Here is a 72,089-nt window from a genome sequence, read left to right as displayed (position 1 = left end):
GCCATTTGGGAGGATATTTATTTATAGGTTCGCCATAATTTAGAAGTGACTTCACAACATTTAACTAATACGCACATGGTCATTTTATCCTGAAAATTGTTAATATTGATATTGCAATTTCATAAACATATCTTGTAGTGTTGAAAAGGTATCTTCTTACCCTCTTTAGTAGCATCTGTTGTGGATACAGTAGAATCAATTGATGTTATAGCAGTCCCTTAAGACCTAAATGCTGAAAATGTCTGAAGTGACACCAGTCGAATAAGTTCAACATAGAAAGTATTCTGATGTGTAAAGCAGGCATAATACCAAAGACTTAAAGAAAAAATAGGAAGATTATCTTGAAGCTTAATATTTGCATTTCCAAACACTCCAAGGATCAAAGGAAGCTCTCATTTCCAGTTACTATATCTAAAATTAGCTGATCCATACTGGCAGTTCTGTATAATTTATGATTCTGTGAAATCAAGGATTTTGGAAATAAGTATATTACAGGCTCTCTGGATTAGGAAGTAAAATCTAAAGCAAAACCTTTAAGTATTGCAATTTACATTATTATATGGAAAGTTATTATCCTGTGGAAATTTTCCATATATGCCTGCAAATGGCAGAGAGAGATAGAACAAGAATATTGGATGCAATTTCCTTTCCTTGAATATCATATACTCTCCAAACAAATTATTACTTGTTTTTCCAAGTGGTCTGTTAGCGCCCATAGCATTCAAACCACAGAATGCTCATTTTTTTTCCCTCCGTATTTTAGCATGTTGCATTGGGAAAGGGCATGCCGCTGTAGCCTTTACTCAGGAAACGTCTCATCTGGGAATGACAAGTATTTCAGTAGACTTGGCAGACTGGAATATATTTACTTTTATCTTCCTGCTTGAAAAATTCATAACTATTACTTTGAGAACTCAAAATGTCAATATTATTAGGGATCCTTTCAAGTTTGCTAAACAATCCACAATTACTTAGAGACACACTGTGTTGTTTTATTGATCTCGTATAATCCTTTAATCTCATGAAGCCACAAAGTTAATGCTGACAAACAAGCTTCAACAAAACGTTCCCTGTAAATAATGAAATTGGGGGGGGGGGGTTTGATTGGGGTTGATTACTTAGGGGATTAGCTCAAGAGACTGGACTGAGCTATGTTTTGAAGCACATATAAGATTTTCTGTCACACTTGACTTTGGCCAAGTCATATCTGTCACCCAAATTTACCTCCAAGATTAGAGGCTTAATGTATTACAAACCTGCTCTGTTTGTCAGACATGGTAAGAAAAAATAAATAAATAATCCATGCTCTTCCTGCGTCCATATTTGGAAATTAATATAGAGATGTCATAAACTTAAGACTGTGACTGGGGTTAAATTATCTTTAGTGGGTAATTAGTTTCACTGTTTATTTAAATAGTTTTGACATTGTCCAGACATAACCTCCATGACAAATGACCTATTTCCATTGTGATGTTATAATGCTTGTAGTTGAGGATGACATTGAACGCTACTCCATTGGTAGCTAAGCATCACAAACTCAAATAATTATAAACAAGATGCGTTTGCCATGTTTAAAACCCTTCGGGGGTAGAGCAGCATATCAAATTAGAGCCCTTCGGGGGTATATCAAATCAAGTTAATACAAATAATAATAATAATGTATGTATGTAATAGCCATGATGATGATGGTATTGATGATGGTAGTAGTGATGATGATGAGTAGTATTGAGTAGAAACAACATATGACATTTAAATGTATAATGTTATTGTAGCTATATCTTCCACCTTCCTTTAAAAAATACAGTAGCCAACAAATGAAAATAATAAATACAAATTGGTGACAGAAGGCCCATGGAAGTCTTCTCCTGCATAGCAGTTGCTAGCTGAAGGCTGGTAAGAACTACTTAGCACATTACCTCAAAGGACATAATCCTATTTGAACCCACAGGTGACAGGTCCTTTAGAGTAATCAAAACTTACCTCCAAGGTTAATGTAAGGGTGTAATCACATAATAATATATACCTAACCTGCCCTGTCCATCAAACATGGTAAAAGAATGATACCAATACCTTGGTAGTAAGATAACAGTATTGTCCTTATTCATAGGCAGTTGAGATACTTTGTGTTTTTTTTCCCAAATCATGAACAAGAATGAGTTTACTTCAGTTTGGTAGACATGGCTGTAACCCAACTTGAATGTCAGATCCAGGAGGATGTAGGACACAGGTTTCTAAGATAGAGCAATCTTGGAGGTATATCTGAGCCAGGCTATCCACAAATCCTTATTTTCTCTTCATCTTGGGTATAGCATAAGCCATTTCTTGAGACATTCCATAGTCAATCACTCCATAGGAAGAGACATCAGCTAAAGTCAGTAAGTCCTCAAATGCCATGTTTGAGCAGATATCCAAATGACATGATACTTGAAATCTTCTTGTCTGGTATAATGCCTCCTATAATCAACAGATAGTTTCCATTGTAATGGAAATAATTTAACTGATTCATAAAATAGCAAGATATATGAAGTTATGAGCAATTTTTGATCAAAGTTCTATATTAAAAAGTTTAAAAGGAATCTAAGCACCAAAGACAACCTCCATTCTTCCAGTGAACTTTTCTCAAGGCCCAATTTGACTATGTATCAGACTATAAAAAGCACTTTAAGAACCTGTAGGATATATTGTAAAGAGGCTTAAGTTGAGCAGGTGAATTCATTGAAAAACACTGCAGGTATGTTTAAGCTCTTGCCCCTTCCTCTGAGTCTGATGTACAATGCAATCCTAAACAGAGTTACACTCTTCTAAATCCATTGAGATCAATGGTCTTAAAAGTATGCAACTCCACTTAGGATTGTACCATTAATAATTTGGCTTCAAATTCCATTGGAAACTTATAGTACTGCAACAGAACTTGACATTCAACAAAAGAAGCTTATAATTTCCAGCCTTCCCACTTTATGCAGAAATTGGAAATGATCCATTATGAGGAAGTTGCTTTACTTCCATTTAGAGATTTTCTTGTCATTGTGATAGCATTAAAAGTAGCACCTTGACCTTTTATACTTTTATACATTCAGCTTGAACAAGCAGTGCCCAACACATTTATTCATGTCATTAGCTCACTGCATTATTACTGATCTGATATTTTCACACGTATCTACACATTCAGCAGACATTCAGGACAATATTGGATTCCTACTACAACTAGGTTTGTGTCTGGGATCCCATACATATGACTTGTTTTGTTCTCATGGGTGACTAGCAGAGAGAAAATTGATATAATATTAGTTATAACACTACTTAGCATTAATAAAGGCTTCCTGATGCACAGCAACAACTCAGATAATGGTTGAGTGTAAGAACAGAACAAATCAATTATGTATTTATTCATGATTCATAAGATGCATGCCAATTTATTTAATGTATTCATCTCTTTTGACCTCAAAGAATCGTCAAGGTAACTCCCTGGACCCTGAGCAACACCTACAGGTGATCACTAAGGTCTTGGAATAGATTTAATAATAGAATGTCAAAGAGATATTAGTAATTGGTTAGAATTTACTTCTGCAGAGACTTCAGATCTTCAAGTAGCTCCAAGGCTTGCCCCAGAGTCAAACTGCACCCTTAAATCTGCCCCACCTCCTCAGGATCAGCAATACCTCCATTAGACGTTTGTTATTCTACTCTTGAGTCTTGCATTCTAGCAGTTCTTGGTTTTGTTTCCCTAGCAAGTGAAGCTAGATCACTACTAGTTCTGAAGTTCATTTTTGTAATGCCTTTCCCTCACTCAATTGTCCTTTCTTGAACTGGGTCTGTGGTTCAGCCAGGCTACACATGACACCCACAGTTTTCCAGTCACAATAGCCATGGAACAAGCTTGCAAAGCAGGACATGTTTTAATAAGTTTCCCAACGATTAATCAATTGATTAAGAATATGGATGCTTCAATGTCTGTCTGTCAGGGTTGTGGACCAAGATCTGGTGGTGGTTCTATTAGGCTGCACCCAGTCTTGCTACCCATGTGTAGATACATCCCATGTTTTATTTATGTTTTCAAAGCCACAGTATCATTGAACTGTATGGAGCACTGAAAATATCTGAGCACATGCAGAAGGTCTAACTGTGTCTTATGGAATCAAACAGGAGGAAACATCTCAGGATAGCAAATCTCAGACATAATATTAATTCTGTAGAGTTGTTATATTTGATTCACAGGCAAAAACAATTTCCACAAAAATGACTGTGTTCATGACTCGCGATGGGGAATGGAACATGATACGAACCAACAGGAATTTACATAAGAACCAAAGGTAGGGTTTTAGGGGTGGGGATGGGGGATTAATGTATTTCATGGAAATTTGGATTTTGATTTTTTTTTTGCATAAAAGGTCTATTAATTGCACTTTAGATGCAAAGGTGACAGTGTCTGATTCCAAATGAGCCTAGCTAGCATCTGATGGTTTATGCTAAGAGATGACTGATGAATTTTAATCTTCCTTCTCTGCATTCCTTACATTAATATTTATATCTGGCAGATGTATTCCCACAGGACTGCTTCAACTATTAAGTCTGAGTCATCAAAGCACAGCTGAAATATTATGCAGCCACTTGGAGAAAACTTCTTTGAAACAACCGCTTGTTATGTGAAATGCCATATTCATATCGGTTTTATAATAGCAATGCCCTGTCTTAGACCAGAATGTTTCTTTTACAGTGAGTCATCCAGTGACATTACAATAGAATAATAAATATATGGCGTGAGAGCTGTATGCTTAAATAATTAGCATTCAGAGAAAGCCAGTTACGTCACCATGGAAGTCAGGACCACAGAAAATAACTTAAAGGGCCTTCATGGTGAAATCCTAAACAGAGTTACACCCTTTTAAACCCATTAATTCTAATAGATTTAGAATGCAGTAACTTGTTTTAGGATTGCACTCCAAGAGATAACAGGATTTCTACTTCCTAATTTGTTAGAGAAAAATATGGTTTAGGAACAGCTTTAAAATGCTTTTCATGATCTGATTAGTACATATTAAGAACTGTTTATAAGTAATTTGTTTCTATTTAGTTAAATGGTTCATTGAACAATAGTCTGTGAAATGTATTATACACAGTGCTTTGAAGACAGGAGCTTTTTAGTGTAAAGTAGATAATACAACTGAATGTATTTTACTGAGTGATGTAGTTTCAGTTCTTAAGCAGCATCAGACTATTGCTTTGCATTTGTTGACAGCTGCAAGACCCGTCTTCACAAAGACAAGGAAGTCAAATTGTAGACCTTTAGTTGGAGAATGACTAATTAAATAGCTTTGAAACTGTTAAATTAACTTTAATACAAAACATCAAGATCCTCAAGGAATAATCAGATTATCGGCCACTGTAACTGGAAAGATAGGAGCACATATATAATGAAATTGGAAAGAATCAACCAACTAACTATAATAATATGCTTATAGTTTGAAGGGGCATTTGTTTATAAACAAGTTTTGTTCTTTTTTGTTTAATCACATATTTTCTCATTTTGTTTTATACTATGTTCTATATATAAAGAACCTGAATTTTTTTTGAAAAGCATCATATGGTAGACACACTAGCAAGATATTTGTGTCTTCTTTCACATTGTGACAATGTATTTCTTTTCAAATATCTATGCCAGGGGTAGGGAACCTGCAGCTCGAGAGCCGCATGCGGCTCTTCTGCCCTTGCACTGTGGCTCCACGAGCCGAGCCGCTGGCCCCATCCTTGCCCGCCCTGCTGAGGTAGTATGCCGTAGAGCACCAACTGCCCACGATCGGAAACTGGGCCTGCGGCGCTGGCAGCTTCCCCTCTCGCCCACGCCCATTTGGAGCCCGGGGCGGGTGCCTCTAGCTGGCGGCCGGCAAGGCTTATGCCACCCTGGCTTCATCCTTGCCGCCCACGTACCTGCAAAGGCATGTGGGGAGACAGGCACATCCCATCACCTTCTCAGAATGAGCAGAGTAAAAGGTTAAAAAAACCCTATATATATAGTGTTATCCTTATTTTAAATGTCAAAAATTATTTGCGGCTCCAAGTGTTTTCTTTTCCTGTGGAAAACGGGTCCAAATGGCTCTTTGAGTGTTATAGGTTCCCTACCCCTGATCTATGCCTTACTTATTTGAGTAGTGATATATTTCTATGCCACGATGACAATGTCTTTATCTGTGGAAACTTGAAGTTTGAAAAAACATACTTCCATAATTGAAGAGTACAAAAAAAAAACCATTTCCCTGGGAGTAAGCCACACTGAGTAGATTTTTTAAAGAATTTAGAGTAGACCTGCCACGGGTTGCACAGTTAATCACTACTTACAGGTCAAATTGTATGCTGTGCTGTCATTCTTCTTTTTCTGCCACAATCTTGATTAACTTTTGTTCTCTGCTTATCCTATATCTCTTGAGGCCACTGGCGGATGTGCTCTGATCACAGTAGACTACAAGGGGCAATGATATCACAAAATCTTTAGATGTAATGGCTTAGCTCTTCAATGTGTATATGGGATCTGGGCTCAGACAACAGAGACCTTGAAAGCAATACTAGAACTTTGTTTGCTACTATATGAAGAATGTTTGTTCAGTGCATTAATGCTTAAAACCACATAGAATCCGGAAAGAGAATAGTGGAGGACTACAACGACGTGTTTGCCTCACCAGCACAGGGTGCAAATGCTGCCCCTCTGCTCCACAGCACTGAAACCTGGAGGTCTGGGGCACTGGAGAGCTGTGCTGGCATATTTAGCAGACATTGGCATGAGGGGGGAGGTCAGTGCATTCCTTGAGGTGGGGTCAACATTAGTCAGCTTTCACCACACTGAGAGCTCATAGGCTCATGCCACACTTTTATGCAGGGTAACCCTGTTTGGCCTATGGGGCTTTTTGGGAAACAGGAGGGCTTGTTGTTTTCCAACCCTGCTGGCAGCCCAAAGTCCTTTTGGATATAGCATGGTGACGCAGTGGCACCTTCACCTTGTAGCTAGAGGGACAGATAATAATTTTTGTTTTAAATAGTTTTGATTAGATATATGTTAGTAGAATTTAGGTTTTATTCTGGTTTTCAGTAAAGTTTTCTCTTTCTGCTGTAAAATGTACCATTCCCTGAAACCATTGTCTAAGGTCACAAGCTTGCTGAAACAAAAGATTAGATTATGCTAAAGGTGGACCCAGAGAAACAGAATACAAACAGTTAATGAATCAGGCAAACCCCTTTTTGCATTTTGACATAGCCCCGAGTAATTGTCAACACACCCAGGAAAAGCCCATAGTCCGGTGGTGGCGAACCTTTGGCACTCCAGATGTTATGGACTACAATTCCCATCAGCCCCTGCCAACATGGCCAATTGGCCGTGCTGGCAGGGGCTGATGGGAAATGTAGTTCATAACATCTGGAGTGCCAAAGGTTCGCCACCACTGCCATAGTCGATGGCGGAATTTAAATTAAACAATTTCCTCTTGGTTTGGGGAAAGTCAAAAGAATAATTTAATCACCTAACCTTACTAAGTTCTCTCCCAAAATTTTAAAAACCCATTAACAGACAGATACAGGGCAGAATGTCAAAGTATATATGCATAAAAGCCAGCAGGCAAACATCTGCGCTATCACAAGAACAACTATCCAGAAGTGTTACCTGACCAAAGATAAGACCTGGACATCTCGGAAGAAGAAGCTTAATGGACCTTTGTGGCCCTTGATGGCTCTGTATTGTTATTGTAAAATTCAATCTATCATGTAACCTCTAAAATTACTATAGGAAGTCTGTATTTTTCTGCGTTTAGGGCTCTCTGCCAAGCTTGGCCTTGTGCCTTACCTGGTGGTCAGTGTGCATTGAGCCTGCATGCCAGTGTGCCCATGAGCTGCTGCTGACTTCACTGCCTACTGAACGAAACTCTGTTCGACTGCATTAAAACTTTATCATGTTTTTTTTTTCCAATTTGTGGCTTCAGTTTTGTTGCTGCTGGTCTGAATCATTGAAATAAACTCAATGAGTGTTGCCTTAGCAGCAGGTAACAACCTCTGGCCACCTCAACACTCCCCCAGCTACCTGGATTGCACTCTTAGTGAGAGCCAACCCTGCTTAGCTTTGGAGATCTGACAAGATAAGAATAATATATAGGCCATCCAGGTCAGGATAACTGCAAGATGTGACATCACAATGTTAGCTTCCATCCTCATCACATTCCACTTAATCACTGCCATTGGTGGAGATGGGAAAACTTGTAACACAGTGACACCAACCATGTTGCTATTATAAATGCTCCAAGGGAAGAAGAGGAGATGTCCAGCCATGGCAATATGTGAGTCTGGTGGCAGGTGCTTCTCCTTTCCAGTGAATGCATCATTTACCTCTACCATTTCAAACAATCTGTCAAAGGGGGCTTTGACTCTCTAAGGTTATATCCTCAAAATCATGTTGGTCTCTAAGATGCTTTTGACCTGTAATCTATTTTATATATTTTTGTTGTTCACAGTCAGCCTTTCTCACAGCCTCCAAGCAGATTGCACAATATGAATCAATGCAATCAGTAGACTGATACATTTAATAAGCAAAGTAATAGGACTAGGAATTTCAGATTATCTGAACAAGGCATAAATATTAAATGTAACATCCTGAACAATGCAGAACATGGCATTACAGCTAGGCATTTTCTTTGGCCTAGCTATTATGATATAGTCCTATTACCATTGTAAAAATGCCCTCCTGAACACTTCTGATTTGCATAGTTTGATGAAATGCCAAGACCAAGGGTGCCTCATCTCCTTAGATGTCCTTCCACAGGGTGGGGGCCACTACAGAGAATGCAAGTAGACTGGTAGTTGTTTACCTTACCCATGTATATATCTTAATGCATTTTGTGGGAAGATTGTATTTTAAGTATATTGCTGTTATAAGCATATATCTTTCCAATGCTTCCTAATTCAGTCTCGTTTCCAAAATGTAGTGTGAATTATGTGATACTAGTCTTTGGAAGTGTGTGCTATCAGTAGTAGACAAAAGTATCACCAGGAGTCCCAGACAGAAATCAACATCGCCCCCTCCTGGTTTTCCTAAGAGAAGCAATATGGCTGATAGCAACAGTAAGCTCAGCTCCAACTGGCATAGGTGCCTGGTTAAGGCCAGCACTCCCAGTAGAAAGGCTACAAATCTTGACTGTACCATTTAGGACTGTTTTGTTTGGATCATTAGCAACATATTAAGAGGTTTATGACCCTTCCAGACATTTTAGTAGCCACTGAGAGCATGTGGAGACTCTCAGTATGATCAATTATTGGCCATGTTGTGTCCATTATATCTTCCCCCTTTCCTACTCCACTGTACTGTTTTACTACAGCCTGGCATGGACGTAGGTAAGGGGGGGTTCTCGGGTTTGAACCCCCTGCATTCAGATCCGAAGCTCCGCCCCTCCGTTTGTGGGTTTTTAAAACATTTTAGTGTTTTTCGGTTTTTGGCCTGCAGGGGGCACATTGTTTGGGCTAGCACAGGGGTCTGCAACCTGCAGCTCTCCAGATGTTCATGGAATACAATTCCCATCAGCCCCTGCCAATTGGTCATGCTGGCAGGGGCTGATGGGCCCAGCTAATCCATGAACATCCTAGGCTTCCCACAAGTTGCAGAACCCCTGGAGCTAGCTTAACTCCAAACTTTCAGGGATTGTTTTGGAAACTCTCCTGATGATATTACCTGGGTTTGGTGAGGTGAGGTTCAGGGGGTCCAAAGTTATGGACTCCCAAAGGGGGTGCCCCATCCTCCATTGCTTTCAATGGGAGCTAATAGAAGATGAAGGCTACATCTTTGAGGGTCCATAACTTTGGACATCCTGAACCAAACTTCACCAAACCTGGGATTTGCTATCAGAAGAGTCTCTTATTGATACCACCCAGGTTTTGTGCAGTTTGGTTGAGGGAGTCCAAAGCTATGGACTCCTAAAGTGGGTGCCCCCATCCCCCATTGTTTCCAATGGGAGCTAATAGGAGATGGGGGCTACATATTTGAGGGTCCATAACTTTGAGGGAACCAATTTGAGGGAACCAAACTTCACCAAACCTGGGTGGTATCATTAGGAGAGACTCCTAAAGATACCCTAAAAGTTTTGTGCTTCTAGCTTAACAATTGCACCCCTGACAGCAGGCACCCCCCAAATTTCCCCAGATTCTCCTTTTAAATCTACCCCCTTCGGCATGGATTTAAAGGGAGAATCTGAGGTCCTCGGTTTAGAAGAAGAAGAGTTTGGATTTATATCCCCCCTTTCTCTCCTGTAGGAGACTCAAAGGGGCTTATAATCTCCTTGCCCTTGCTCCCTCACAACAAACACCCTGTGAGGTGGGTGGGGCTGAGAGAGCTCCGAAAAGCTGTGACTAGCCCAAGGGCACCCAGCTGGCAGGTGTGGGAATGCACAGGCTAATCTGAATTCCCCAGATAAGCCTCCACAGCTCAAGTGGCAGAGCAGGGAATCAAACCCGGTTCCTCCAGATTAGAATGCACCTGCTCTTAACCACTGCATACATTAGAGAGTGAAGTGCTGTTTCGGGGTGGGGGATAATCCACCCCCAAACAGCATCACTTTCAGTGTTGTTTAACTAGGGGCCCCAGATTCTCCCTTTAAGGTGGATTTAAAAGGAGAATTTGGGCTCTCTAGTTTAAACACCATTGAAAGTGATGCTGTTTGGGGGTGGATTCCAGCATCCCACCTGAGTGAGCTGCTGGGCCCCATAGCATAAAGGCCTCAGATTTTGCACCAGGGCTCCATTTTCCCTCTATGCCTGCCTCTGCCCAGGAGGGGCAGGGGAGAGGCAGGGGCAGAGCAGACAGAGTCCTGCCATCCCCTGACCTCCCGGGAGGCTGCTTTTATTAAGCTGGAGCCAGGGGCGGGGCTTGGGGAGGCGTGGCCATGCTCTAGGGACGGGTAGGGGTGTGGCCCCACCCTGAACCCCCCCATAAAAAATCTATACCTATGTCCCTGCAGCCTGGCCAAAGAAAGCTAGCTTTGTACTAGCACAGCCTACTAGGCAGGCCAGAAAAGCTTCTGTGGAGTAGGGCTATCATGTTGATCCTGACCTGTTTAGGATGCTGGTACTGTAATCTGTCCTTTTCCCTGGCCAAGCAGCAGGACACAACTGGTGGCAGATTGTCTAGGAAAAAGAGTAGAGAGGTCCAAAGAACTCCCCTAAAGAACAAGAAGATTGCTGGATAGTGTCGTTCTGCCAAGATGTTCCATCCAGTCAATGTTGCAACAGCTGCAGACAAGGTTGCCAACAATCTGGAAAAAAGCAGTTAAGGAAACTAAAACAAACTAAAAAACAATCTTGGGTCATTTAAGTTCTTATGCCAGGGTTGCCAGCTCAAGGTTGGAAAATACCTGAAGATTTTGAGGGTGGAGCCTGTGGAGGAGGGGGACTGGGGAAATTATAATGTGGTATAATGCCTTAGAGTCCACCTTCCAAAGTAGCCGTTTTTCTCCAGATGAACTGATCTCTGTTGCCGGGAGATCAGTTGTTAACAACAGAAGATCTCCAGCCACCACTATGTCCTGCGAAAGGGAATTCTACCGTAATTTCTGTCAAAAGTGAGTTCAGTCAGTAGAATAGGACTTTCTCACTTCTACCCTTCTGCTGCAGCTAGAATGCTGATCCTGAGGCACAGGGGACCCAAAGAAACACCACGGAGAGTGAATAGGGAGGGAGAAATGGTTCAAATGGTCTGGTTCTTTTCTGAGCATAATGATCAGCTGTTCAACTGCAGCAGCTCATCATTGTAAATAATCAAAACAGAAGTGTATTTATTTTGATCTGATGTAATAAGTACCAGTGCCCCTCCAAACAATCCTGTTTTAAAGATGCCTTTCCCCTCACTGATCAGTTGAGATGTTTAGACACATAAAAAAGGGGGATCAAATTTTATCACATACTGCTGCCTAAAGGAATTGTGAGGAATTACTCAGAACAAGGGAAGTATTATATCTATACTACAAATGGTTAATTTATCTACACTATTTTTGAAACCAAACCATCACATGATATTTTCAAATATATATCTCCATCTTATACACAGACATATTTGTCATCAAGTCACAGTTGAGTTATCTGTACGGTTTTCAAGTCAAGAGACATTCATGGGTAGTTTACCATTGCCTGCTTCTGCATCACACCCCTGGTATCTCTTGGAGGTCTGATCTCCCACTGAAATACTTGCCAGGGTTGAACCTGCTTAGCTTCTGAGATCTGATGAGACCAGGCTATCCTTGCATAGTTTGAAGAATTCAGCAGAGGTGTTCAGCTTTTTAATTACGTTAAACCTGTGGCAAAGCAACAATGGGGACATCTGGGGACAATTGTCCAAGGCACCCCCTGTTAAGTCACGTGAAGGCAGAATGCCCCCAAACCCATCTTCCTTCCCCCCTCGGCCCGTCCCACCTCAACAGACTGCTCAATCTGGCAGAGCCGGCTGAAGGAGTAGTCTGTTGGGGCAGGGCGGGGCGGGGCCAAGCTGGGAAACAGACCCAGCCCTGCAGGCTGCCTGACACCACCGCCGTGCCATAAAGATCAGTGGGGTGCAGGGGGTGGGGGCGCAGCCTGGGCAGAAGGATTTTCCCCCATCCCCCCTAAAGGCCAGCCAGGCCTCCAGGGGCCCGACAGAAGCCTTCCCTCCCTCCTCTCCAGAGGCATACCTAGGCAAACTGGAGCCCTGGGCAAAACCTGAGTTTGATGCCCCCCCATCCGTGGGGCCACCCTCCCCTACCATGACCAAACAATGATTTTTTTCCACCAGGATTAGTTTCAGAAGTCCACCATCACATTATAGAACATGCCCCAACTCACAAATCTGAACACAGCAATGGGCCATGCCACACAGCAGAAATAATGTTTGGAAAACATTTTCAAAATGCTTTCAAAATGTTTTATTACTGCTATGAAAACATTTTACGGTATTGTATCCAGTGCCCCCAATTGGGGAAAACAGCATCACTTTCATTGTTATTTAAACTGGGGACCCCAGATTCTCCCTTTAAGGTGGATTTAAAAGGAGAATTTGCGCTCCCTAGTTTAAACAAGTGATGATGGAATTCACCCCCAAACAGCATCATTTTCAATGGTGTTTAAACTAGGGAGCCCAGATTCTCCTTTTAAATCCACCTTAAAGGGAGAATCTGGGGTCTCCAGTTTAAACAACATTGAAAATGATGCTGTTTGGGGGTGGATTCTCACCCACCCTGAAACAGCATCCCTTTCAATGTTAAAACTGGGGACCTCAGATTCTCCCTTTAAATCCATGCTGAAGGGGGTGGATTTAATGATAATGATAATGATAATGATAATGATAACCACAACTTTGGACTCTCTAAACCAAACCTCACCAAACCCGGGTCATATCATCAGGAGAGTCTCCCAAAAAATCCCTGAAATTTTGGTGCTGCTAGCCTAAAATCTGTGCCCCCTGCAGGCCAAAAACAGGAAAAACACTGAAAATACAAAATCCCCCACAAACAAACCTGCAATTTTGTCGCCCATCACAAAGTGGCGCCCTGGGCAGCTGTACACTTTTCCCAATGGGAGGAACGCCTCTGCTCCTCTTCACCCAAAAAGGGCAGCCAGGCATGCAGGGGCCCGGCAGAAGCCTTTCCTCTCTCCCCCACACCCAAAAAGGCTAGCCAGACCTTCAGGGGCCCGGTGGTGGGGAACAAAACTCAGATTTTGCCCCAGACTCCATTTTTCCTACCTACGCCTCTGCGTTAAACCCACCAATTTAGAAAGGCTATGTGTTTTTTCTCCTCTAGCTTTGAAAAATAGTTTCCAGGAGTGTTTCATGTTGATCCTTGTGATTTTTATCAGCAATCTTTTTTCTATTTTAAATTGTGAAGCACCCACATGTGGAGAAACCCCTAAAGATCAATGCAGGTCCTGTTTGCTTCTTCCTCAGGAATGTGTTCCTTTCTTCCATATTCTCTTTACTTGTTCTCTCTTTGCATTGTTCAGTTTATTCAAGAGCCAGATCACAAAGAACATAAACTTGACAGAGAGTTCTGAATGGAGAGTTTGAGGGGTCCACCCAGGTTGCCTGAGCTCCATAATGGTTGAATCCCCACTACCATCTTAGCCAGGTTTCAGAACACAAACTAACCAGGTTTGAGGGACGACCTCCCCATTGCTTGCGTGGCAGATTCCGTTTCTGGTGCTCGTTCTCCCCGATAATCTGCATTCTGGCAGGACCTGATTGCAAGTGGCATAGACCCCATTAACACGGTTCAGAGCTGATCCGAGGGAAGGGATGAGGGTTGAAACCCTGACTCGTTTCCCACCCTGGAGTGTGACGTGGAATTCGGGCAACCAATCAGCGCTGTGATGTGCGCACAGCCTTTTCTTGGTTTCGTTTCCGCTTTTGCGATTGGCCAACAGAAGGGGACGCAAACGTTAAACAGTCAAATGTGTAACTTTGAATCGTTAATGGTTTACACAGGTAACAATTAACTGTTTGCACAGTTAAACAGTTAAACATTAAACTTTTACACACTGGTTTTTTATCACACCCCTACAATGTACGTTTTCACAGTGGGAAAAGGTCCCGCCCCTTCAAAGCACGCCAGCCAATCAGGAGAGACTGGCGAAGCGAGCTCGCCTGGTAGTGGGGATTGCTAAGAGTTCTGCAACTGGGTGTGTCTGCTGTGTCCTCGCTGTGGTGGGGAGGGAGAATCTGATGAAGAGGACACGGTTTCACAACGAACAGGTTTGGATCTGCGTGCAAATTTCAAGTGGGGATTCGACCAATGTCTCAGTGCATGTTGCCGTAAGGGAGAAAAGGCATCACACCATCATGTCAGGATTCACAGATGTCTAAAACAGCTCTTTTAGTTGCTGGATTGGCAGTAGCTAGACCAAATTAGTATTCTGACTACTGGGATGATTACTTGTATATTGACAAAACCATGCTTAAGATCAAGCAAATGGCTAGTGCAACATTGTCCTGCATATTGAGAAATTTCCTGATCCGAAATGTACTGCAGCCTGTGGGTTAGATCCATGGGTACAAATATCATGGGTCTCTCCCTTGCTTCTCTCTCTGCTGCATTTTGCTGAGCCCAGAAATGTTATTATTTGTGGGGCTGCAGCTTTGACTCGGATGGTCCAGGTTAGCCCAGTCTCATGAGGTCTCAGAAGCTAAGCCAGGTCAGCTGTGGTCAGTATTGGGATGGGAGACATCTAGGAAGTACAGGGTCACTACACAGAGGCAGCCAAAGGCAAGGGCATCTCTTGCCTTGGGGTCACCATATGTTGGCAGCAACTTGACAGCACTTCCTACCACCACCAACGCTGCAGGATCCTTGTGAACTGGCAAGCCAGACAGGTTTGGGACATGTAGTATTGAGGGGAAAGAAGATAAAATTGCCCTCTGTGCTCCTTCTTGTTAGCAAATTCCAGCTGCTGTGCCCAAGAATTGCTCAGTCCAACCCAATACTTTAAATACTGTAGAATGGTTTTAAAATATAATTTTTTCATGTATGTTTTAAATTGTTAGCTGCCTTGGTGGCCTTTGTAAAAAATAAATATCCTGATACCAGCAGCCCGTCCGGATCCCGAGGCGATGAGTCGCCGGGGCGGAGAGGCAGCGGATCGACGGGGCCACTTGGCAAGCCGCTTATCCCGGCCAGCTGGTGCAGCGCCACCTCCTCTCGGGATATGGGCACAGCCGCGGCCGTCTCCAGTGCTGCAGCAAGTCCGGGCGCTGTGCTGGGGCTCGCGCCCGAACAGTGCTATAAAATGGAGTTAGACAAATGTTATCCTATACTAGGGGATAAAAAACAAGTGAACCTTGAAAATTATAAGCCAGTTAGCTTGATATCAATATCAGTTATTACTAAGAGTGTCATAGAGTATATGCAATAGTGCAGGCCCCCCAAAGCCTGCCCACAACCAACTTTGTACAGAGATTCACACAGAAACAGTACTATGAACCAGAAAAGTTAAATGGTTGTGGAAATGGAAAATGCTATGCTCACTGTTGATGATGTGGTGATGATGATAATAATAAAATAATAACACATGACCACTGTTGTCAATGTTTACCTTTTCCAAAGTTCAAACTAATTTTTCCCTCTACAGGTACATTCCCTAAACATGAATATCTGGAAAAACAATGGTCATTTGCATACGGGACTAGCCATTGTTTTTAAAATATTTTTATTAAATTATTAAATTTGCTATTCTTAATTTTTTTATATTGCAGGTTTTTTTCTTTTCTCCCAGAACAAAAAGTGGTAATTATAACAAAGAAAGGTGCACAGCTCTTCCTGTGAAAGACCACAGAAAGAATGGGGCCAAAATGGAGCATTGCATGTAGTGAGCCAAGTCTGAGATTTAACAAGACAGAACGAAATAATGTTTTTCTGCAAACAGAAATGACCTCCTTCCTGTATGTTCCCATGACATCTCATAAACAAACAGGGTTTCCTTGCCCTGTTAAAATTTCCCAGCAGGTTCTTCAGCTTTTCATGATATGCCTGTTGAAAATCTTTTGTTTTTACTGCCGTGATTTCCCCCCATGATTGTTTGCCAATATGTCTGTGGCTAAACAGAAGCATTTGCCTTTAAAGTTAGCCAGCTTCTCCTTCCTAAACCATGACCTCAGGCTGCCATTGAGCTAAATGTTGGCACTGAAACAATCCCACAGAAAGCAAACAACAGAACAAGAGTGGTGGAAAAATGCTTGGAGAGGTAAACATGGATGAAACTATATTTAGCTATGACACAGTCCCCCTAAATCTGTACATTTCTTAGGTCCCTTCCGCACACACAAAATAATGCGTTTTCAAACCACTTTCACAACTGTTTGCAAGTGGCTTTTGCCATTCCGCACAGCTTCAAAGAGCACTGAAAACAGTTTGAAAGTGCATTATTCTGCATGTGCGGAATGAGCCCTAGATAAAATATTCAGCAATGTGATAACAGAACTAGCAACTTTCTTTTCCAGCAGAAGTCCAGTTCACTTTGGTTTGGTTTGTACTGTCACACTGTTTTCTTGTATTGTTTTTGAAAGACTTTTCACAAACACTTCTACAGTAAACACACAGTCCAGCAATTGTGTTCCTAGCCTATAAGACCATGGAAGTCTGTCTTTTAAATAATATGTGGGACATTGATTGGCTCTGACTGGACCATTTTTCTCTTTGTGCATTGCTACTAATGGGTCCAGACCAGTTGAGACCAGCTATTTAAGCTGATCCACCCACCATTGCAAGCTTTGCTATGGGCTCTTAATTTTATGCCCCCCCCCCATCATCTTTTACTTTGCAACAGGGAGGGGGGAAACAGCCTCCTTTCCTACAGGGAAAAAGCAAAGAGGCATGCTTGTGAGCAAGCACAGGTCAATGCCTCCCACCCCAAGAACCAGTCCAAGCCCAACAGGATCAAACAAATATCCAGTAGAATCACAAGCCAAAGTGGCAAAGCGTAACAGAACCAATGTCAAACCAGATCAAACAAATCAAGCAGTGGCCACTTTTCCCCATTTTTTTCACAACCAAGGGTAATCCATAGAAGCAAAACACAGCAATCTTAAACGGGGTGGGGGGCACTTTTGCAAGCTCAACAGAACCCTTTGGAATGAGCAGAAGTCCCACAGAACTCAGCCCCATTCAAGCAGTGCAAAACTGGAAAAAAACTATGTCAAATCAGTGAATCTATGCAAATCAAACTGAAGGAGGTGATTTTGCTAGCCCAGCAGAACCCATTGAAGTGGGAAGAAGCCCTGTAGAACCTAGGCACACTCAGGCAGTGGAAGCCTACAAGAACCTTTGTCACACCAGATAATCTTAGAAGTGGAAACTAAAGATGGCATGGCACTTTTGCTATCCTGGCAAAACCAAATGTAATGTGCAAAAGCCCTGCAAAACCCAGGCATAATCTGGCAGTGCAAACCCAGCACAACCACTGCAATGTGCAGAAGCCCTGTCTAACCCAAGATAAAGTGCTGAACAATCTCTGCTGAAAAAAAGTAAAGGGGGAATTTTTGCTGAACAAATTGGAGGGGGAATTTCTGCTGAACGAAATCTCTGCTGAACAAATGAAGGGGGAATTTCACAAACCCTGCAGAACTCAGGATAAAGCCCAGCAGAAACCTTTTCAAACTGGAGAATCTCTCCGGAACAAACTGAAGAGCAAATTTTGCTAGCTGAGCAAAATTGACTGCAGTGTGTTGAAGTCCTGCAGAACCCAGGCACGTTCTGGCAGAGCAAGACTATCAAAACCTATTGCAGTGTACAAAAGCCCTGAAGAACCCAGGATAAAGTCCAATTAAATAATTATCAAACTGGAGAATCTCTGTAGAACAAACTGAAAGGGCAATTTTGCAAGCCCAGAAGAATCCAGGCACATTTTGGAAGTGAAAGCTTGACTGAAAGAGGGTTCTTCCCCCTTTTGCAGGTTGTAACGAGCAATCCTGAATTGGAAAAAAGCCATTTTCCCCAGTTTTTTCTGGATTGGAATTGCTGGCTGTCACCAAATTCCCCTGTTTTCTTTTCAGGTCAGCTTTAGTGAATGCACACCCCTACATTCCATTAAACAATTAAAACTGCTTTCAAACAATTTTTTGTGGTTAATTTTCAAACCAAATTGAACATATCTTTTGAGAATGAATTAACTTGACAAAATCTTCATGTTATGTATTTATTCTTTTTTTAACCCATACCTGCCAATAAAGACCATTAATAAGATGGAAAAAAATTTGTTTATGATACTGGAAGATCAATTTGGCATCTATAACAATTTTTGAAATGAACAAACTGTCAAAATATGGTATGTATTGTCGAAGGCTTTCATGCCCGGAATCACTGGGGTCCTGTGTGGTTACCGGGCTGTATGGCCGTGTTCTAGCAGCATTCTCTCCTGATGTTTTGCCTGCATCTGTGGCTGGCTGAATCAGATCCTCTGAAGATGCCAGCCACAGATGCAGGTGAAACGTCAGGAGAGAACATAAGAACATAAGAACATAAGAACTAGCCTGCTGGATCAGACCAGAGTCCATCTAGTCCAGCATTCTGCTACTCGCAGTGGCCCACCAGGTGCCTTTGGGAGCTCACATGCTGGAGGTGAAAGCAATGGCCTTCTGCTGCTGCTGCTGCTGATATCCATATGCTGCTCCTGAGCACCTGGTCTGCTAAGGCATTTGCAATCTGAGATCAAGGAGATCAAGATTGGTAGCCATAGATCGACGTCTCCTCCATAAATCTGTCCAAGCCCTTTTTAAAGCTATCCAGGTTAGTGGCCATCACCACCTCCTGTGGCAGCATATTCCAAACACCAATCACACGTTGCGTGAAGAAGTGTTTCCTTTTATTAGTCCTAATTCTTCCCCCCAGCATTTTCACTGAATGCCCCCTGGTTCTAGACATTAGGAGAAAGAGAGAAAAATTTCTCTCTGTCAACATTTTCTACCCCATGCATAATTTTATAGACTTCAAATCATATCCCCCCTCAGACGCCTCCTCTCCAAACTAAAGAGTCCTTAAACGCTGCAGCCTCTCCTCATAAGGAAGGTGCTCCAACTTTTCCTTAAATCATCCTTTTGCTTGCCCTTCTCTGCACTTTTTCTATCTCTTTCAAGATCCTTTTTTAGATGTATGCGACCAGAACTGAACATTGCAATCTAAGTGCTGTCGCATCTTCACTGCTTTATATATATGTTACGACAATCCTTGCAGTTTTATTATCAACCTCTTTCCCCACTATCCCCAGCATAGAGTTTGCCTTTTTTCACGGCTGCCATGCATTGAGTTGGACATTCCCATGGAACTATCAACTACAGGCGCCTTCAAATCCCTTTCTTCCCCTGGTCTGCTGACTGATAGCACTGACCCCTGTAAGCGTGTATGTGAAGTTTGGATTTTTTTGCCCTATGTGCATCACTTTTACATTTCTAGCTTACATTGAACCTGCATTTGCCAATTTCTGGAGCCCATTCACCTAATTCTATCAAGGTCAGCACTTTGAGCTCTTCAAGCCATGATCCTTTGTGGTTCTTGTACTCAACCCTACATAATTTGGTATCATCTGGCAGAGCTTGGCCATACCTCACACTACCCACCCCTACTCTCCTGCAAGCTCTCATTAATGAATAGAAGTTAAAGAGTTACTGGTGGTCCTAAAACGGATCGCTTGGGGGACACCACCACTCCCGACATCTCTCCATTGTAAGGAACTTCCCATTTATACCCACCCTTTGTTTCCTGTTCCTCAACCAGTTTTTAATCCATAGGAGGACTTCCCCTCTTATTCCTTCATTGCTGAGTTTTCTCAACAGTCTCTGGTGAGGAACTTTGTTAAAAGCCTTTTGGAAATCCAAGTAGACAATGTCCACTGGTTCCCCCTTATCCACATGTCTGTTTACACCCTCAAAGAACTCTAGTAAGTTTGTAGAGACCAGGACTTGCACCTCTACAAAGAAAACCATGCTGACTCTTCCTCAGCAGGTCTTGCTTTTCAACATGTTTAATAATTTTATCTTTAATGATAGATTCTACTAGATTTACCAGGAACGGATCGTCAAACTGACTGGCCTGTAATTTCCCGGGTCCCCCCTAGATCCTTTCTTAAAGACTGGTGTGACATTGGCCATCTTTCCAGTCTTCAGGGGATGGAGCCTGATTTCAGGGATAAGTTGCATATTAATGTGAGAACATCAGCAATTTCATGCTTGAGCTCTTTAATAAGAACTCCTTGGGTGAGATGCAATCTGGGCCAGGGGATTTGGTAGCATTTAGTTTATCAATGGCTGCCAGAAACTTCTTCCTTGTCTACCACTAACTCTCGCTTAGTTCTGATCTCGGTTAACCTCCTACAGAAGCTTGGTTCCAGGTGCGGGAATTTTCCTCACCTCTTCAGGTGAAGACAGATTAAAGAATTCATTCAGCTTCTCTGCAATCTCCTCTGTCATCTTTTAGCACACCTTTGTTTCCTTCATCATCCTAACGGGCCTACCGCTTCCTTAGCTGGCTTCCCTGCTTTTGCAGTGTACTTCTTGAAGAACTGTTTTGTTGCTAGTCTTGATAAGTACCACAGCCATGGATTCCTCATAATCCTTTTTTTTGCCTCCTGCTTACAGCTAACTTGTTTCTCTCTTTTGCCACCATTTGTGTTCTCTTTGGTATCTCTTCATCAGTTAAGTTGGACTTCCATTTTCTAAAAGAGACATCTTTTTTTCCTAATAATTTCCTCAACCTCCCTTGTTAACCATGGTGGCTTTCTTTTGGACTGAAGCTGGCTGCCTTTTAACCCAACTCATGAACACATTCCAAGCTGAGCTTTTTTAAGACTGTGTTTTTTAAAGCTAACCTCCAAGCATCCGCTGGACATTTTGACTCTTCTTGGATTTTCCTCTTTCAGCTTCCTATGCACTATCCCCCTCTCATCTTTTGAGAAATTTCCCTTTCTGAAGGCGAATGTAACTACATTAGTAGTTAATGTAAAGCTTTGTTCGCATGCAGAGATACTGGAATCTGACAGCATTGTGGTCACTGTTCTTCCTATCGGCTCAACAACAACAACACTGACTTCAAAGACCAGGTCCTGGGTCCCACATAGAATTAGGATCTAGGATCACCTCTCCCATGGTTGGTTCTACAACCATCTGCTCCTTCTTAAGCCACAGTCATTTTAAGCATATCCAGGAATGTTCTTACTATGACCTGAACATGCATTTCTTTTCCAGTTTATGGGGATAGTTTAAAGATACCATTACCACGACATTTCTTTGTTTCTTTGTTGGCCTCTCTAATTTCTTTTCCATCTCTGTAATCCTGTTGTGCACTCTTGGTCAGGGACCTATAATATATTCCTAATGTTAAACTATATGCTTCACCTCCTGGTATTGATATCCACAGTGCTTCTGTAGAGGAATCAGCTCCCCTGCATTGTCTATTTTATGTGACACTATGCTCTTTTTGATGTAGAGGGCCACCCCACCCCCAATACGCCTCTGGTCCTATCCTTCCTCTGTAGAGCCTGTAACCTGGGATAACAGCATCCCACTGGTTCTCCTCATTCCACCATGTCTCTGTGATGCCCACTATATCAATATCCTCCTTCTTCAAAACTTCCTCTGTACTCCAGCTCCCCCCATTTTAGGTCGAATGCTTCTACTATTAGCATAGAGACACTTGTATACTCTGCCCTGTCTCTCTCCCTAACCTGGGATTTATGGTTTTGCTCTTCTAGCCTTTTGTAGACACTATACTTATCATACTGCTATGCTCCTCGCTTTGTATGTGGTTGATTTAGAAAAAATCCTCCCTCTCTGTCTGCATCCCCATGGACTCTGTATTCCGAACCGAAGTCACCTCAGCTCTGCCTTCCAGTTTTCCCCAAGGATCAGTTTAAAAGCTGTTCTGCCACCTTTTTTAACGTTGAGCCAGCAGCCTGGTTCCTCTCTGGTTAAGATGAAGCCCGCCCCTTTGTACAGGCCTGCCTTATCCCAAAAGGTTCCCCAGTTCCCACAAAGCTGAAAACCCTCTGCCTTTACACCACCTTCTCTCTCATCCACGCATTGAGACCCTGCTGTATCTCCTCGCTTTGCCTAGCTCGGCCTCTTGCCATGGAACAGGTAGCATTTCGAGAAGGCCACCTTGGGGGGGTCCTGGATTTTAACTTTTTTCCTCGCAGCCTAAGTTTAGCTTCCAGAACCTCCGCTACATTTCCCAATGTCATTGGTACCAATGTGGACCACAACTGCTGACTCCAATTCTCAGCACTGTCTAACAGCCTATCTAGACGGCAAGTGACATCCAACCTTCGCACCAGGCAGGCAAGTCACCATGCGGTCATCACTTCGTCACAAACCCAACTCTCTATATTCCTGATGATCAAATCACCCACTACAAGGGAGCTCCCCACCTCAGGGGTATCCTCAGTGCGCAGAGGATATCTGACCACCAGCTAAGGAGGGGGTCCCATCTAAGGGAGCATCTTCCACCACCTCAGACTGGCACCCTCCACCACTCAGACTCTAATTCTCCATGACATCTGAAGAGATGTCAACTTTGGGAGTGGGACCCGGCTGCTAGGGTCCCTGAAAGCCTCGTTTGTTGCCCTCTCTGCCTTCTCTCAGCTTCTCGCCAGGTCTGCCACCTTGGCTTCAAGAGAACGCATTACTCCTTTGAGTGCCAGGAGCTCATTGCAGCTTAGGGCACACCCATGACTTCTGCCCTAGTGGCAGATAGTCATACATGTGACACTCAGTGCAAAACACTGGAAAGCCCCCATCCCCCTGCTGGCTTCCTGCCTTCATATCTAATTTTGTTTAGATATTCAAATACTGATTTTAATTAGTGCCTCCCTCTTAAGGTATCTATACCTTCTACTATCCCTTAAAATAAGTTCTTATTTAGGAAAACACCTGCCTCTGGTTCCAGAGACTAACTGAAAAGATTTAAAAATGTGAGAAGCCCCACCCCTTCAGCACTAACTGAAAAGATTTACAAATGTGAGAAGCTCCACCCCTTCAGCAGCCTCCACCAATCAGCAGCCCTAGGACAAGGAGAAAAAAAAGAGAAACCCCCTGTTTAAAATACACTGTTTAAAAGATGTGGCTTTGAGAAAAGCCCTCTGTTAAGAAAAATCAGAGCTCCTCAGCCCTTTCTGGCCCACTTCTCAGCCCTTTCTGGCCCACTGCTGTTCTCCACTGCTCCTCTTCTCTGCTGGTTCCAGAGAATGCTGCTAGAACACGGCCATACAGCCTGGAAACCACACAGCACCCCAAAATGCTGTCAAGGTAGCTCATAATTCCATTTGAAGAAAGGAAGATCTTCAGAACAGTTTAATTGGAGTTTTACAACAATTTTGCAACAAAGTAATCAAATTTGCTAAGAAAACCACAGAATACATTAGCAAGGGACGAGGTAAGAATCCAATTAAACTAGAAATACTTTCAATTGAAGTGTATTTTTCTGACCAATAAAAGAAACAAAAGATCCCATCAAAACCTGATGCAGGAGGTAGAGAGCTGAGTGGGGAGGCATATGAACTGGTGGTAAAGTAACAGTAAGGAGGATATACTGCTCTGATTCAGGGTGCCCGTGGCCTTGCGGCATCACCAGCAAAGGTCCCATGTCTTCTTCTTGGGTGATGCTTCTGAAATGGGAGAGGTGTTTCTGGCTAGTACATAAGCCTCTTGCTGCTGTTATAACGGTCCTAGAAGAAAGAGCATCCTGTTAGTAGTGCACTAGGAAGATGGAGTAATGGCAGATAGCATCCACAATTAAAATGGTCACTGTTGAGAACTGAAAGCAGTTACTCTCTAAAAGTGCAATAATGAATGTGACAGCTTTCACATTTCATTTTGGGTCTATTCCATTTCAATAGTTGTGTCTGGATGGTCCTGTCTTTGTTTGTCTAGGTCAGTGATTTATGGAGCCAGGGAATGAGTTGAGTTTCTCAGGGAGGGAGGAAGTTGACCCCTTGATGTCAAAGGTGCAAACAAATCACCGCTTAATGGTCCTTGATTCCCCCATGTCACTTAGTGGGCAGTAGGGGGGCATAATCCCCATGACAACATGATAGTGTCGCTATTGTATGGGCATAGAAACATTGCAGAACTCCTAAATGTTTTTCCTTAGCTTTATCAAAGAAAACTTGTGGGTGACCTGTAGGTAGAGAAAGCATCCCCTTGCCTGAGGAATGCACAGTGAAGCTAGAAAGGAGCAGGACCCAGTTTCCAGCCAAACTTCTAGGCTGCGAATTTGCCTGCCTAGGTTGTCCCCATGTGGTTAACTCTCAGCTATAAACATCCTATGTAGAAATTGTTATATGCATTCTGACGTCACATTATATGCATTCTGATGTCACCACAATATGATATAACAAACTAACAAACTACTTGCTGAAAATACCTCTCTGTTCAAATATTGACGGTATAGAACTTTGTCAGCTTGCATCCTAGAAGGAATGGAAACCCTTGTGCTACCTGAAAGACAGGAGAAGAGAAATGAACAACCATTATACATGGTAGAATGTTGGTGTAAAAATATAATATAGTTAACAGAGTGAATAATAAGAAGCACTGCTGGTTAGCTTAAGTAACTTTACTACGAAAATAGGGAAGGGTTACATGGGAGAAAACAATAAAACAATCCTCTCTAATTTGAGCTATATGTTGCTAGTACATTGTAAGAAGGTAAGATTTCAATTCAACTTAGAATGAAGGAGTTTATGACTTAAGAACATAAGAAAGAGCCTGCTGGATCAGACCAGAGTCCATCTAGTCCAGCAGTCTGCTACTCGCAGTGGCCCACCAGGTGCCTTTGGGAGCTCACATGCAGGAGGTGAAAGCAATGGCCTTCTGCGGCTGTTGCTCCCGAGCACCTGGTCTGCTAAAGTATTTGCAATCTCAGATCAAGGAGGATCAAGATTGGTAGCCATAGATCGACTTCTCCATAAATCTGTCCAAGTCCCTTTTAAAGCTATCCAGGTTAGTGGCCATCACCACCTCCTGTGGCAGCATATTCCAAACACCAAGCATTGCGTGAAGAAATGTTTCCTTTTATTAGTCCTAATTCTTCCCCCCAGCATTTTCAATGTATGCCCCTTGGTTCTAGTATTGTGAGAAAGAGGGAAAAACTTCTCTCTGTCAACATTTTCTACCTCATGCATAATTTTATAGATTTCAATCATATCACCCCTCAGACGTCTCCTCTCCACACTAAAGAGTCCCAAAGGTAATAGCATGTTCCTTGCTAACATGTGCATCTTGCACTGAATATTTCTAATTTGATCACAACAGTACTGCTGGGAAAAAGGTAATTTCCTTTTTCCCTTCCACCATTTTCCTAATGTACATCACTCCCAAACTGAAGTTGCTATTAGTTCACAGCAGAGGGGGGAAATACAATTGTCTATTTTGTGCCTGCAATTTTTCCCTTCCAAGACTTTCAGCAAATTGAGGCAGAAAGCTACTTAGGTCAGAAACAGGCAAGTGAGGAAAAGGTTAACTAATGTCCCCTCCCCATAGTGCCACTAGGCTGCCCAAATAAGTAGCTTCCCTCCTCTCACAGCTGCTTAAAAATCAAGACTGGAAATCAGATCACTGTACTTCAGCATGTTCCATCCCTCCATAGAATCACACAAAGTTTAAGTTTATTAAAGGGAAGGTGAATAAGGGAAAATTAACTATTGACAGCAGATGGCAGTATGCTAACAGTTTTTCTTTCAAAAAAATCACTTGATGCTTAAGTCCAGAACAATACAAATCTATATAAACTTGCAGTTTAAAATATAAATGCCATATTTGTGTAAAGTTTCAGGTCTGTGGACTAATAGCATTATGGTTCAGAAAGTAGGGTAGGAGATTTCCATCCCCTCTCAGCAAAGTATGTTTTGAGTTCTGATGCTGTTTTTTCAAAACAAGACGTTTTTGTTGAATATTCAACAGTAGAAAGGTACAGTCATAGATTTAAATTGATAGTGATGATTTTAAAACAAAAAGTCAAAAGAATAAACAATGTCAGGTAATGACATTTTCGTGTTTCTGACCTGACAGATGAGTTAGAATATTTTAGATTACCAACTGAGCATTGTACAGGAAGCTAATGTCTTGCTATGTCAGCTACCTTTAACTGAGATGACATAGAAAAACCTGTCATTTTTTTTGCTGTAATAAAAGTCCATAACAAAGTAATGTAGGATTGACAAATCACACTTGGCAACCAATGAGAGCATTAGGGGCAGGGACATTGGAGGGCGGGGGGAGTGAACCAGCATCATGTCATTCTAGGAATTGCTACAATCACTATGGTGAAAACATACCATAAAGTTTTCTGGGTTTTCCTTGAAAGGCACATAGTGCCATACATGACCTGGGTGATTTTTAAACAAAGGTTTAACTAAGGCTGCTGGCAGGAAGTCTCCCACCATAGCAAGAATCCTGGCAATCCTTTGCCTCATCAACTGTTCCTCCTCCCAGGTATTTCTGAAGTGCCCTGTTTACTCACAGTTGCTGTCAAGATGGAAAAATCTAGCTCTTCCATTTCAGTTTTAGATCTGTGCTATACTTCTACTTATGTTTGGTTTCCATATTATATTATCACACAGCTAACCTGCTGAAGAGAGTTAACATGCACCATTTTCAAATTGGCCTGGATTGAAGAACCGCACAGAGGGAAATATGGGTAGGTTAGAGTATTGAATTGCTAGCGACAGGGGCCTTGAACATTTTCTCCCGAAGTTAGAAATTCTAAAAGCTTATAGAGGATCTATGTTTTAATATTCAAAATAGCACTTCATGGCTATGACTTTTGCTCTTTCTACACTCCAAAAGGGCAAACACCCTGACTCCTGCACCCTAACTCCATGCTGGGTCAGAAGCCCTATTTCACATGTTATAATGAATGCATGTACATCCTGTATATCTTGCATGTGTACATTTGTTTGTAAGGAAGGGCCAGCATGCATTCACTTTATAAATGAAACTGGTGACCAGTACTGGTGACCAATAAATATGGGGTTTAAATCACACATCCAACTGTATTTGCACTGAATATATCATGATATCATAGTTTTTAGCTAGCTGCCGAACTCTTTGCTTGTTCTACTGCTCTACTGTTCTACTGCTCTACTGTTTGTACCCGGACGTAGTGGGTCTGGGAGTTTGAGACTGGAAGCCATAAGACCGCCTGGTGAGCGTTTCAACGTAAGGCACAATAAGGCACAATAATCTGGGGCGAGGCGCAGCGAGACAAACGAACCGAAAACAAACCGTGGGCGAAGTAAATTGCAACAACATAAGACGAAATGGAGTGAATCGACGGGATGAGGTACCTGACTCCTCGCTTTCTCTGCGTCCCTCCCCCCCGCTCTGGTGGGGGCCTCCGTCTCGGCCGTTTCTGCCATCCCCGCCGCGGCTGCTTCCCGGGCCTCGGAGGGTTGGCGCAGGGGGACGGAGTTACTGGACGGCCATACCATCAGGAGCCGGCGGCAGAGACTCTTTCTCCTGCCCCAGTGCAGGTCTTCGCCCTGGTGCCGACCAGAGGGTCCCCTGGAGAGTCAGTAGTAGAGGGTCGGGAATCGGTGGCAGAGATTTCCAGCGGCCCCGCCGACCAGGGCCCCGGGGATTGACGCGGTTCCAGGGAGAGTGCTTTGGATGTTAATGAAGTAGGAGTAGCTCAGGGGTTAGTGGCAGAAAACCCTGTCTCTCTCCTCCCCGTGGAGCTTCGTGGACATATAACTCTGGACTCGGCCGTAACGGCTTGGAAGTCGACCAGAGGAGCCCGAGGGACAACTAACTCGGCGAAGACCACACCCACGACGCGACGTGTCACTCTGCGACGCTCCGGTTTTGCATTCTTGCAGCGACGGACGTGGAACCTGCCCAAAGGGCCATTGACACGGCGGGGAGCTGTTAAAGTATTAACACCTGAAGACGCTGTTACCTCTCCCCTGACACGCCAGCCGGTCGTGAGAGGGCCGAGCAGGCTGCGTTTCAGGACACAGCTCCAGATCCTGGGCCCCTTACCTGGGATCAACTAGGACACTAGCCAGGCCTTTTCGGGCTGTCAATTGGATTATAGCCAGGGTTTTTCTTCAATCCAGCTGGCCCACTAATGAAGCTGACTGGCTTGGGTGGTGTGAGCCGCTCGCCCTTCATCTACATTGTGGCAATTCTTTGTTTCTTGTATTTACCACCATTCCCACAGAGCTCACTGGGAAGCCCAACAGTAGGGACTTGCGGCAGTAGCCTCGGCTGGTAGTGTTCTCCGGCCTCCAATACATTTCTCTTGTTTAAAGGCTCATTGCCATATTTGGAATGTATTTGTAACCATCATTTGTAATTGTAATTTTATTGTAGCGTTTCAGGCATTAGTTGTAGATTAGTTAGTTATCTGGTTGTATACCAGGGTTAGACAGGCTAAGGCTAGATAAATTTAGATAGAGGGAAGTAGCATATTCATGGGGGCACCAACTCTGGGGCTGGGGATCCCTGTATTAATGGGATAGGGGTCGATACGCGGCGGCCATATGATAGAAGACGATGCGAGATACGGTTATGCCACCTTCTGACCTCCGACCCTATCCCAAGAAATGATGGTGGTTGGGATCAGGGACACTCTGCTTCGTCCTTGGTGTTAATTAATGCCAGGTCCATCAACAACAAGACCATGGTGCTCCGGAGATTTTCTCGCAGCCCAGCAGGTGGACCTGGCAGGCGTTAACGAAACCTGCGCGCTGGCAGAAACCGTCGCCCTTTAGTCACCGGGTTTCGCATGTCTTCACCGATCACGAACACAGGGCGGGGGGGTGGGAATTGTTCATCCGTGAGTCTATTCCTTTAAGGGCAGTCCCCGCAGGAGATCACCGGCATAGAGTGTGTCGGCCTGGAGTGGTTGACCTTGGAGAGGGTGGCTGTCCTCCTGGTGTACCGGTCACCTAAGCGCACCGAGAGACAGCCTATCACGGTTACTGGAAGTGGTGTCGGACTGGGCATTGCGGTTCCCCAGACTTATTGTCTTAAACTTCAATGTCCATGTCGATGCAGCCTCATGTATAATGGCTTGTAGCGGACCTAGTGTCATCCATGGCGGCGTTAGGCCTCTCCTTAATAAACTTTGGTCCCACTCACGGGGCCGTGGGCACACGCTGGATCTGGTCTTCGGGTCGGGGATAAATCTGGTCAGATCCTCTATTGATAGAGTGCCATGGTCCTACCATTATGCCCTGAAGGTCCGGGTACTTCTGGGTTACAACGCCCGCTCCAGGCTATCGGGTTTATGCCCGCCCGCGGAGACTCATGGATCCACTTGGTTTCCTATAGAATGCTCTGCGGGACCCTGAACCCGCCAGCACACTCGATGAGCAGGTGGAGGACTGGAATGCCCGGCTCTCCGATGCCATCGATGTTGTCTGAAGCGCCCTGCTTTCGACGCTCTCCGTGGTATACGGAGGAGTTGCGCCAGATGAAACAGGGCCTTAGACGACAGAGCTGAAAAGGGAGGAAGTCTCGCAATGAAGCTGCGCCAACATCTTATAGGACGCTTATGAAAGCCTATGAGATGGCGACGAATTTGGCGAGGTAAAGAGGGCTTTCCTCCCTCGCGTCCGCCAGCTCCCGCCAGGCTCAATTATTCCGTATAGGTCATTGACCTCTCTGTCAGAAAGGTCATCAAATTCTCAATTGGATATTAGCTGTAGAGGCCTTTATGAGCTTTTTTGCGGATAAGGTTAGATACGCCACGACCTTCCACCTACGTTGGCTACAATCAGACTGGAGACTGTGCCGTCTTCTGGCCCTTGTTTGGCCCAGTTTTCCCTGCTCCGTGAAGCCGCTGTTGACAGGACCTTAACCAGCTGCTGTTAGACCTACTACTCGTCCTCTGGATCCGTGCCCGTCTTGGCTTGTGAAAGCCTGCCGAAGCCGGAGCCACGGCTCCATCTGTTTAGTATCGTCAACAACTCCCTTGAGCAAGGAGTTTTCCCAGATGGGCTGAAGGAGGCAGTGGTCCACCCACTCTTACACCATCATTAGATCCTGGAGATGTGGCCAATTAGCGCCCCGCCTCGAATCTTTAGTATCTGGGGAAGGTAATTAGAGAGGAATGGAGCAGCTTCAAGGTTTCCTGGATGACACATCGGCTTTCGACCCCTTCCAGTCCGGCTTCCGTGCTGGGCATGGGACGGAGACTGTTCTCGTCGCCGTCACAGACACGCTCCGTATGCAGCTTGACCAGGGCGGATCGGCGCTGTTGGTATTGTTGGATCTTACCGCGGCGTTTGATGTGGTCGCACCACGACCTTTTGGCCCACCGCCTGGCTGCCTCTGGAGTCGCGGGGCACTGTCCTTCAATGGATTGCCTCGTTTCTCAGCGGACTCAGCAAGTGAGGTGCTGGGATGAAGCCTCCAGGAAGTGCCCGCTTCATTGGCGGTGTACCCCAGGGGGCATTACTATCCCTACTGTTATTTAACATCTACATGCGACCCCTTGCTCAGCTGGTACGGAGTTTTGGGCTGTCCTGTCATCAGCACGCTGATGACACTCAGCTCATTCTGTTGATGGATGGGGAACAGTCAGCCGCCCCCGCGGCTCTACAGCATTGTTTGGAGGCGGTTGCTGGTTAAGTTCGCGACAGAGCAGGATAAAACTGAATCCTTCGACGACGGAGTTCCTCTGGCTGGGCCGTGAGGGGCGCTTCAGCCGCCGGTGTGGGAGGGGGTCTCATTGGCTCCGATTCCCTCCATACGTTTAAACCTGGGGGTCCACCTGGATTAAGTCTCTATCAATGGAGACCCAGGTGGCCCATATAAATCGAGCTGCTTTTTTCCATCTTCGCCAGGCCCAGCGGTTGGCCCCCTTTCTCTCCCAGACCGACCTAGCCACAGTGATCCATGCAACGGTCATCTCCAGATTAGACTATTGTAACTCGCTCTCAGCAGCGGGCCTTCCCTTCTGCGTCTGATTCGGAAGTTAAAACTGGTCCAAAATGCGGCTGCTGCGTTTGCTTGCAGGTAATGCCATCTGGGATCATATCCAGAGCGCCAGCTGCACTGGCTCCCAGTAGAGTTCCGAATCATTTTCAGAATGATTGGTGTTGACCTTTAAGGCCTTACGCGGCCTGGGGACCTTCGTGATCTTCGGACCGCATCACCCCACATGTCCCAATATCGGCCTCTTCGTTCAGCGCAGAGGCCAACTTACTGGTAGTCCCTAGCTCGATGATACGGCTGGCCTCCACCCAGGCCAGGGCCTTTACAGCCCTGGCCCCAGCCTGGCGGAACGCTCTACCACCAGCTGTCCGGTCCCTCGCAGGACCTGACAGAGTTCCGCAGGGCCTGTAAGGCGGAGCTGTTCCGTCCGGGCCTTTGGAGGTACCAGCCGTTGATGGTGTCCCTCCCATGGCATTACATCTGTCATCTTGGGATTTGCTGCTCTTCCCTCCCATAAGAGGGTTTGAAATTGGGATTGCGGATGCCATCTTATACATTAATTTATCTATTATAGTCAGTTTCTATTTTACCGCTGCTTTTAAAAGTTTTAGTTGTTTTTAACTGTACCTGATGGTCATTATGTTGTGCACCGCCCAGAGCCCCTAGGGGATGGGGCGGTCTAGAAGTCTGAAAATAAAGAAATAAAAAAATAAAATGAGAATTATTAAATGCATGTATAAGGAAAAAAAGGAGTGTATGCTTTTAGGTCCTTTCTGCACAGCAAATGTACAGCGGGTTGCAGTTGGGATAAAGTAACCTGCTTTCCTGTTTTTGCAATCATGTGCAGGCAGCAATTGGAGCCCCCAGAAACAATGTGGGTTGCTGTCACGCTTTTGTACAGAGGCGTGTCGATTTTTTAAAATTTACCTCCCACTGATGCATAACTACACAGGCATGCACAAATGAACCCTCCACAGCCATGCTGATGTCTCACAATACCACAATATGACCCTTTGCACCTGCGTGGCTATGCAGATGTAAGCCAGGATTATTATTATTTTTTTTAAAGGAAAGCGCAGTCGAATAAAACACCTCCTGCCCAGCCGTTTGCTTGCAAGCAGCTGCAATCCGGAAACACTATGCCGTTGTACTGCAATGAATTAGCAGAGTAAATTATATAACAGAGATGCATGTTGTTTTGTAGAACGTTGCTGGATAACAAGATAAACTTACACTAGATATAGGAACAGCAAACTCTATCTATGCAAGTGCTCAGTCTGGGTACCTGTGCAGTCTATCTGTGCCTGTGTGTCAGAAGAAGAAAAGAGAGATCTTTGCAGCAGCTTTTGTGATTCCAGGCAAGTGATTTCAGTATTCTATCTATATACTCTTGCTTAACTGAATGAAGCAAGCTCTTGTAAAATCCTAACTTATGCTTCATCAGAGTATTTATATACTTCAGAATACTGCAAATATTGCAGAGCATTTACCTCAGCCTCACTTAATGCCCTTCCATTTGCTTTGTTGGAAGGGAGATATGCTCACATTCCTTATGCACTACATTCATGTACATAATAGTGGGGGATGATAGAAACTATTGAGCATGTGTTCATACATTGTTGCTTTTAGCAGAATATTTATCAGATATATTACTCTAAACTTGTCCAAATTGCTTGGTAGAACAAACCATTTTATGTCTTTCTTGCTGATAGTGCTTGTAAGGTAGGAAAATGTGTTACAGAATACAAAATAAGGCAAAAAAGTTGCTCATTTTAAATAGTTTTACCATTTTCATGTATTTTTCATATGGATCAATATTTTTTTATTGATTGTATGTCTTGATATGTAAAACTCATTGTTTTTGGTTACTGACCTTGGATCATAATAAAATTGATTGACAAAGTAACTGGATTAATGAAACAGTGACTGGGGCTTGTGATCTCAAGACCCCATGGATTCTCTGGTGGTTTAACACCTATTCAACTCTCCTTCCCCACACACTCTCCACACTCTCCTCTAACTCTCTCTCTCCCTTATAGAGCTTCTCTGAACCAGTCCTAGGGTGCAGCTACCATCCAATCACAACACAAGTCAACCCCTGTCCAGCCCCCTACTTTCTTACTCTACAGGCTTGCACTGTAAATCACAGCAACTAACTACATATAAAACATGAAAATAAAACACACACAAAATATTTACATGCTGAAAACATCATACTGGAGTAGCAAGGTGCAGCTGGCCACCTATCAGGATGGGAACTGGCTCATTAGTGGTGTCATCACATCAGGGTATACTAGGAGTTTTGGGTGAATCCTAGAGTATTTCCAGTCATGATAAAGTCACTTCTGATTTTTTTGCCAGAATTGATGCTGCACATTGCAACAACACCAGTGACCCCCACCTTCCTTATTTTTCTTCTGCTGGTCTGTGAAACTGTGGTACTGTGAAACTGTGGTAGCGAACAAGAGGGCTATGCCCCCCATAGTCAAAACAGCAAATGAACACATGAAATTGTCTTATATTGTGTCAGAACCTTGGTCTATGTATACTGGCAGGGTGAAGCATTGTCAACACTGACTGGTAACAGCTGCAAGGGACTAGGAAATAGGTTTTCTATATCGGATCGCTTTAATGAGAAATGTCAGCAACTGAACCTTTGGAATGCCAAGAAGATGCTCTGCAGTAAATCCTCTGGAACTGATTCACAGCCTCTCCCCATAAGGCTACGCTTGGGTGAAACTAATGTAACAGTCCAGACAAAAATGGCAAAGATATTTTCTGTTCACTACCTCAAAATATACATTTTCCAGCTTCTGTAATTACATTTGTATGAAAAAATTGCTTGCTACTAATCTTTTTTGTCATTATTCCAGCCAGGCTTTTTGTGTTCATTATTGGGATTCAACTGACTGGTCAGCTTCTGTTTGTTTGAGTGCCTTTCTCCAGAAGGGTATGTTTCTGTTGTTTTTAAGTTCACAGCAAAACTTAATGTGCAAAGAGAAGTTAATTCTGTGTACCTTCTCAAATGCAGGATGTGTCCAAACTGAGAAACAGTTTGTCTTTGGGGCAAAAATATATAACTGAAGATACCATGTCGTGAAACTATAATACCTCTGTTAATGTGCCACTAGATTTATCTGGTAATGGATAACTATAGGCAAATAGAAAAAGATCTGGACTGTTTGGTTACATATAGCAAGTTACCTAGTGATTTCCACTCATGCTCTTTGAAAGCATTAATATAGGGTTCTGTGGTTTGCAAGAATCCCGGATATATCAATAGCACATTTCTTCTATGGATTGGTTTGAAACCAGTGCAGTTGATCAAATATTTGTGGTATGTTTGGAAGGGTTACCAACCTTCAGGTGAGATCTGGAGATCTTTTAGAATCATAACTCATCTCCATACTCCAGGGATTAGTTCTCCTGAAGAAAATGGATGCTTCAGAGGTTGGACTCTATGGAATTGTACCCCTCTGAGGTCCCTGTCCTCTCCAGGTTCAATCCTCAAATCTCTTAAGAGTTTTCCAACCTGGATCTGGTAACTGTACCTCCCCATCCCCTACCAGGGGCTGGGTGTCTGTGTCTGGATCTGACAACCCACTATTATGCCCTGCAGCAGTTCCTTCCATCCCCAAACCCCACCTTTCCAGAAGCCACCCCCAAGTCTCTAGGAATTTCCCAACCCTGAGCTGGCAAATAGTGTGTGTGCATGCACAAATTCACATACACACAGAGAGGATCACACAGGATGACAGACAAATCTCCCTACTTACCTATGATATCTTAAAATGATTGGTCAGGGAATCATTATTTAACACCATGAGTACTGTCCAGGGATACACACACAGCATGGAACAGAATCAAATCCACTGCTCCTGCCTTTGATGTCCATGCATTTAATCAAGTATCTGGAGCAAATCCAATATACACACACAAGCCTTTATTGGCATATAAAACAGGACAAAGTTTTAAAACAAAACAAGGTTAAATCCAATATATATACAAGCTAGGGCAGCCAACCTCCAGGTGGTAAATGGACCTCCAGGTGGTATAGGTCAGTTCACCTGGAGAAAATGGCTGCATTGAAAGGTAAACTCTATGGCATTATTATACCCATTGAAGTCCCCCTTCCCTGCTCAAACCCTGCATTCCTCAGGCTCCACTCCAAAAATCTCCAAGTATTTCCCAGCCTGGAGCTGGCAACCCTAGATTACAAACACATACACATAGAATCTTCATAAGATCAGAATGCTGTTTACTGCAGCTTTGCCAGTCTCATAGAGGAGCTGCCCATATACATACACTTTTATGCTCTTCGTGCTCTTTGAATGTGTTCAGCTGAATACATGATTATCAGGTGTGTGGGGGCTGTGTTTAGAGTGTATGGAATTTATAATATCTGCATAACTGTTCTAATCTGGAGGAACTGGGTTTGATTCCCAGCTCTGCCGCCTGAGCTGTGGAGGCTTATCTGGGGAATTCAAATTAGCCTGTGCACTCCCACACACGCCAGCTGGGTGACCTTGCGCTAGTCACAGCTTCTCGGAGCTCTCTCAGCCCCACCCACCTCACAGGGTGTTTGTTGTGAGGGGGGAAGGGCAAGGAGATTGTAAGCCCCTTTGAGTCTCCTGCAGGAGAGAAAGGGGGGATATAAATCCAAAACTCTTCACTCTTCTCTCTTGTGCATTTATAAGACTGAACAGTAAAGGTTCTTGAATTCAGAGAAGTTTGAATATAGGACTTATTTTGGGGTAGGATCCCTGAAGACAATATGGATAATCTGATTATGGTAAGAGGGCTCCAAACAGTAGATACCCACAGTAGTCATGGGGAAATGGTAAGATTCTGCAAGTCTTATTCTGACTCACCCCAAAGAAGCTGCAACTCATTTATCAAAATATGCATTACATTTAATAAGTTGACCCCTAACAGCAGGAGTTTCAGGGTGCACAGAGGGCTCATGGGGAAAGGGAAAGGCAGAGCAGATCCTTTTTATAAACTTCTTCTGCTCACCTGAAGAACTCTAACCGATCAGATTATGGAGGCTGAAGCCAAATACCCTGATTCACTGGTTATTATTTTGGGAGATTTAAACAAAGCAAACTTAAGGGAAGACCTACCAAAATACTTTCAGCATGTCAACTGTCCCACCAGAGGCAAGAATATCTTAGACCACTGCTATACAACACTGAAAGATGCTTATCGGTCTTTACCACGAGCAGCTGTAGGCCATTCTGATCATTGCATGATTCACCTTGTACCTGCTTACAAACAAAGATTTAAAGCCACAAAACCAATAACTAAATCAGTGAGAACTTGGACTGAAGAGGCAAAGTTAAAGCTGCAGGCTTGCCTTGACTGTACAGACTGGAATATTTTTAAAGACACCTCTGCAGATTTGGATGAACTCACAGATACTGTAACATCATATGTCAGCTTCTGTGAAGATCTTTGTATACCAACCAGGAACTTGCTTATGATATATAGTAACAACAAACCTTGGTTCACAGCTAAACTTAAGCAGTTACGCTGCTCCAAAGAAGAGGCTCACAGAAAGGGTGATAGAATGCTGTACAATCAGGCCAGAAATGTATCGTGAGATCAGAGCAGCAAAAAAGAAACTACTCTGAAAAGCTAAAAAATCAGTTTTCACCAAACGGAACAGCAAACATGTGGAAAACTCTCAAAAATATCACCGGTTACAGTAAACCACCTTCCCACGCTGAAGGAAATCAGCAATTGGCAGACGCACTGAACGTAGTTCTACTGTAGGTTTGAAAACAATCTACAGTCACCTTTCTCCACAACCTCTATCTCAGATGCACCAACAATAGCCAAACTTCCTATAACTGAACCCATTTCATTGGGTTTACAACCCCTGGTGATCTCAGAAAAGGAAGTGCAAGATCTATTTCACAGACAGAAGCCTGGAAAAGCACCAGGCCCAGACAAGATAACACCTTCTTGCCTAAAAGTCTGTGCTGTCCAATTGGCCCCCATCTTCACCCAAATCTTTAACAAATCACTAGAGATGTGCTATGTTCCTTCCTGCTTCAAACGCTCCACTATCGTCCCAGTGCCGAAGAAGCCTTCCATCAAGGAACTTAACAACTACAGACCAGTTGCTCTAACATCTGTAGTTATGAAAACTTTTGAAAGGCTAGTGATGTACCATTTGAAAACCATCACGGATCCACTGGTGACCCTTGCAATTTGCATACCGAAAGCAAATAGATCGACAGATGATGCTGTTAATATGGCTTTGCACTATATCCTACAGCATCTTGAATCGCCAAAGACCTATGCAAGGGGCCTCTTTGTTGACTTTAGTTCAGCATTCAATACTATCAGACCTGGGGTTCTTCTAACCAAACTAAATCAGCTCGCCGTACCTGAAGATATTTGTAAGTGGATCACGAGATTCCTAATAGATAGGAACCAGAAGGTGTTGCTAGGAAAAATTACATCAGACACCTGTAAAATGAGCACAGGCCCTCTAAGGCTGTGTACTTTCACCACTTCTTCTCTCTGTATTCCAATGACTGCATCTCAAACGATCCATCTGTTAAAATACTGAAATTTGCAGATGATATGTAACAGTGATTGGTCTCATCTCGAGACAACGATGAAACCGCATACAGACGGGAGGTTGAACAACTAGCCTCGGTGGGTGCCACTGGAACAATCTAGAACTGAACACACTTAAAACCATAGAAATGGTGGTAGATTTCAGGAGAAACCCCCCCATCCTACCTCCTCTCACAATACTAGACAACACAGTATCAACAGTAGAGACCTTTAAATTTCTAGGCTCCATCATATCTCATGACCTAAAATGGACACCTAATATCAAAAATGTCATTAAAAAAGCACAACAAAGAATGTTCTTTCTGCGCCAACTCAGGAAGCTCAAACTGCCCAAGGAGCTGCTGATACAGTTCTACAGAGGAATCATTGAGTCTGTCATCTGCACCTCTATAACTGTGTGGTTTGGTTCTGCAACCCAACAAGATCGACACAGACTTCAGAGAATAATCAGAACTGCAGAAAAAACAATTGCTGCTAACCTGCCTTCCATTGAGGACCTGTATACTGCACGGGTCAAAAAAAGGGCTGTGAAAATATTTACTGACCCCTCGCATCCTGGACATAAACTGTTTCAACTCTTACCCTCTAAACGTCGCTACAGAGCACTGCACACCAAGACAACTAGACATAAGAACAGTTTTTTCCCGAATGCCATCACTCTGTTAAACAAATAATTCCCTCGATAATGTCAAACTATTTATTATATATTTATTATATAATTACTGCACTACTTTTTTCATCATTCCTATTACCCATCTCCTCCCAATTATGACTGTATGACTATAGCCTGTGCTGACATTTCATTTTATTTTATGATTTTACATTTTATGTTTTTATTACTATTGATTGTTTCCTGATTGCTTACTAGACCTATATGACAATCATTAAGTGCTGTACCTTATGATTCTTGACAAATGTATTTTCTTTTATGTACACTGAGAGCATATGCACCGGAGACAAATTCCTTGTGTGTCCAATCACACTTGGCCAATAAAGATTCTATTCTATTCTATTCTATTCTGAAGTTAGTTTCTGGTGGTTAGTTGCATTGGTCTGCAGTAGAAAAGCAAGATTCAATTCCAGTAGTACCTTAAAAACCAAGATTTCCAAGTACAGATGCCAACCTCCAGTTGGTAGCTGGAGATCTCCTTGAATTACTACTAATCTCCAGATAACAAAGATCAGTTCCTCCATTGAAAGGGGGTACTTTGAAAGGTGCTTTGCATAGCATCATACCTTGCTGAGTTTCCTTCTCTCGCCAAATCTCACATTTCCCAGGCTCCAACCCCAAAATATCCAGGAATTTCTCAACCTGGCATTGGTAACACTGTTTTCAGGGCATAAAAAAGCTTTTGAGAGTCAAAATTCCCTTTTTCAGGAATCCAGAGATTGTAGACTGATTCTATTTAATCACAGTGTTCTTCTACAGATCTATCCAATCAGTTTCCACAGTAATACTTAAATGGTAATCTGGCGAGATTTTGACAAAGTGGCTGTTTTAATGTTTTATCATTATTCCATTACCTTCATGTTACGCATCTAATATAGATTTATAAACGGAATGCCATGACTATTTGCAGTGTACTGGTAACATACTGTGACTATGTTACCAGTTACATTCTGTCCCCAAGGGCTATCGTTGCACTGTTTCTTTAAACTCTGTATGATGTCACTGTGTGCTTTGAAGGCACTCTGAGAGAGACACTGTGTGAGAGGTTTGAATCAGAGTTGTTTCAATTTTGAAGCTGCTGAAAGTTGTCAAAGAAACAAACTACTGCTTTGCAGTCACTCTAGGACACTGTGGGATGTGGAAAAAAACAGACTGAAAGAGAGAAATAATCAGATTCTCTTCTGTTGCTTGCTTGCTGCTGAAGGAGCTGAAAGTGAACTGCCCCAAGAATAAAATTGACCAGGACTGATTTAAAAATAATAATATGGGCAGCCTTCAGTTGGATGATTTTGTAGCTGGATGGGTAGGAGGTAAGTGACCCTTCTGCGATAGCTGAAAAAGAGGCAAAGATGTAATGTAGAAGGGGTACATATTTAGCAAAATACTTAGTGATTGATCTTAATTGACAGCACACGTGAAATTCTGTGCATTTCTCACTTGTGTAGTATGTCCCATTTAGGCCAAAGATGCTTCTGAATTAAGTAGCAATTGCATCCCTTGATGCTGTATCAGCTTTTTACTTATACAGTCCATTAGATATGAAAGGTACCATAACCATAGATCTCAATTACTTCAGGTTCTTATAATTTTACTCAAATGTCAACAGTAATCACAATTTAATAAGGTTTCCTATGGGATTAGTAGTGAAGAAGGACCCCACTGTTTAAACAGCTGGGGCCTACCATCAGCCAATCAGAGAGGATTCTTCATCTACACCCTTCATGAACTCTGGATCTGACTGAAAACAGATAAGAAAATATGGATAACTGCCACCATTCCCCACTCATTTTACAGTCTATGCCTGTGTAAGGGCAAACAGCCCATTTTCCCCTCTTCCCTTTTAAAGAAGTCCGATTACTGCTAGTACAATTCTAAATAGAGTCATGCCCTTCTAAGTCCATTGCCTTCAGTACTATATGTATACCATGTTTTTGCCACAGTTAGCCTCTTTCATTAACTCTTGACTGAAGCTCAGCATTTTTCTGGTTCTTGCCAATACAGGGATTTAACAAAGTAAAAGTGAGAGAAATGAACTAGTTCATTATTTTTTTAAAGGAAATAGATTTTTCTTGAAAATTGTTCATGGCACATGTTATAAAGCAGAGTCACTCACTTACTTCTTAGGGCCCAAAACCATGGGGCACTGGGAGATCTGCAAATGGATTGCCTAGAGAAAATTTCAGTTGTGTACATCCACCATTTGATTGAGGGTTGTAGAGAAAGGGGAGGTTTAGAGTAAAGCATTTCCTGGACATTTTCATTTGTTGAAGCTGTTTTCCTCCCTGCTGTGCCCTCATTCCCTTGGAAAGAAAAAAGGCAAATACCCATATTTTTCCCCTCCTTCCAAAGGTAATAGGAATACATTGTGGGGTGTGTGTGTGTTTTCAAGTGGTAGAAGTATATCAGAGGAGAAGAATTAAACTGCTTCTTCCCTTCTCACATGGCCCTGCCCTTTGCCTTTTAAAGAGGCAGAGAAATCTGTCATCTCTGTCTTATTGATTCTCAGGGAGCCCTGACTGACAGTAATATTAAGAAAAAAATGCATTTAGCTGCTGTTATGGTGCCTGGTTGGTTTATCAGAGAAGATGGAGAGTGGCTTAAGAATTATGGTAAATGATAGGGATCTTTACTAGTCATATACAGTTCTCTGGTATGTCTTTCACATTACTAACTTTCTGACTGATGTTTACTGAATTTTATATGAATATAAGGATTGCTGGTTGCTGTTCTGTTCTCCCTTGAGCTGAGCTGTTGTAGTGGCAGGCAGCTCTACAGGCTCAAAGGAATAGATACAAATGCTTTATTTGCCTCCCCACTGATGGGCACAGCTGCTGTTCAATAAAACAAAAGTTCAGTGGCACCTTAAAGACTAACAACTTTTATTTCAGTTCAGTATGTGTTTCATGACAGCTCACTTCTTCAGATGTGTAAAGAGAAAATCTTTTGGGGAATACTTATGGGAAAATTATGGGAGAGGCAGTTGAGGCAGAGAGAGATTTGGAGTGAATCTGATTATGAATGTTTTAAGTGGTAATTACCTGTGTAAAGGAACAGAATTAATTAATACACATGCTGGTTGATAAGAAAATCCAGAGGTCCCAGTGTCTCTTGGGGGTACAAATAAACAAAATAATCATAGAGGATAAATACAACTTATCTGAAGTTAACTGGTAAAAATACCAGGTCATAATATAATAAAACATGATAGCAGTAGCCAATTAAAGTTTCTAAAAGGTTGGCTCTGTAGAATTGTACTAAGGAAATATATGCATAAGTCAGGATGGCATGTGGTGTTTAATTGAAGAGTTCTAATTCAGCATTTGTAAAAGTGACTTTCACATCTGTAGCAGTACATGAAGAGAGATTAAAATTCTTCCCATTGGTTTCTGAATGTTGTGATCTCTTGTGTCAGATATGTGTCCATTGATTCTCTCAGGCCGTTTCCGCATGGCCACGCTTCGGGGGTGCGTCAGCATAAACGACGCCAATGGGGCGTGTCGCCCAGGCATTTTATTCATTATTTGTCTGTTTTGTGTGCCCATCCAGAGTTGGCAACCTGAAAATATGTGTCCCCAAGTCCATTCCAATTGTGGACATGGCTTCCCAAGAGTATGATGAGGGCCTCAGAGATTTCAGAGGCAGAGCTTTTTTGATGTGCTTTTGGTAGATACTGGAGGTCAGCTTGCTGTTTTCTGTAATTTGTACTGTATTTTTGGGAAATTGGATTTTATCTATCTATATATATATAAAAAGCAAACCGTGTATTTGTTAGTGATGGTATAACTCACTAACTGCTGGGCCAATTCCTCTGAAAATTCCCAGCCACTGTAGTCAGCCAGGTGAGAGTGTTTTTAGATGTTCACATACCTGAAATTTTATACCTGGCCCAGGTAAAATGCCTTTTTCCTGGCGCTCCATGGTGAAGGACATGCAGCTGCCTGTGTGTAACTGTCACCCATAGAATGTTTGTGCAGCTTAAATGTTCACTCAGATGGCCAGATATGAGCAGTGAAAACAGTACATAGGCAATAATTTGAGTGGAAGTGAAACACATACACATACATGCACACGAGGGAGAGGGAAGGGAGGGAGGGGAGAGAGTGAGGGGTGGCATACAAGGGAGGGGAGGGAGGGAGGGGGCCCAGCATCTGGATATGACCCACCCACCCTAGCAGAGGGAGAGGGAAGGGTCAGCGTCTGTTCCTTTACCATTTCACCACAATAACCCACAGCAACAGTGTTATTGTTACTGACGCCCAAACGCCGAAATGGCTGGACGGATCACCCCCAAATTTTCACATGACGTTCCTCCCTGTTGCGGGTAGGTAATCGGACCTTCAAATCGCCAAAAGTCCATACCTGAGCCAGGTAAAACATCTTTTTCCTGGCGTACCAGGCCATGAAACTGGCTGTGTTTAACTGTCACCCGTAGAATGTTCATGCAGCATGTCTGTGGCCTGAGGGCTTGGTTTGCCCTTAGAATGTTCGCGCAGATGACCAGAGATGAGCACTGCAAACAGTAAATAGGTAATACTGTTAGGTAATACGAGTGGAAGTGAAACACATACACACTTTGCCATGTGAGATGTTCCCCCCCCCACACGCAGATAACTTTCACTCTCTGTGCCTCACCCACTGCTACGACACAACACACATACTCTCATACACATCCAGTTCATCCTCACACACCTCACCCTGCCCTCCCTCACATCCAACCACCACTCACCCACTTCCTTACCCATATTCACCACAGCTCTCTTTTACTAAAAGCGAGCTGGAGTTTGCCTTTTTCTTCTAAGAAAATCTGTGGGGTGGGGGCGAACCAACACTACTGAGTCTGCTTCTTTTGCACATGGCCCTTTAAGAACCCAGGGAGCTGGCCTCGATCTGAGCACCTCACCACCCTGCCTCTGCTGCCTGACTGGGATAGCCTCCTTGCCCCAGTTCTGCCTTACCCAAGCCAGGACTGTGCGTGTCAACCAGCCTCATGGACAGCGGGATTCGCACTCTGGACAGTTCTGTTGTGGAATGGAAAGGGTTACCTTATACTAAAAAAACAAGACAGCACCATATAACAATGTGAATTGAAAAGGGAAAGAGGGATTCCATTTGACCACCCCAAAAGGCTATGCTGCGGATCATTGGACCTGCATGGACATCCGTGTGGGTTGTGGACTGCGATGAGAAGGACAGTTGCCACAGCAACGCGAGGCCGGGCCCTGGTAGTTTTGTTTTAATTATATAAGCCAACTTGATTCCTGTTAGTTAAATTTAAATCACCTCATCTTTCAACCCTTCTCATAAAAACATCACTCCTCCTGCTGCCATATTCCCTTTGGCCATGCATTAGAAAACATCTTCTGGGAAGAACAGAAACACCCAATTCATACCTAGTAGAATGACAGGTTGCAAGGCTTGCAAGTTATTTCCCCTACCCTACCCCAGTTATTTTCCCCAAAACACTGTTCTTCAGATCACTGAGGAGACTCTACTTGTAGTATTCTGTAATTTATTCTACAAATATGTAGGGCAGGTAAAAAGGATGCTGGACTTCTACAGCACAGAATATACCGGTAATGGTCCTTCCTGCACAATACAAATAAAGTGTCTTGCAGACTTTTTAAAAAGAACTGTTTTGGATTTTTTTTTGTCCACATAGCACAGAAAAAAAGCACTGCCAGGGAAAGCAGTTCTTTTTCCCGCCTTCTCCACCACTACCTCTCACTTTTCCCCACCATTTTCTCCGGCTTGTGATTCTTTGTCCTGCCCACCATTTGCTGAAAGTTTGCGATGAAGGTTTCCTCTGTTGCAGCTCTTCTGCTTGTGATTTCACAGTATAAAGTACATGAATAAAGTTAGTTTGGACTGGCAATCATGCACACAAGTCATTTTTCCTTTCCTTTCCTTTTTTTTGTTTTTTTTAAGCTATGATGACTCAAAATATATACATGTTGCCAATTCTCATATTGTGTCGTCATAGCTTCAAAGACACCTTCCTCAAATCAAAAAAGGAAACAAATGTGTGGGATTGCCAGTCCAAGCTAACTTTATTCATGTACTTTATACAGTAAAATTGCACGTGGATAAGCTGCAAACAGGGGAAACATCTGTTGCAAAACTTCAGCAAATAGCAGGTGGGACAAGCAGGAGAAAATGAGTGCAGAACAGCTTTGAAATTGGGTGGGAAAAATATGACGTTTCCTGCTCTCTGCACAACAAGTAGGAAACATCTTGACCCCATCTTGTGGAAAAAAAAATTGGCTAATTTAGTGTTTTCTTTAAAAAAACAAAAAACCCTGGATTGAGCAAAAATAAAACATTCTAAAGACGTTTTGGGGGAAAACCTGTGTGGATTTCTTCCCCCAAATGCTTTTTTTTAATGTCTTCAAGACATTTATTTGTGTTATGCAGAAAGGACCAAAATCTTTACTGCTGGTACAGGGAATAGTAGGATTTTCTGTTTTAGGTGCCATAATATCCTAGGCAGCATTTATTTAGCTGATACCAGAATCCATGCATTTCACCTTCTGAACCCCTTCAAAAAAAGTGAAGATGAAATTATGAATCAATTCAAGAAACCTGATTTTTTAAAAAGAATACAAGAAACCATATGTCTGAATCAAAATTCTACCACGTCTAGCAATAAATTATATTTTGGCAACAGAAGTTACTGTGCAAATTCTTGAGCAACATAATGGTGTTTCTGAACTTTCCCAACATGAAATATTAATAGGAGACAGCACTTTACTCTATGATCCATATTCTTGTGCCATTTCAGAGTCAGAACACTTTGTATATCTGCTGAAAGCACACAATTCAGAACCATTAGTCTGTGCCAGGTTATGTGGCTAAAGCTTCCTAACAGACATCTAGAGGCTATCTATAGTGGTAAACTGTAAAGTGTAAAGTGACAACATAACTAACGCTAAGGAAAATGTCAAAGAGCTTTAGGGTACAAGCATCAGCAGCAGTGATTTATTAGCAGCAAATGCTTGTTGCAGGCTGCTTCTCCTATTACCAAAAGTAACAGTTCAGTCCTATGCAGAATTACTCCAGTCAAAGTCCACTAGAATCTATTAGCTTAGAATGGAGTAACTCTTGATCGGATTGCACTTGAATCCTGTCCTTTTGCACTGCATGCGCATATAATGAAAAAAGATTGGTTTGTTTGCCTTATATGTTACCTTTTTAGCATATACTGTATTAACAAATCAATGCATGAAGAGGCCCTCTAGGAACACTAGGTTGAAGCACTTGGAGGTTCTGTCCCCTGTGTGGTAGTGGTAAAGGAGGAAAGAAAGCAATTTACATGTCATATATTTAAATTCATTTGTTTTAAACAATAGGATAAAAAATGTATGCATCACTGTCCCATGAGTTTAGATGATTAAATTAAGAGGCATTTCAAGAAAGAAACAAAAATAATATCTCCTCATTCATCCAATAAAAATACTTTAATGAAAAACATATCGAACCAATCGAGGTAAAGCTGTCTGTCTGGTAAGCAGAGGCATATCTAGGCAAACTGGAGCCTGTGGACAAAACCTGAGTTTGGCGTGCCCCCCCATATGGGCGGCCACCCTCCCCCACCATGACCAAACAATGAATTTTTGCACCAGCTCACAAAACATCTCCCATCCCCAGCAAAACATATATGGTTCTCTCCCCACCAATTCTCTTTCCTAATTTTATCCTCACACCAACCCTATGAGGTAGGTTATTAGCCTGAGAAACAGCTCCAAGCTTTTGCAAGTGGGTATTAAGCATGTAAATCTGTCACAAATCACCCCCAGCAAAACATTTACCAAACAAATGTCAGCATCATCTCTCACAAAATACCTCCAGTGGAATCCACCCCAAACAGCATCACTTTCAATGTTTAAACTGGGGACCTCACATTTTCCCTTTAAGTCCATGCCAAAAGGGGTGGATTTAAAAGGAGAATCTAGGGAAATTTGGAGTGTGCCTGCTGTCAGGGGTACAATTGTTAAGCTAACAGCACCAAAATTTTAGGGTATCCTCAGGAGACTATCCTGATGATACCACCCAGGTTTGGTGAAGTTTGGTTCAGGGTGTCCAAAGTTATGGACCCTCAAAGGTGTAGCCCCCATCTTCTATTAGCTCCATTGGAACCAATGCGGGATGGGGGCACCCCTTTGGGCAGTCCATAACTTTGGGCCCCCTGAACCAAGCCTCACCTAACTTGGGTGGTATCATCAGGAGGGTCCACTGAAAAATCCCTGAAATTGTGGTGCTGCTAGCCAAAAACTGAAAAAAACACTAAAAAATACAAAAAACACACAAATGAACCTGAAATTTTGCGCCCCCCATTAGGGGACACCCGGGGACATAGGGTATCCCTTGTTCCCTAGGTAAATACGCCATTGCTCAAGTCATGCTTTTGAGAGTCAAATCTCCCTTCTTCATATACTGCAGAAATGCTAGTTCCTTTGGTATGCAATTTCTCCTTGGAACATGTACAGCAGACATGTAGCGTTCTCAATTTTTCGTGATTATTCTGGTGGGATAGAGAGACTTTTGTATAGCAAAGTACTAGCATATGACAAGTCATACATTTTCCTAAAGCACATAGCAATGCAGTGACTTTAAATGACTTCTGTTCATGCAACTGATTTTATTTTAATCTCTAGGAGCCACAAGTGTAATTGTGGGATATCCTTTGGACACAGTAAAGGTAAATAGTTGTTTGTTTGTTTGTTGTTTTGCTTCGGCTTCAGTTCATTGTGCATGAAAGTTCAAAGTATAATCCCTGCTACGGAAATGAGAAATAAAATAAAAGCTTTCTGTTGTGGGATACACCTTGTCTCCATGATGAGAAAAATCCAGAAAAACAACAACCAGCAATAGAAGAAGAATTGGTTTTTATACCTCGCTTTTCCCTACCTTTAAGGAGTGTCAAAGTGGCTAACAATTACCTTCCCCTCCCTAGAACAGACACCTGTGAGGTAGGTGAGGAATTCTGCAAGAACTGTGAGTAGCCCAAGGTCAGCCAGCAAACTTCATGTTAAGGAGTGGGGAATCAAACCCATTTCTCCAGATAAGACTCCATCGCTTTTAACCACTATACCACGTTGGCATGCAATTTGTTCTTTGTACATTTGCAGCTGCACACTGGTATTGAAGAGGATGGAGAAGGGTTAAAGCACAAAGAGGGCCTACAGATTTCTGCTTTAAAGCCTCTTTCCCCTAACAGGAGCAGAATGGATGAGAAAACCTGTCCCAATACTACCACCCCCATCAGCTGGCAAGCATGGTGGCAGGGGGCTTTGAAGCAGAAAACATGGTATGCACTTTCTGCTTCAGCTCTCCTCTGTCTCTTCAATGCCCATGTGATTGATAGCTGTAAGTATGATCATTACCTACCTTGTCCCTATCTCTCATCTTTCTTCCACTTCCTTCTCCCTCAACCCATTCCTTTCTGTACCCTCTTCTTGCCTCACTTTCTTTCTCAGTGTTCCTTTAAAATCTCCTTTAGAACATTAATTGCAATCTTGTTGGTTCACATTTTTTTCATCCAAGTTCAGAGGCCTGTGGAGCTACATACTTTGCTTCTCTGTTTGGGAGGGTTTTTAACCCCCCCCCCCTTTAAAGCTATTCAGATTTTTTTTTTGCAAACCTAGGGGGTCTCCTCAGTTTGCAGAAACAAAACCTTTTCCCTATACATAGCCCCATTAAGTTAATTTTTGATCTGCATTCTATGGGGATGTTAAGAATGAGATATATAGCAATCAAGAACTGTCCATCTAAAATTGAGCACAATCTAGAGCAGTGGTGGAGAACCTTTGGCACTCCAGATGTTATGGACTACAATTCCCAATGGGAATTGTAGTCCATAACATCTGGAGTGCCAAAGGTTAGCCACCACAGATCTAGAGTCTTCTAGACCATTTAGAATACATGCAGATCTTGCAAATGTTTAAACGTGCATTTTATCACACTAAACATCAAGAAAAACTTCCTGAGAGTAAGGGCTGTTCGACAGTGGAATGCACTACCTCGGAGTGTGGTGGAGTCTACTTCTTTGGAGGTTTTTAAAGAGAGGCTGGATGGCTACCTGTCAGGAGTGCTTTGATTTTGTGTTCCTACATTGCAGGGGGATGGACTTGATGGCCTTTGGGGTATCTTCCAACTCTATGATTCTTTATAAGACTTATTTTTTCTGGTTGGCTGTAATAGTATATTGAATATCCAACTAGCCATCTGAAAAAGTAGCTTATAAATATCTGTAGTACAATTTTATTTAGGGTTAACTCTTTTGTTGACAATAAGTTGAATTTAGGATTGTGAGTCTACTCCCGTGCCTTTAACAGTCTGTTACAGGAATTAAGCATGATAATCATTCATTGCCACACTTCCCCTGCTTAATTTCAGTTTGTCAGATTGTTATTAAGGCACAGGAGGAGAACCAGTGAGAAACTAGCAACTCTAAATGTACTTGACAGGAAGATACAGGGCAGAGGTAAGCTTCAGCAGTCAATATGCTTTGTGAGAGAAATAAAGTTAGTGAGACTTTTAGTGCCATATGATTCAGTTATGAGGGTGGAAACATGCAGTGCAGAGCTATGCCACCCTTCCTCACTAGGTAGGGATTTCACATTTCCACATCAAAATTCTAGGAAATGAATGGTACACTGGTGATTTCCTCATAAGCAAGATACATTTCTCAACCCTGCAGCCAAGACTAACTCTGCCCATCTATTTTAGTGTCTAGGAGGGTGTTGTGGGGTTTCCAGGTTGTATTGCTGTGTTCCAGTAGCATTTTCTTCTGACGTTTCACCTGCATCTGTGGCTGGCATCTTCAGAGAATCTGATGGTAGTAAAGCAAGTGGAGTATACCTGTGGAATGTCCAGGGTGGGAGAAAGAACCATTTGCATTGGTTAACAAGTCCAAAGGGTGCAATTAGCAAGTGAGATTTGCATGGGTTGAGTGGAATCCCCCATTTTAGCATATGCAAGTAACAATGAAGTTGCATAATCAATTAGTAAAGGCATCTGCATAGTAGTTGCCTGGATTTTAATCCATTTGATTGCTTCCTACCTGGAGATATCCTGTTTCTGAGTGGTATTCACTAACCATTGTCTTGATAACTAGTGTTTTTACGCACTGGTAGCCAAATTTTGTTCATTTTCATGATTTCTTCCTTTCTGTTGAAATTGTCCATGTGCTTGTGGATTTCAGTGGCTTCTCTGTGTAGTCTGTCATAGTGGTTGTCAGAGTGGTCCAAAATTTCTATGTTTTCAAAAAGCATCCTGTGTCCAGCTTGGTTTATCACATGTTCTGCTATTGCTGATTTTTCCAGCTGAATTAGTCTGCAATTGTTTTCATGTTCTTTGATTCATGCCTGGGTGCTGCGTTTCGTGGTCCCTATGTAGGCTTGTCCACAGCTGCACAGTATGCGGTAGACTCCTGCAGAGGTTAGAGGATCCCTCTTAACCCTTGCTTAACATAGCATTTGTTGAATTTTCTTGGTGGGCCTGTAGACTGTTTGGAGGTTATGTTTCTTCATCAGTTTCCCTGTATAATCAGTGATTCCCTTGATGTATGGTAAGAACACCTTCACTCTGGGTGGCTGTTTATCTTCATTCCTGTGGTTCTTGGTCTTGCAACTCTTCTAATGTCTCTAGTAGAGTAACCATTAGCCTGTGGAACCCAGTTTAGGTGATTCAGTTCATCTTGAAGGAGGTGGGGTTCACAGATTATTTTTGCACAATCTACCAGTGTCTATTAAATATTAATAGTGTCTATTAAATTTTAGTGTCCATTAAATATTAATGTCTGGTGAAATGTAATTTAAGTACCGTGTTTCCCCGAATATAAGACAGTGTCTTATATTAATTTTTGCTCCCAAAGATGTGCTATGTCTTATTTTCAGGGGATGTCTTATATTTGTGTATTCTGTTCATCAGGCATGCTTCCAAACAAAAACTTTGCTACGTCTTACTTTTGGGGGATGCCTTATATTTTGCACTTCAGCAAAACCTCTACTACGTCTTATTTTCTGGGGATGTCTTATATTCGGGGAAACAGGGTAATAACAAATCCCAGGAGTCTATCCTCTGCAGAAGAGTCTTGTGGGGCCTTTCAGACTATTTGTTTGAATCTTCCAGAAGTCATTCTGATCCTAAGGGGAGAGGAACACAGGAAAGATAAGTATTTGTCAGCACCTTATGCTGACAGGTCACTGGATCCAACCCAAATAATTTATTTTGGCAAAAATTTTCACAAGTCAAAACTCTCTTTAACAGATACATGAAGTATTATGTTCAGTTGGCAGAAAGATTTATAATCGTGGTAGAAAATAGCAGAATGACTGAGGAGTGTGGAGAGCTGTTACAAAGAGAGGCCGGAAAGTTATGGACCTCCAAAGGGGGTGCCCCCATCCCCCATTATTTCCAATGGGAGCGAATAGTAGATGGGGCTACCCTTTTGAGGGTCCATATCTTTGGACCCTCTGAACCAAACTTCACTAAACCTAGGTGGTATCTTTAGGAGACTCTCCTGATGAAACCACCCAGGTTTGGTGAATTTTGGTTCAGGGGGTCCAAAGTTATGGACTCCCAAAAGGGGTGCCCCATCCCCTGAAATTTTGGTGCTGCTAGCTTAACAATTGCACCCCTGGCAGCAGGAAAATTGATCCCCCAGATTTCCCCAGATTCTCCTTTTGAATCCAACCCCTTCGGCATGGATTTAAAGGAAGAATCTGAGGTCCCCAGATTAAACCTTGAATGTGATCCTGTTTCAGGGTGGGGGATAATCTACCCCAAAACAGCATCACTTTCAATGTTGTTTTAACTGGGAACCCCAGATTCTCCCTTTAAGATGGATTTAAAAGGAGAATCTGGGCTCCCTAAGGTAAACACCATTGAAAGTGATGCTGTTTGGGGGTGGATTTCAGCATCACAGCAGCCACCCATGGGGGAGGCCGCAAACCTCAGGTTTTGCACCAGGCTTCATTTTCCCTAGCTACCCGTCTGCCTGTAGGGGAGGGAGAAGGGACTGCCAGCTACCAGTTGGGAGCCCAGCCGGGGGGGGGGCAGACAGGGCAGGGGAGTCTGCCATCTCTGGCCTTGGAGAGCTGCTTTTATAAGCACTGAGGCCAGGGGCGGGGCTTGGGGAGGTGTGGCCATGCCCCCAGGGGTGGGAGGGGGCGTGGCCTTCCCCCCAAACCCTTCCATAAAAATCTATACCTACGTCACTGGCGTCATCAAAGATTTGATTTAAATTGCAAATTACCTTTTCAATGTGTGGATGATTTGAATACTTAATAATAAGAAAATAATCTCACCACAGATAAGAAAGATGCCCAAAAATTCAATGTGGAAATCACTCCTTAGAGATTATCATGGAGACAGATTTGCCTTGGTTGCAGAACCATTGTTTTCTCTGATGCTCACTGACATCAGAGGCCGGATGTTAGAGGAAGTTGATCCAGTGTAACCATTCCTATGAACAGTAACTGTGGCTGTGTGTACTTGGAAGGTTTTAAAGCAAAAAGCTGCAGAGTGCTGTCTTTGCTTCAGTGCTCCCTTTCTTGTAGTAGCAGTGCCAACACATTAATTGTGTTTGTGTATGGACAATTTGTTGTGCTGTTCATGAGTTCTTCTGGAGTGAGTATTGAAGGAATATGTGCCTTGCAGCACTGGCAAACCGATGGCTTCGCTGTCCTTTCTGGTTGTGCGTGCTATAAACTGACAATAGCTAAAGTGGGAACATTTTTGCTACGTTTTCTACATTTGCCTGAGCGCTGCCAAGAAACAAGCAACACATCTTTCAGCATTTAAAAGACAACTGGCACCTTCCCTGCTCTTGGATCTGAATGTTGCTTTGGGAATAGCAACTAGGCAGCTTTGTTAACCTTTCCAAGTGAGTGGGGAGGGAGAGGTCTTAAACAGTGAATTCAGAAGCAGGACAATTCACTTACTGATGATCCTTCACAAGAATATCAAAAGAGCATCCTGAGGCATAAGGAGTGAGAATGGGGAAAGAGCTGAATAGCCAAGAGTATTGAATGTGGGTTATGTTCCAGGACGTCAGGTCTCCACCCACTAACATGTAAGCCATGCTCAAAGTGAGTTCTCTGATTCTACAAAAACTCTGGACTCAGGATGCCAAGTGAGGGATTTGCCTGTATTGATTTCAGGGACGGAGAAAATGAATATGATGGATGGCTTGGGAACAATTGGGAAGTTGTGTGTGTGTGTTTTTTAAGAGAATGTAACTCTGCCAGATTGTTCAATGGTTTATCCCTGTGGGAAATGATGCAAGGGCCCATTGGTTCTCTGCTCCCACTTTTTAAGTGGGTTTGAATAATAAAAAAACCCCGGTTTCTTTGAAAAATCCCGATATAATTAAGCAGATAGTAACATCCAGAAGTTTAAAACTGGAATAAATTCTTTATTTACTCTGTCACCTTCTTTGTTTTTGGCATGGATATGAAGGCAGCAGCTAATTTTCAAAGTCCATTGAAACTATATTCTGATAGATTATATAAAATTCCACCCGAGGAAAAAGATGGGATTTTCTTTTGCAGTCCTTGGTCTTAGGAAATTGGTCAATTGTTCTTCCCTTGTAAGCAAACCCAAATTATTAGGTGCCAGCTACAGATGCAGGTGAAACATCAGGAAAAAATATTACTGGAACATGGCCATACAACCTGGAAAACCTACAACATCCCAAAGTTGAACTCCTCTAAAAAAACATAAAGAAAAATGGATGGAATGTCTAATTTTAGCAAGGTGTATAGTCTGAGGTTTCACTATTGGGGTCTGAAAAGCCAGGATGAATAAACAGTAGATGAGTACAAAAATGGTATATAGTTTTGTGTCTATGTCTAATTTGTTCCTTTCCATGGTCTGAGATCACTCCAAAATAATTTATTAACCCTGAAATGAAGCATCTAATTTTAAAAAAACAACATGTATCACCATTTGGGTTAGAACAGGTGGCATCTGTTGGAGGTTTTGAATTATGACATTTACTGCTTGATTGAGAAAGGACTGAATATAAATTTCTGGTGTTTCCATTTTTCTAAAAGAAAAGTAGATTAGATAGCCTATATCAAACTTCAAAAGTATTTCTAAAAGAGTGGCAAATCAGGGTCACTTTTTGACTATAAGGCCCCTTCCGCACACGCAAAATAATGCGTTTTCAAACCACTTTCACAACTGTTTGCAAGTGGATTTTGCCATTCCGCACAGCTTCAAAGAGCACTGAAAGCAGTTTGAAAGTGCATTATTCTGCATGTGCGGAATGAGCCTATTATAATTCAATTAGAAATTGAAGCTAATAGATTCCTCCATTTGAAATCACTGAGGTGAAAGTAATTGCATAGAAAACTGTGGATTATTCATATGGGTTATCTGCCCCAGGTCAAAGATGTGGAAATTGTGGGTGGGAGGGAGGTTCTGCTTTTTCCAAGTACCATGGTATACTTATGCACCTCTGCAGATTTTCATGGCTTTTCTCCAATCTTTCTCAAAATTGGTTAGAGAAAATGGGGGTGGTTGCCATTTGGGTAGAAAATTCAAATGGCTGTAATTTTCCTGATCCTTTCCGTCCGGCAATCATTTCTGCCTACCAAGGGTTTTCTTTTTTCAAATCAGTTTCTTATCATATTGATATGCTACCAGTTCTTGGAATTCTCATTTAACAAAAAATAACCCTCTACCCGTTGGGGCCCTTTCAGTTGTAGAGATATGCCTTTCCCCTTACATGTGAACTCACAAGAGCTGGCATTGCTACTGTTGTGCAACAAATTCTCTGAGGTCTTCCTTGACCAGTGGTGTACCGCTAATGGGGACATATCCCTGGGTGCATACTATTTTGTAAGGCAGGGGGCGCGCCGGGCACCAGCCGGGTCCCCAAGCCTGGCCTTTCCCACTGCGCAGCAACTCAGCCAGCACCCAGTGGCTCCCCCCATGCTGGGGCACTGCTTGCTGGATGAGCTGTTTGCCACAGCTGCAGGTTGGCTCCCACCCCCTCCCAGGGAGGCCAGGGAGGGTAGAAGCCAGCCTACCATCACAGTGCCAGCCCGAGTTGCCTGTCACCAAGCCCTGTCCCCCGCCTCCGTGCAGGCCAACTCCTGCCCTTCCCAGGCCCTGGGGAGGGCAGGAGCTGACCTGCAAGAAGGTCAGGAGGCGGGGCTCAGCAGCAGGTGGCCTAGGTGGGTGCCATGGTAGCAGACTGGCCCAGAAGCCAGCCTGCCACCGTGGCACCCGTCCGAGCCCCGGCCTCCTCCAGTCTCCCTGCTGGCTCCGTAAGTGGGGTGCAGGAGGTGTGGGGAACCAATCATGTCCCTGGGCACCATTTAGGCCCAGTATTCCACTGTCCTTGACCGATTCTTAACAACAACAACAACGAAGTAACTGACATGATATATGTAAAAAAGAAAGGTTCACAAAAGGGTCATCTTCTAATTAGCAGAGGTTTGCCAACACAGAAAGGCTGGAGACAATAAGTCTAGGGCGAAGGAGCAACAGTTGACCTTTAACATGATTGGTGAGTTCAGTTGTGACTCTATACCAATGAGAGGCTCTTGCTGGGGCGGGGAAAAGTATCCAGTTGGATGTATAAGAACCAATGCTTTGTATATGCTAAGTTCAGATTGAGTCTAAGTTTAGAGTGTGAGTTCAGTATGTGTTCAACTTGAAGAGTTCTGTATAGTCTTATAGTCTTGTGTAGAATAGACTTGTGTAACCTTGCAACTGCTAAAGTAAAACCTTCCTCTGGAAAGAACATCTTGCGTGGAGAGTATTCTTTTCCAAAGTGCTAGGAATCTGCAGAGAGTGCAAGAAGACTATAGACCTTCTCATCTTACCAGAGTAACTCCGCTTTAAACTCTGCTGATAGTAACCATTAGGAACTGGATTTGCTATGAATTAGGAATTACCCTTCTTTAGTAATCTAAATCCAGTGTGTTCTCTTTTATCTCTGCAGCAACTGTGCCAGTTTGATCATGGGTAGACTTTCCTTCCCATCTTTTCCCCCATCTCTCAGTTGTCTCCAGACCTCCCTTTGCAGAGGATCTTAGTTTCCAGATGCTCATTTACTAGACTCTGATTTTTCTACCCAGCCCCATTCCCCATCCGTTTCTGTTCATCTGGTTCTTTGGTTTCTCCATTCTGAATGTTGCTCTGGACAATATTTCATTCTTCAGTCTGTCCTACGCTTCTCCCTTTGTTTTTAACAGTCATTATTTTATGTCACCATATATCAGCATAGCTAAATTTCCAACTGGAGTAACTTTTAAAAAGTATATTTTACAGAGATGAACTGGATTTGAAAGTACAGCAGAGGCAGAGCAAGGGAAAACTGCCTCTGCTTCAGTGCCGCCCGCCCTGGAACATCCCCTCCACGCCCCCTTCATGGCCCGGCCACGCCTCTGTTGCGGCTCCTCTCGGGGCGTCGCACCTCCTCCCTGCCCCGTTGGCACTACGCCACTGAAGTTCAGTTTTGAAGTTGTTTCCAGGAACTATGGCAATGGTGGCAAACCTTTGGCATTCCAGATGTTATGGACTACAATTCCCATCAGCCAATTGGCCATGCTGGAAGGGGCTGATGGGAATTGTAGTCCATAACATCTGGAGTGCCAAAGGTTCGCCACCACAGCACTATGGCATGGCCAACTGTAGGCTTATCAGGTCTCTCCTGGCTACTAGCAGGGGCTGGAGGGCTTAGAGCTGCCAGATCCAGGTTGGAAAACTCCTGGAGACTAGGGGCTGGAGATTGGGGAGGATAGGAAAATCTATGGGGTGCTATTCTATACAGGCCACCAACCAAAGCTTCCATTTTTTTCCCCAGGGGAACTGATCTCTGTAGTCAAGGGATGAGTCGTCATTCCAGGAGATCTCCAGGTCTCACCTGGAGACAGACATTCAAGCCAAACAAGATGATAGAGATTTTAATGTGTGGATATATGCTCAGACTGGGGTGTGTGTGTGTGTGTGTGTGTGTGTGCGTACGCGTGCGCAGCCACCACCAGAGATGCTATGACTTTCACTGTGGGCATGTTTGACAGTCTGACTTAATATATTCAAAGGTGGTGATCAGATGTGAGCAGATCATTTGGTCTGTTCAGTTTATTTAGCTGTGAATACCTACTAAACTAATTTGTATCAGGTTTTTCCATACCTGTGCGTATGTCAAACTGATCAGCAGCCATTAGCACCACTAAGGATCACTTAGATGAATACTGAAGGGCAGGATTTTATTGAAATCCAGTATTTATTGATGATAGATGTATATGATTTGGGAGTGATCTAATTATCTATTTAAACACACTGCTCAGTGGACGGTTATGCAGCAAGGATGGAAGATTGCAGTTGGGCTATGTTGGAATGTGCATGTGTGAAAAGCCAGTTGCACAATACTGCATGTTTAGTAATGAGTGCAGCAAAGTACATTGCTGAACACCCACAAACAAATTGCTGAACACCCACAAACTGTTGAAATGAACTGTCAAAAAAAATCAGGTCTTTGCAACTGGTAAACAGGATGCAAGCCAAACTGGTGGGTGTTTGAACATCCCTTGCCTGTAATGAACTAGTTACCATGAAAGTAAGATTTAATATACTTATTCCAGGGGAAAACTGTATGTAGAAAAATCTCTCCAAATTCACAACTTCTATCCAGTGGCATTAAATGCCACAGCTGTAAAGGATGCTTTCCTGCGATTTATGAAACTATTTCATCTAGCACTAGCTTTGTTTAAGAATAACAGTATGATATTTGAATACAATGAACTAAAATTCTAAAAACAAAATGCTTAATTATCTGGAGACTTTAATAGTTACAATAACAAATTAGCTGAAAAGACTGGGAGTTGTTAGTCTGATCCTTTTACTATTGATCAACATTGAGAATCATTATTTTTCACGTTTCAAAACCTGTTGACACTCGAGAATTTAATTATGATGATGTGAGTAGATCTGCTCTGGCAATCCAAAACAACAACACACACCCTTGTATCCTTGGATAGATGTATGATATATTTTTTGCTCTGCTGCTTTGTTTTTTGTTTAGAACAAAGCAAGAATTATAGTCAAATAAAAGTGTGCATTGTTTTGGATCAGTTGGAAATACTAAGAATAGAAACACTAAATTGCCGTATTGTGTTCTTCAGACTCGCTTACAAGCTGGACATGGCTATGGAAGTACACTTAACTGTGTCCTCACAGTGTACAGAAATGAAACTGTAAGTATATTGTCTAAAAGATTATAATAACAGAAAAGAGAAACACTGAAAATCAGATATAACTAAAATATGCATTGCTGAATGTAGCCTTCCAAGTCCTAGCCCTGTGAAAAAGTATATATTAGTATATAGTCATCCAATGAATTAGGGATTCTGCTGAGTACAACTTGGATGGATTTGAAAGGTCACTCTCTCAGAGCTGTGATTTCAAGCTGTTTGAAAATCTAAAGAAAATCTAGATATAAAGATATCCCATCTCCCCATTAGCGGTACACCACTGCAGCGGGTTTCTGTCAGAGTAGATCCAGAACCATACTTTCTGTCTGGGCCAATGTAATGCAGCTTTCTAATCCATATCTAACAGATTTTGATATAAATTACTTACAGAGCAGTACATATACATAGCAAACAAAATGCACAATGTAAGTTGTTGATATGAAGTTTAATTTCCTTATGCCTGGTAGCCTTACTTGCGTGGCACTTCAGAAGAAACCAGAAACCATCAGGAAAAAAAGGGAAACAGGAAATGCACAGAAATCAGTTGATATTATATTGGGTAAAACTGAATTTAAAAAGGATGTGTATATCTGAATGACTAAGCCAGTGCTCTAATGATGCTGAGGTAATTTCTTGCAAGCAATCATGTCTATGAGGATCTCTGAAGATGCCAGCCACAGATACAGGCGAAACATCAGGAGAGAATGCTGCTAGAACACGGCAATACAGCCCGGAAACCACACAGCACCCCAGTGATTCCGGTCGTGAAAGCCTTCGACAATACATCAATCATGTCTATTCTCATTGTCATCTGTCTAATTTCATTTGCAGGCTGCTGGATTCTTCAAGGGAATGTCATTCCCACTGGTTAGCATAGCTATCTACAACTCAGTGGTATTTGGTGTCTTCAGCAATACTCAAAGATTCATTAGTCAGCATCGCTATGGGAATTCTAGCAGCTCACCAGCTCTTATAGACTTAGCATTAGCAAGCATGGCCGCAGGGGCTGTGTCAGTCGGAATTGGTGGACCAGTTGATCTGGTAAAGATACGGCTACAGATGCAGACCCAAACTTTTCTTGAAGGTAAGTATCCAGAGTTTTTCTAAATTATTATATATATTAATATGTTTTACACTGATGCAGCAATACTTCAGAGGATTCATTTTGAGGCAGCTTTGCTTCAACCTTACCACAACTTCCAGGTACATGGTCAGATCTCCTAGCACAATGTCCGACTGGCAGTCCATCACCAGATGCAGTTGGATGGCAAACTCCTCAGTAGCTGAGCAAGTAGGTACAAATAGATATTAAAAGCATTGGGGAGAGGATTGGTTCCTTGTGTTGAAACCCTTGCCCCAGCACCACCCTCTGTCCCAATCTTGGAGAAACAACATCAGCCATTGCAGGACTGTCGCATGTACTACAAGGGCAGCAAGGCAGTGGGTCAACACATCTTGGTCAACTGTGTCAAATGCTTCTGAGAGATGTAATAACAGTGCAGACACACCCTGATCCAGCTGTCTGTGAGGGCAATCAGTCTCTATTCCCTGGCCAGGTCAAAAGCCAGACTGGAATGGGTCTAAGACTAATGTATCCTCCAGGAAGGGCTGTAGCGGTTTGACCACTGCCTGTTGTTGTGTAACCTTGCAAGTATGTTATCATGTCAGGGTGATGCTTTAAGAGTTGAATCTGGGCGGTGCTCTAGAGCTGAAGTAATGATGTCACTTCCACTGGAACTGATGTTGCAATATTGGAACAATACATATTTGCATACCCTGCCATCTAAATTTCCCAATGACTGTCAGTGCTGAGTTGGGATCTTGGCATTCTTAAATCTACCTGGACTAGGATCTGGGAGACCTAAATTTGAATCCCCCTTCTGTTATGGAAGCTTGCTGGGTGACTTTGAACCAGTCACACTTTCTCAGCCAATGAGGAGGAAGGTGTGGTATAAATGACTAAAATAGGTAAATAAAATATTCCCACTGTATCTTGACCATTTCCTTGACAACACTCTGATAAACCAAGCAACTTTGCTGTCTTCATTGCCACCTTGGATTGTTGCCACAGCAGCTGTACTGCTACCTGCCAGGAAGCCTCTATTGGTCTTACTGCTCTACTTGTTGAATCTTTGGAGATGCAGGCACTCCTAGTCCCACACCCCACCTTAATCCAAAGAGTTAAGGCATTTTACAAATACAACTTTAGGTTCAAATAACAATTATTTCATCACAAAAATTCCAACTAAAACAAACGAAAGAAACATCGCAGTCCATCACAGGTGCATGGTAGTATATCAGAAGATGCTAAAGTTGCCAGGTTGGGAACTACCTAGAGATTTTGGAAGTGGAGCCTGAGAATGGCAGGGTTTGAAGAGCAGGGTGGGGGGTTATAATGCTATAGAATCTACCTTACGAAGTAGCCATTTTGTCCAGGTAAGCTAATCTCTGTTGCCTGGAGATCAGTTGTAATCCCAGGTGATCTCCAACTACTACTTGAGGATTTGTTCCCCTAGAACAGGGGTCTGCAGCCTGTTGCTTTCCAGATGTTCATGGACTACAATTGGCCATGCTGGCAGGGGCTGATGGGAATTGTAGTCCATGAACATCTGGAGAGCCGCAGATTGCAGACCCCGCCCTAGAAGATGTGGCTTGTTAGGTATGAGGATCCTATTCTGTGAAAGGCTTAAAAGGTATGGACCAACAGGCTGACCTGGGCTCAGAGGCACATAGGTACGTAGTGCAGACGCTGAAATGATGATGTTTACTCCTGCAGAATTTGTGGAGCAGTTGCAGGGAGAAAACCCTTGTTGATTGGTTTGGTTTTGTATTGTTTTATATTTTATTGTTGGTTATTGTTTTTGAGATGGCATTATTACTGAACACTGTATATTGTGTTGGGCACATGTGTTAATAATACTAAAAGTTCTGAGGGATTCTAAGGTATTTTACTAATGGCATTTGTATTTGCTTCTGCAGCTAACCTAAACCTGAAACATAGGGTCACTGACATTTCCCTACAGACTGCCTACAGAGGCCCAGTTCATTGTGTTGCCACAATTCTTCGGCAGGATGGTTTAGCTGGGTTGTATCGAGGATCTAGTGCTATGATTCTGAGGGACGTTCCTGGATATTGCCTCTATTTTATCCCTTACACATTTCTCTGTGGATGGATCACCCCAGATGGATGCTTATCTCCAAGTCCCTTTTCTGTGTGGATAGCTGGTGGGATTGCAGGTATGAATATTTATTTTCATTTATCACTGAGATTAATAGAGGAGAGGAGAGGGCTAGTTGTCTACGCTTCAGTTCGCCTCATCAGTACTGTGGGCTGAGTCCAGTCTAGGGTTACCAACTCTGCATTGGGAACTACCAGGCGATTTGATGGGGGAAATGGAGTCTGAGGAGGGCAGGGTTTGGAGAGGGGATGGACTTCAGTGCGGTATAATGCCATAGGGTCCACCTTTCAAAGGAGTCCTTTTCTCCAGGAGAACTGATCTCTATCACTTGGAGGTCAATTGTAATCCTACAGAGCTCCAGCCAAGCTCCTGGAGGTGGTTGGCAAACATAGTCCAGCAAGAGGCAACTATGCAATCCTCTGAGCTTGAATAGCAGGTGATGGCAGAAGAATGGAGAGCTGAAATTTCTAAGGTAGGAGAATTAATGCTAGAAAAGGCCTAGTCAGCAAAGCAGGCAGCCCCAGGCAGTTTGTGAGTATGAGTATGTCTTTGAAGTGGCAGGAGGAGAGCTTAGTCTGGGATGGCTGAGTTGTTGACATGTTTTTCTTGACCATATACATATGGAGACTTGGGGTTACCTGCTCCAATTTGTGAAATTTCAGAAGATTTTGGTGGGAGGAGGGGAGTATGGTTAGGGCAGGGTTTGGAGAGGAAAGGGACTTCAGCAAGATATAATGCCATACAATCCACCCTCCAGAGAGCCATCTTCTCAAGGCAAATTAATCTATGATGTTTGGAAATGAGCTGTAATTCCAGGAGATCTCCAGGTCCCACCTGATGATTGGCAACCCTAAGATTACTTGACTTACTGTTGTTTCACTCATATTCTTTGAATTATCTGTTCAGCATGTACTTTCAGTTTTCTGCAACCGAGTTGTACAGTCTGCTTAGGACTAGTTTCTGATTAAGTGTTCTCTGTGAATGTCTTGTGAATTATTAATTACTTGATTATCTGTGTTTGTGTTTGTGACTTGATTTCCCCTTCCTCCCACTGCTCTGCCCATCCCTCATCCCCCCTACAGCTCAGGTCAGATATTTGTATTCCTCTCTGCTATTCTGTAGTGGACAGAGGCATATTGGGGAAAATGGTGCCCAGGGACAACACCTTCTCCAGGTGCCCGCCGCACCCTCTGCTTTGGGGGCAGTGCTTTGGAGCAGGGCTTGGGGCGCTGAGTGCCGCCCTGCTTCCCTGAAGGCCAGCTCCTGCCATTCCTAGGGCCTGGGGAGAGCAAAAGCCAGCCTGCACCAAGGCCGGGGGTAGGGCAACCCACTGCCAAGCCCTGCCCCTGCCTCCCTACTGGCCAGCTTTTGCCCTCCCCAGGTCTTGGGGATGGCAGGAGCTGGCCTGCAGGGAGGCAGGGGGCAAGGCACTGCGGCGGGTGGCCCAGGAACCGGCCTGCTGCCACGTCGCCCATCCAAGCTGCCCCTGCTTCTGAGGGCCTGGGAAGGGAAGGAGGCAGCTCAGATGGGTGTTGCGGCAGCAGGCTAGCTCCTGGCAGCAGGCCGGCTCTTTCATAGGTGCCTTTCCCCCGCCTACCCAGCTGTTCCAAATGGGGTCAGCACAGGGGAGGAGGGGAGTGGGAAGCAATTTTGCGTCCCCACTGTTGCGCCCAGGGTCATTTTACCCTCCCTGTCCCTGTGGCTGGTATGCCTATGGTAGAGATTGATGACAACAGTGGTATAGGTTTCCAGCCAGTTTGGCAGCTGATGTGAGAGAGTGGGTGGCAATATGGAAGAATGCTGGCATGATCCATGACATGATGTTACTTCTGAGTTTCCTCTAGAAGTGATGTCATGTCATGTCAGGTCAAACACAATTCTGGTGATTTTTTAAAAAAATTCTCCTTCTGCTAGTCCAAGTGGAGGTAGGAAGAAAAGGTTGCTCGCAGGAAGCCTGAAAACCCTACAATGGCAAGGGGCATGAGTCCTGCCTTAGTCTGCTTGCCTGCGACCACTGTCTGTTCCCTTGCTCCAACATTTCTGACATGCTGCAAGAATGATAGTTGGTGGAGACAAGCAGTGAAGTGCAAGGTTTGCTGGAAGAACAGCACATGAACCAGAAGCCATAGCAGCAATTCTGCAAGTCGCCAAGCATGTGCCAGCAAATTCCCTTCAGCCAGGTGTATACATAGTGAAGGAAACATGGCTACTCTAGCCAGAAGAGTCACTAGGTTGTCCTTGAAAACAACTAAACTGATATATACAACATATACGTGGGTGCTTGAAGCTCTCCTGGGGAGTCCAAAGTACTTGGTAAACCTTATAATTGGCATCCTGTATATAGAAACAGTGTCACCACTACAGGGTGTATTGTTACTTGGACAAGTAATCCAAATAACGTCAATGGAATTCTAATAGCTATGAAGCTAACTTTGATTCTTCCCCTTGTGGCTTGTAAAATCAGACTGCAAAGTGGTAAGAGGCCTTCTGAGACAAATTATGAATGTTTTCCTAGCTCTCCTAGGAAGGCTATTGCTGTCTAATCACTGCCCTGTGTCTATTTTATCTTTACTTTTCCTGGGCAATGTAACTGCGTGAGTAGTGGCCCAGTAGTTTCAGATCTCCCTGGATAAGACTTCTGCCCTTGACTCTCTTTAGCCAGGCTTCCTGCCTGGAGGGCTGAGACAGGTCTGGTTGTTCGGTGGATGATCTTTGTTTATACCTAGTAGACAAATGGGCCAAGGAAGACTGTCTGTTAGAGGCTTTCCCCCCCCTTTGTTGCTTTCACCCCAGGAATGCCAGTTTTATGTATAGGGTGAAAGCAAGATGGGAGCCATGTAGGTTATTTTTTTCCTATTTCCTTTTTTTTCTTATCTACTTATGGTCACTTTATGGGTTTTGGCCTAACTTTTTCAGGGAGCAAAGGATGAAACTTGCACTTTTCACATTTCTCTTTTTCTGGGGTTTTTTTTAATGGTGGCAGGCCCACTACCTTTGTAGTTTTGTAGAAAAAATTATTATAAAAGAAGTGTTGTAAGTCTCTGCGAGAACCTTGAAGTGAGTGGCAATATAAAATCTAATAAATAGTTTCAAATTTCAAATAAATAGTTTTCAAATCTGTTGAACTGAGTAGAATTCATATTATTCTTAGTTATGACAGAATTTTTATTGCACTGTATCTCTATCTCTAAAGATTGATACTATTAATAATGCATTTGGAATTTTTTATTGTGCACACTGTTTAATATTTTGTTACTTTTTCCTAGGAGCAATATCTTGGGGAACTGCTACTCCTATGGATGTCGTGAAGAGTCGTCTCCAAGCAGATGGGGTTTATTTCAAGAAATACAAAGGAGTAATTGACTGTATCTCCCAAAGTTATCATAACGATGGTCTAAAAGTAAGCAGTACAAAATGATATAATCTTGATATTAGGATTTGGTAGTAAATTTCATGTTGGCTAATTGTCATAGTTGTATACAGTTTTGAAAAGCAAAATTAATCTTACTTAAAATTCTTGTTGAATCTGTGTGAAGCCTCTCTGGAGGCAGATAATTATGTGTATTTTTACCCCATTCCTGGCTATGCCACTCCATCCTGAAATCCCAGCAGTGGCATTTGTATCTAACAGCAAAGCTGGTGGAAATTCCAGCCTGCAGTAGCATTTGTACAGAGACTTCATTAACATACATACTGATGTCATTGGCAAAGAGGAGCACTTATTCAGTGCACAAATGTTGTCCTTTTGGTATGGCACTCCTATAGTCAGAAAAATAACGCTGTGGTCAGATATGAGGCGGAATCATATTTTTTGTTAATGATAAAGAAAATACTAGATCATGTTGTGTATCTACTTGAGATAATTAAAATTATATTGCATGCATGAATACACTGGTGAATGCATGTGATGGAGCATGAGGTTGCTTCTTTCTCTGTTGGGGAATCAGTCTAAATTGTGCCACCAGGATACAGCCTTGTATTAAGTAAGGCTGTTTTCTAGAGACGAGACACTGGAATTGACTCTTGCAGTGCTAAAGCTTCTAGCTTGAATTTCATACACAGATTGTGGCTTCCATTTTTTCCCTCTCTAGGAAAGACAAAGATAGAGAATACAGAAGCTGCCAGTCATCTGTGAATCCAACTAAGTTTCTAGGGTAGGCCTTGTGATTGGATGTCTTTCTGCAGCTACTGCCCTCTCAGGTGTTTCCACCTTTTCCCTTTCTACTGAGAGAAGAAAAGATTATTTCAGTGTGTATAGGAGGCATTCTGAGAACTGCTAGCCATGGAAGAAGTGAAGATGGTCTAACAAAGAAGGCGACTGAAAGCAGCTCTTTCTGTTCTCCCTGTGAATACTAGTAGTATCCCAACATCACTGTCTGCATGTTTATGAAGAATACATGTTGTGTAGCAGGTCAGCTTAGAGAGAGAGAGAGGCTGGTCTTGGTACTACCTGGCAAGACTAAAGCTACAGCTATGTATTGAGTTACCATTTGTCATGGGATAATTAAACACTACCTAAACTAACTGTTCAGCTCATAAGAACATAAGAACATGAGAACATAAGAACAAGCCAGCTGGATCAGACCAAAGTCCATCTAGTCCAGCTCTCTGCTACTCGCAGTGGCCCACCAGGTGCCTTTGGGAGCTCACATGTAGGATGTGAACGCAATGGCCTTCTGCGGCTGTTGCTCCCGAGCACCTGGACTGTTAAGGCATTTGCAATCTCAGATCAAAGAGGATCAAGATTGGTAGCCATAAATCGACTCCTCCTCCATAAATCTGTCCAAGCCCCTTTTAAAGCTATAAAGGTTAGTGGCCATCACCACCTCCTGTGGCAGGATATTCCAAACACCAATCACACGTTGCGTGAAGAAGTGTTTCCTTTTATTAGTCCTAATTCTTCCCCCCAGCATTTTCAATGAATGTCCCCTGGTTCTAGTATTGTGAGAAAGAGAGAAAAATGTCTCTCTGTCAACATTTTCTACCCCATGCATAATTTTATAGACTTCAATCATATCCCCCCTCAGCCGCCTCCTCTCCAAACTAAAGAGTCCCAAACGCTGCAGCCTCTCCTCATAGGGAAGGTGCTCCAGTCCCTCAATCATCCTTGTTGCCCTTCTCTGCACTTTTTCTATCTCCTCAATATCCTTTTTGAGATGCGGCGACCAGAACTGGACACAGTACTCCAAGTGCTGTCGCACCACTGCTTTATATAAGGGCATGACAATCTTTGCAGTTTTATTATCAATTCCTTTTCTAATGATCCCCAGCATAGAGTTTGCCTTTTTCACAGCTGCCATGCATTGAGTTGACATTCCCATGGAACTATCAACTAAGACGCCTAAATCCCTTTCCTGGTCTGTGACTGATAGCACTGACCCCTGTAAGCGTCTATGTGAAGTTTGGATTTTTTGCCCTATGTGCATCAGTTTGCATTTTGTTACATTGAACTGCATTTGCAATTTGTGAGCCCACTCATCTAATTTATCAAGGTCCGCTTGGAGCTCTTCGCAATCCTTTGTGGTTCTCACCACCCTACATAATTTGGTATCATCTGCAAACTTGGCCACCACGCTACCCACCCCTACTTCCAGGTCATTTATGAATAGGTTAAAGAGCACTGGTCCCAAAACGGATCCTTGGGGGATACCACTCCCGACATCTCTCCATTGTGAGAACTTCCCATTTACACCCACTCTTTGTTTCCTGTTTCTCAACCAGTTTTTAATCCATAGGAGGACTTCCCCTCTTATTCCTTCATTGCTGAGTTTTCTCAACACTCTCTGGTGAGGAACTTTGTCAAAAGCCTTTTGGAAATCCAAGTAGACAATGTCCACCGGTTCACCCCTGTCCACATGCCTGTTTACACCCTCAAAGAACTCTAGTAAGTTTGTAAGACAGGATTTGCCTCTGCAAAAGCCATGCTGACTCTTTCTCAGCAGGTCTTGCTTTTCTACATGTTTTATAATTTTATCTTTAATGATAGATTCTACTAATTTACCAGGAACAGATGTCAAACTGACTGGCCTGTAATTTCCCGGGTCCCCCCTAGATCCTTTCTTGTTAAAATACATTGATGTTCAGGTTGTGGGAACACTACTATGATGGTGAAGAAGAGGAGTTTGGACTTATACTACGCCTTTTTCTGTTGTAAGGAGACTCAAGGCAGCTTACAAACTCCTTTCCCTTCCTCTCCCCAAAATGGGCACCTTGTGAGGTAGGTGGGGCTGAGAGAGTTCTGAATGAACTATGATTCGCCCACAGTCACCCGGTAGGAATGTAGGAGTGGGGAACAAATCTGGTGCACCAGATAAGAGTATGCCACTCATGTGGAGCAGTGGGGAATCAAATCCAGTTTCCAGATTAGAGTCCACATGCTCCAAATAAAAGTTTGGAAGAGTTTGGATTTATGCCCCACCTTTCTGTCCTGTAAGGAGACTGAAAGGGGCTTACAAACTCCTTTCCCTTTCTCCCACCACAACAGACACCGTGTGAGGTAGGTGGGGCTGAGAGTTCCAAAGCCCAAGGTCACCCAGCAGAAATGTAGGTGTGTGGAAGCAAATCTGGTTCACCAGGTAAGGCTCCACTGCTCACATGGAGGAGTGGGCAGTCAAACCTGGTTCTCCAGATCAGAGTCCACTTTCTCTTAACCGTTACACCACACTGATGTAGTCTCACCATACATAATCAGGTGCTTGCTATAAGATTTCAACATACAGGTAGCAATTGGCTGGTTTGTGAATGTTGAATTTCCTTTTGGTCACAAAGACCAATGTCCATATGACTGCCACAAGGATGCTGCCACTATTTTAAAGCCAAAGATGAGCATTAGGCAATTTTTAAAAATGACATGATTTGAAAATGCTGCAAGGGCATGATCCTGATCAGGATTTCAGTAAGGTGGGATGAGGCCCTCTCCTGCCCTTTTAGTGCTGAAAGGATTGCTGGGGGCGGGGAAGTGTTGGATTGGGCCCTACCAGCGCTTTTAAATCACTCATTCTAGGCTTTGAAATGATGGTGGCATCCCTATTGTGGACAAAAGGATGCCATCACCTCTAGTTTGGCCCAAAGTCTAAGCACATCACTTGATAGAGGAAGAACTAGATTGTGGGCAATTGTATGTTAAAGTTTGTGTCATAATCTCCATTTCAAGATAGAAAATGGCTTAGTGGGAATAAAGATGTGAAAGCTCAAAAATAAATAAAATTTGGGAGGAAAACCTTATGGCATTAGAATTTCCAAAAGGTTTGCATTTTTGTGTAGAAATGACCACTAATGTTTCTCCATCAGCTGGGTGGCTCAGTCCTCTGGATTTCTTGTGACTAAATGTTAGTTCTTTCTTTCATTGTCTGAAAATTGTGCCTTTCAGTCAATCCTTAAGATTTCAGTTCATTTGGATGCATATATTTCTCTCCCCCAATAAAGCAAGCCACACAGTAGTGACTGATGGATACTCAAAAGAAGTTCTACGCTTAAGTGCTTCTGGATTTTGTATATAGACTTTTTTAAAAATTCACATAAGACTTTTCTGGATCAGAACAGTGGTTCATAGCCCAGCATCCTGTTTCACATAGTAGCCAATTATTTTCCCTGTAGGGCCAACAGACAGGGCACAGAGACCAACCAAGGCCTTCCCCTGATTTTGAGTCTTAGTAGTATTTGGATGTTTCCTGCCTCAGAAAATAGACCATCACAAATCTGTCTAATTCCTTTTTAATTGCCATTGCTACGGCCACAGTTTAATCTCAAGGATTTCCTTTGTCAGTCCAGACAACTTTATCAGGTGCCTCCAAATGTTAGGGTGATGGGAGAGGGAGAGGAAACTGTTTCTTCCCATCTTCTCCACCATCTGCATAAGTTTATCTCCATCACATTTCCCCTTAGCTGTCTTCTTCCTAACTGAAAAGATGTGCCCTTTAACCTGTCCTTATAAGCAAGGTGCTGCAATCATCTCGGTTAGCCTGTTCTGTACTTTTTCCAACTACCTTTGCATATTGAAAAAAGATTTCTGCTTTCTACCTTTTTAAATGCCTTGTTGATTTCTGATTTTCATTTGGTAATATATTTCTCTTTTTTAATGACAAACTGTACCTACATGAAGGATTTCTCTTGTAGTTCATTTGACTCTTTTTGCAAGAGAATTGAAATCTTGGGACAGCTTCCATATTCAAAAGTGATGATACTGTATAGTTTTAGTCAAGGAGAGAGAGTTTGACTAGGAGTGCAGGAAACTAGAAAAGTATTCTGCACAAGCTCTTTGCTTTTAATGCTTCCACATCAGGTTCACATTCATCATTCCTATTTTATTTTATTTAGAATCATGTTTTCTATTTAAAAAATAAGCAAAACTTATGGGCCCTTTTGGAGTAACCTTTTCTACTTTTTCTGAACAGGTCTTTTTTAGGGGTCTCACAGTGAATGCAGTGCGTGGATTTCCAATGAGTGCTGCCATGTTTCTTGGATATGAACTTTCACTCAAAGCCATAAGAGACCAAGCGGAAACAAATCCTTGACTTCTAGGTTAGCTTCATGACAAGACTTATTGGTTCTAAAACTTATGTATATCAAAACTTTTGTATACAAAAAACTTTTGTATATCAAACTTATGTTATGATAGACAATAATCCCAAGTACTTTAAGCAGAACGTAAACCTCCCTGAAACCAGTTGAACATACCTTTCATACAATGACCTTAATCCAAGCATAGTGAAATGTGCTAAGACAAACTAAATACAAATCCAATCAATTACAAAACCATATTTGAAAATCTCTATTGAATTCAGTGGGTCTTCTGAGTAAAAATGTGTAGAATGACTGTGAATCTTTTCTGTGCATTGAATTACTACCAGCAGATGGTACCAGTCTCCTATAAAACAAAGGTGATCTTTGCTGTTAGTTATGATGAGAATGTTAATCACATTCAGTCACTGAAATTGAGAATAATCTTTGACCAGTTTACTGCAGTTTGCTTCTCACGGAGCACTAACTAAAAGTTAATCAAACTGTGAGATATTTTTGTTGGATGGAGAACATCTTTGTGTTTTTCTTTTCTTTTTTAAAGAGTTAAATAAGCAATTACTCTTTTCAAAGCAAAACAATTCCCAAACAACTCTACTGATGGGATGGAAAGTGCTTTATTCATCTGGTAAGTTTATTCATCTAGTGAGTCTGTTTGCAGCAGCAGAGGTCGTGCACTCAGAAGCTAATTTTGACATTTCCATGGAACAGCTTGAAACTGTACAAAAATGTGTAAAACCTAGTTTGCTATAGCAGAACAAGACTGAAAATGCATTGTCTACATGCAATCTTAACTGTTCTTTCTATTGACAGGTTTTTTCTTTACTTCTCCTGAAGAAACTACTGCACTTTTTATTTCCTGAACCAAATCAGCATCGCAGCCCTGAGGAGAGATTTGATGTCATTAACATGAAACATGAACTGAATTAACTTCACCATGCCAGAGAGCCTTCCGCATCTGGCAGGACCTTCCTATGAGCTACAAATAGGCCTGAGCTGAAATCTGATCCAAACCCTCTTCAATTACAATATATCTTTAAAAAGTTGGGAGGTAACTTTAAAATGTACAGGGTGATCTGACAATGACCAAAACGTTTTTTGGTCTTCTTTCACAATTATTGGCCTATTCCACCAAGTCCCCCAAAACATTTGCAGAATATGTATTGTCAAAGGCTTTCACAGCCGGATTCAACTGGTTCTGGTGGGTTTTCCGGGCTGTGTGGCCGTGGTCTGGTGGATCTTGTTCCTAACGTTTCGCCTGCATCTGTGGCTGGCAACTTCAAACTTGAAGATGCCAGCCACAGTCCCAAGCTGCTAATAGATCCCACCAGGTACCTAACTCCCTCCCAACTTGGGCTTTCACCAGAAACTCGATACAAAATATTTGCAAAACATTTTTATCCCCTCCCACAGTTTGTCTGCACTCACCCCCTTGAAATGATTCCTGGCTGCCATTTTGTATTTATTCCATTTTAAAAAATTCTCAGTGGAGTTTATGCTTCAATGCTTCAGTGCCTCGTGCTGTGATTCTCCATAGCTCATGTAATTGAAACCTTGAGGATTTAACCCCTCAAAATAAAATTTAAAAACCTCAAAATCATGGAAATAAATCAAGGAAATAAAATGTTTCAAACTAAAGAAATCATGGAAATAAATCATAGAAATAAAACATTTCAGACTAAAGAATTGTTATAAAAGAGAATGCATATAAAACATTTTGAAGCTGCAAATAAAATGTTGTCTGAATGTTTTGGGGTAAAATCATGTGGAACTCCACAGAGGAAACATTTTATTTCTTGCTTCAAAATTTTTTTTTTTGGTTGTGCAGAAAGAGCAATTGTCCACCATGTCATTTCTGCCAGTCTCTATAACAAGGTAATTGGACTGCATTGTCTACAGAAATCAAGTAAAATAACTTATGAAACTTTTTATGAAAGTTTTTGCAATTGCTAGTTATGTCTCATATGTGATGCAACTATCTTCCTTGCCTTTGTGTGACTAAATATTTTGTCCATCAGAAGACAAGAATGAATGTAATTAATGTAATTTAATAATATTTAATTAAAGTGATTTTACACTTTGTTCTTAGGTCAGTGTGGCAAATTGTGTTCTTTCCTTTTTCAGTGCTGTTGCCCTCCTATAAAGGTTCAATGTTTTATTCTACAAAGTGTGGTTTAGTACTCCTACACCACAGTCCTAAATCTACTCCAGTTTAAGCCCACTACACTGTCAATAAGAAGCAAAATGTACGAATGAAGGGTTGCTTTTAAGTGTTTCATTATTTATTAGTGATAAGAATAATGAACTATACAGGGTTGACATCGCAAATCAAAATAGCTGCAATGCAAACTGAAATATCAATAGTAAAACCTAGTGTGAAGTTGGCCATCACACACATTTGATCTACAATTCATTGTATGAGCAGCTCAGAAATTTACTGACTTTTGGCTCCATCTAATGGAAAGACACCATGTATCCAATAACATGCCTGTAAATAATCAAGTAGTTGGAAGTTG

General features: G+C 42.7%; 1 protein-coding gene across 4 annotated transcripts; it reads left to right on the top strand.

Moving 5' to 3' along the window:
• Window positions 1-39,723: 39,723 nt before the first annotated feature.
• SLC25A48 (solute carrier family 25 member 48) lies at window positions 39,724-70,801 on the top strand. Of its 4 annotated transcripts, XM_048490675.1 has the most exons (8): window positions 39,724-39,976; window positions 47,318-47,361; window positions 57,809-57,880; window positions 58,709-58,961; window positions 60,857-61,114; window positions 64,323-64,456; window positions 69,450-69,576; window positions 70,387-70,801. In XM_048490675.1, exons 1-7 carry the CDS (start codon window positions 39,931-39,933, stop codon window positions 69,567-69,569), a joined length of 927 nt encoding a protein of 308 aa, XP_048346632.1. In that variant the 5' UTR covers window positions 39,724-39,930; the 3' UTR covers window positions 69,570-69,576; window positions 70,387-70,801. The 4 variants fall into 4 exon arrangements, with proteins under 4 accessions (XP_048346632.1, XP_048346634.1, XP_048346635.1 ...); XM_048490677.1 differs by lacking the exon at window positions 47,318-47,361; XM_048490678.1 differs by lacking the exons at window positions 39,724-39,976; window positions 47,318-47,361 and adding an exon at window positions 52,635-52,740.
• The last annotated feature ends 1,288 nt before the right edge of the window (window positions 70,802-72,089 follow it).

The sequence above is a fragment of the Sphaerodactylus townsendi genome, linkage group LG03, assembly GCF_021028975.2.
Source record: "Sphaerodactylus townsendi isolate TG3544 linkage group LG03, MPM_Stown_v2.3, whole genome shotgun sequence".
Lineage (NCBI taxonomy): Eukaryota > Metazoa > Chordata > Lepidosauria > Squamata > Sphaerodactylidae > Sphaerodactylus > Sphaerodactylus townsendi.
The sequence above is the reverse complement of the archived record's forward strand: the minus strand, read 5'-3'. Positions and strand labels throughout refer to the sequence as shown.

Coding starts and splice junctions, on each gene's coding strand:
- SLC25A48 (XM_048490675.1), top strand. CDS start 39,931: ATGGGCAGCCTTCAGTTGGATGATTTTGTAGCTGGATGGGTAGGAG. Junction 58,962..60,856: donor GACCCAAACTTTTCTTGAAG/GTAAGTATCCAG, acceptor TTGCTTCTGCAG/CTAACCTAAACCTGAAACAT. Junction 64,457..69,449: donor ATCATAACGATGGTCTAAAA/GTAAGCAGTACA, acceptor TTTTCTGAACAG/GTCTTTTTTAGGGGTCTCAC.